Source organism: Vicugna pacos, unplaced genomic scaffold (assembly GCF_048564905.1).
Source record: "Vicugna pacos unplaced genomic scaffold, VicPac4 SAC-SAT, whole genome shotgun sequence".
Lineage (NCBI taxonomy): Eukaryota > Metazoa > Chordata > Mammalia > Artiodactyla > Camelidae > Vicugna > Vicugna pacos.
The window spans coordinates 17,564,871-17,636,959 of record NW_027328721.1 but is presented as its reverse complement, the minus strand read 5'-3'; the positions used below and the strand labels follow the sequence as shown (position 1 = coordinate 17,636,959).

The 72,089-nt window shown below is 34.2% G+C and overlaps 2 protein-coding genes, 1 non-coding gene and 3 pseudogenes across 3 annotated transcripts; 1 reads left to right on the top strand and 5 right to left on the bottom strand.

Moving 5' to 3' along the window:
- Nucleotides 1-23,189: 23,189 nt before the first annotated feature.
- LOC140692192 (olfactory receptor 4A47-like) lies at nucleotides 23,190-24,135 on the bottom strand (annotated as a pseudogene).
- Nucleotides 24,136-36,797: 12,662 nt separating this feature from the next.
- Nucleotides 36,798-37,718, bottom strand: LOC140692189 (olfactory receptor 4A47-like; annotated as a pseudogene).
- A 5,668-nt stretch (nucleotides 37,719-43,386) lies between these two features.
- Nucleotides 43,387-43,493, top strand: LOC140692266 (U6 spliceosomal RNA). Its single transcript, XR_012067836.1, has one exon. It is a non-coding gene; the product is annotated as a U6 spliceosomal RNA (small nuclear RNA).
- A 1,814-nt stretch (nucleotides 43,494-45,307) lies between these two features.
- Nucleotides 45,308-46,231, bottom strand: LOC140692198 (olfactory receptor 4A47-like). The gene has a single exon (XM_072956944.1). It carries the CDS (start codon nucleotides 46,229-46,231, stop codon nucleotides 45,308-45,310), a length of 924 nt encoding a protein of 307 aa, XP_072813045.1.
- Nucleotides 46,232-56,588: 10,357 nt separating this feature from the next.
- Nucleotides 56,589-57,518, bottom strand: LOC140692199 (olfactory receptor 4A47-like). The gene has a single exon (XM_072956945.1). The coding sequence runs from the start codon at nucleotides 57,516-57,518 to the stop codon at nucleotides 56,589-56,591; it is 930 nt and encodes a 309-aa protein (XP_072813046.1).
- Nucleotides 57,519-62,987: 5,469 nt separating this feature from the next.
- Nucleotides 62,988-66,416, bottom strand: LOC140692171 (olfactory receptor 4A47-like; annotated as a pseudogene).
- Between the last annotated feature and the right edge of the window lie 5,673 nt (nucleotides 66,417-72,089).

Below are 72,089 nucleotides of genomic sequence, written 5' to 3'. Positions count from 1 at the left end.
TAGACATTTAGTAAGTATCGAAAGAATGTGTGAGTGAATGAATAAATGTAGCTAGGACTCAGCTCAGGTGGGTCCCTTCCAAAGCATGTTTTCTTAAATGGACATTTGCTGGACAGAGAAAACCCAGTCATAGAAAGAGTTAGGGGAAGAGCACTCCAGGTGACAGGGTTACCAAGTCTGAAGAACTGTGTGCTTGAGAAAGAGAAAGGCAGCCAGAGAGCAAGGAGTGTGACTGGAGGCCAGAGAGACAAGAAGGCTCCACTACTTACTAGCTGCGTGACCTTAACCTCTCAAAGCATCATCTAAAAATGATAGCACCTACTTTATAGCACTCTTATAAAAGTTATATGAAACATCCATGAAAGTGGCACATAGTAAAAGGTACCTAAAACTAATGCCTTGCAGGATCTGAGACCTCCAAAATATACAGACCTTTATCTAAGAGAGATTTTTCTTTTTCTTTCTCTTTCTCTCCCCTCCCTTGTCCCCTCCTCTCTTCCCTGTCTCCTCTCTCTCTCTCCACCCCCATACTTCTCTACTATTTCTTTCTTTCACTTTCTCATAACCTCCCAACCTACTGGAGTATATTTGCAAATACACTGGCTGTAACCCTAACATTGCCCCCATCTGCACACCACCACATCCCCCAACACACACACAAGTACTCTGTGGCAAGGTAATCCCTATAAATTCCAGGTTCCTGTGCTGTTTAGCTGATCACTGCTTGAAAATAAATCCAAAAGACAGAAAGAGACACACTAAATCCTCATTTAACTTTCCAGAAGTGTTTTTAACTTTTATCTTCAAATATCTAGGACTTCAAAGTTTCTCTGTACAAGCAGTTAAGAAAAAAGGCAAACTAACAGAGAAAGCATCAATAAGAAAAACAGAGTTTATTTGGCAATGGTGCAGAAATATGCTGCCTGGGGCTACTACCCATGAAAATACATTTAAAAGAGATCCCAGAAAAGCCTTCAACCATCAGTTAAAAGTGTATAAAAGTACTGGATTTTTTTCACATTTGTAAATATTCAGGGAAATTTTTTTTTAACTTAAATATGGAGACATCCCTGTCTATACATGTTTGGGAGGCAATCCAGCAGCTCGCTAGTCAATTCTAGGGGTAGATTGTCAATATTCCATATCAGCTTTCTTAATTTAAATAGCTGGTGGCAGCAGAAAGCTTCAGTTTAAAGCTCATGGATTTGCCTATTTGCTGCTTAAGACCCGTAAACATATATATCATTGGAAAACTATCATGTGTTTTCAACTTCCTGAAGAATTCTTGTAAAATACAACTGAACCACATTACCCTTTGTCCTGAGCTTTTATGCCACTAATGGACAAACTGGGAGGAGGCTGAGGGCAAATGCGCTGTTAATTACCCAGATGGCTTTTTAATAGAAACTTGGATTATTCTTCAGCCACTAAACATTGTCCAGAAATTTCTTAATATCACTGGTGTGCAAGGCATTCCTTCCAGGAGAATAAAGATCTCATTGACTGGCAGGCTCAGTTATGTCAGGTTAGTTTAGGAGATGGCAGACAAAGAGTGGGTATTGCACAGAGAGAATGACAGACCATATCTGAGCTGCCCAGTCTCCCCAGCAATGACAGACTTTCTAATTCACTGCAGATTCTCACAAAACTGGGTGGTCAGATTTGGAGAGAATCAACAGTGGGTCTATTGATTCTGGGTGGGAGAAACATAATTCTGAATTAACCTGAATTGATTCAATAACAACAGAGAGTCTTGGCATCGGATTAAAATTAGGATTAATACCTTAAATATTAGGTCAGAATGTTAAGTCCCAGTGCTGAAAGGCCTGCATGAAATAAGTCAAAGCTAATACAGGCAGGTATTTTAACCAGAAGGTAATTTGTACTTTTAGACTCTAGAAAGGCATCACTCAAAGTCCACTGACACAAATGAAACCTTTTATGATAGTATGTGTTCTGATACAGTTTTGTTTTGTGTGTGTGTGTGTTTGGGTTATAAACAGTCATTTTGATCATGGACCTCTTTTCTTAAGTTCATCATATACATATACATATACATATACATATACATATACATATACATATACATATACATATACATATACATGATGAGAGAGAGAGAGAGAGAAGCTTTCATCTGACACAGTAATGGTTGTGAGACATCCTTGCTCATTTTTTGTTCCTGCTTTTGAAAATTACCTCACCAAGCGCAAAATCTGCTGCTTCGGGCTTTCCAAGTAGACAGCAATTAACTTTCACTAACTTTCTTTCCCAGATGAATGCTCTTGTTAAATCATGAAGGACACAAACAACAATTTTGAGTATGTTTTCCCAACTATGAAATGAATGTATTTATATTTAGGAAAATAAGAATAGATCTAAATACCTCACAGTTTCCTAGAGTAATTATTTTATCATAAAAATTCTAAACTGTGTTAATTTTCAAACCACATTTAAAAAATGTCCAAATAGCTATGTCTACAGAAAAGACTATGCATATTTGATGCAAAATAGTCCTAGGACAACCAAGCAAAATAGTTCCCACATGAGCTAAGAGTAAAGTATCTGAAAGCAATAAAACTGAATGTGAGATTTTGTTGGATTATGTATTTTCTTAAATATTCCCATTACTTGGAATGCCTTCCTCTTACTGTATACTTTGTCTTGCCTAAAAGAATGAAGAGATAAAAGATTGAAATGACCCTTAACACATTAAGAGAGTACTTTTTCTCATTTAAAAATGAGATGCTTGTACTTAAATCTTGATAATTTATAAAATCTATCTCTTAGTCTTCCTCTTTCTGTTGAAATTTCTCTCTTCTCCTTGTTATGTGATCACTCAAAAGTGAAACCAATAAGGGAATTTTTAATAAGTTTGAGAAGACTGTTGTCTATATCTTTCTGTGTACTATAACTTAGTCACACTGTCATTTAAAAGCATCACTTGTTAGCAGTCATAATGGTGGGTACATTCTGCCTTCATCTAGACAAGACATATGTTCAGGTCTTCAGATGTACTTAATCTTAAGTAACTTATGATTTATAGTTCTGTTTGGGGTTTACCTGCCAGAGGCTCTTTGTCAAGTCTTACAAACTGAAAAAGAGTTTCCACTTCCATTCACCATCTTGGTCCAAGTTTGTTTTCCCAATGCAGCCTTGTCTTTATCTAGCACCTGCACACTGACCCCTGGTGGCGGAAACTAGACCCCACAAAATCTCTTGAGCTTCAAATTATATCCCTTTTAGTGAAAACTTCCCTACCTGAACCACTCTGTATTAAAACCCATCAGTCCTGTATCCTATTCTCAGAGTCCTGCTGGGTAATTCAGTTAACTAATTTATAGTAGGTTGTGAATGTGACTTTCCATCCCTTCCCCAGTGTTGCAATGTTTTACATAAAAGAAGTGTCTCATAGGTACCTGGATAGAGGAAGAACTTAGCAGAGGATCTTCACAGGCAAATTACATCACAAAGGCCTCCATTCAACATACTCCCAAGACAAGCCTGAACCAATGACACTTCCTAGAGTCATGTAATAAGAACAAGGGCTTTAGAATCAGGCTTCAGTTTAATCCTGATTTCTTGGTTTACTAGTGCTGAGGTCTTAGAGAAGCTACTTCCCCTCCTGAGTTCTCAGTTTGCTGTCTGTAAAACAAGGATAATGATATTTTACTCTGAAGAGATTTTTGTAGGGACTTTGTATGCAAAGTACCTGGGATACAAATCCTCAAATAAGTGTTTGACATTAATCTTTCCAAAGGAAACATGGGGATACATATTTATGATGATCATATTTTTATTTTGAAAATGAAATGTTCAGGATATGAAGAGTATAAGTGACATAGGGGGACAAAGGGACAAAAATATTGGCGGTCAAGATTGTTCCCCTCAAATGTGAGTCCTAGAGGCAAGATGTCTTCAGCGTCTGCTACACGCTGGAAAAGTGCTACTTGGCCCTAGAGAATTTTTTACACAGGCTGTAACTACAGCATGAAATACAAAATACAAAACAGCAAGTCTGTTTTTCAGTTGTAGTAAGTCCGAGGGCTGCTGGGTGTAGCTTCAAAAAGAATGCTTGTTAACACTAAATCAGATTTCTAAATAAGTCCAGAGAACAGGCAACTCCAACAAATGGACAAGTGTTCAAGAGATGTTTACACTGTAAATAAGATAAGAATGCACACTCCTTTGCAGCATTCATAAAAGCTATAATGGAGTTAGGTGGTGTCTAGACGTTTTCGATCAAAAAACAGGGATTAGTGGTTGCTGACTTTACTAACACAATTTTCTTTCCTTTTCTCCAATTATTTCTGTTTTCAGCCTTCACTTTTAGGATTTAGTTACAGCATCTTGTACTGCTTAGTCAGCAGACATGTGCCATTTGGGAGATGCGGTGATCCCCTTTTTCAAAATTAAATTTTTGAAGCCAGAAGTGTCAAGTTTCATTTCTCATTTAATGTAATTCTATGAGACTTTACTCAGCATTATAAGACCAAGTCAGTACCCACCGATCGTCATGTGTTTCCAGGCGTTAAACATACACTGAGTCATGCCCAAGGTCTTGCTATTAATTATTTTCCCAAGCACCATCTACTACAAATCTTTATCCATTAAGTAAATACTGATAATAAAGCATGGTAAGATCCCTAATAAACATATAATTTAGTTAGAGAGATTCAATATATGCAAATTAACAATGACAAAATTTTATGGTATAAATTATACCGAATCATTACTATAAATCACTTTTTAACTATTCAATGTTCCTTAAAAAAGTAACCTGTACCAAATGTCATGCTGGCAGATATTTTCTCTGTTTGTTTCACCTAATGGTGAAACCCAACAGATCAGGATTTAGTAATAGACCATCCATCATAGGTGGCCCTGCATTTGCTATGTTCCATGGTATCAGAGAACCCCTTTCATTACAAGACAGGCTCAACTGTAAGACTGCCTGAAGACATGGACCCAGGGAGCAATTTTACAGAGAAATTTCTGTTTATATGCTTGCATGCCAGGGGGATGGGATATAAAGGGACAACCGAACCCTTTTCTTCTGAAGCTTATGGTAAATAAACATTCTGATTGTCTTCTCTCCTCAAATTCTTTCTTTCTTGCTGCCACTACCTGGTCATCCCTTCATGGAGAGGTGGCTCCTAGGCAGAGACTTAACTGCTGCTGAGAGAAAGGGAATTCCTCATTCAACCCCAGCTGCTACAGGATGTAAACTGAGACTCACGGGGAACACAGACCATGAAAAACATGAGGCGTGGCCTTTGCAGAGATGACCCATAGCTACGGTGACATTTCCCTGCCTGGAGGAAGAGCTAGAGTCTCGGATAAGACCCCATACTCTCATTTACTCTTTCTTCAGGGTACTTTTTCCTTTCACAATTATATATTCTTAATAGTCTAAAAAAGATTATGTTTGTTCTTTTTTTTTTTTTTTGTTCTTTTCTTGACTCACAGAGTTTTCCCATGTTTGGCAAAGTTCTTTGTTCTCTAGAACAACCCAGTTGTTTTTCTCTTAGGCTAGACAATTATATTTTACACTGTTTACTGTTTTATAGCATCAGCTTATAAAGATGGATTTATTTTCTTTAACACTTCTGTAACAGCTCCTTCCTCAGATGAAAATCTGGTTTGGGTGTAGCTCTTCAAGATGAAATAGAACTATTTGGAGTTGGGGGGATGACAGGAAATAATTCTCTCAATCTCTGAGAAGTACAAGCTTGCCTTATGTATATGTGGAAGATGAACCTATTCTGGACAAGACTCACAGAAACGTGTTGGCCTTATGAATTATTTGAAGTTCAGACAATTATGAAGCATTTTTATTTATTGTTTTACAGAAAATACTCAAATGTACAAACCTGAATTATTAAAAGTACTGATGTGTACTAATTAATAAGAAAGTTAATACTTTACTAAAAAAAAGTCCTTTTATAAGAAAAAATTAAAATCTGAAAACAGCATTCACTATAGTAACAAAATTATCAAGTTTTAAAATTAGACTTTAAAGTGCCATTTCTGTAGTTCCTGATTTCTGAAAATTTTCATTAATCTTTACTGGGAAATATGGTGTGCAAATCTCCAAGCCCCTAGTCCAGGATTTTAACAATGCAGATTTCCTTAGAATTTCTTTCCCCAAGGAAATTTTGTTTCTGTTTTGGGGTTTTCATTTCATATTTTTAAACAATTTGTTTATTCACACAGTAGTTTAATTTCCTTTGAAAGCAAGAATATATCATTTACTCACCTTGTTTTGTTGTCTTTCCATATGGTAAACATCGATTTTTCCCTAACCCTCATAAAGGTCAATTTTTTAAAAATCTATGCACACACCAAAATCACTGACTAGGAATGTTCAAAGCTCTGGGAAAACTAGCACTTGAATGCTTTTTAAGTGCCAAAATATCACAATTGGGGGATATACCCTTCTATTAGTCATATGGGAAAGAGGAGAAGAAAGCAGATTTTGGTAAAGAAAGACATATAAACTTTCATTGCCGTTAAAAACAAAACAAAAAAAATCTTTTGGCAGTTGACAACATTGTTTAAAATGTAAATATATGTACTTGATATTACTTTGTATTCAGCCCAACATTTATCTTTTTTAAAAGCTGGCTTCAAAAATTTTTCTCCCAGTTTTTCCTCAATTTTTGACTCAAAGTGTATTTTAAGAAAAATGAAATCTATACACCCCTTATTTATTCCTCTTAATTCTTCATCATTTTGTTTTGGAAGATCATCTGGTGGTCAAAAAGCCTTGGTCTATTTCCAGATTTTGTCATTTAATTATTAAATTTTATTTAACCAACAATTTTTAAATCATAAGTTTGGAAAACTGAGTATTTATTACAATCCTGAACCCTTTAGGTCTTAAACACTAATAAATTAATAAATGAATGAGTCAATGACAAGGAGGGGACAACTCAAAATCATCCAGATAATACTTAAACAGGTTTTTAAACTCTATCAGTTAGTAGTGGTTGAAAATTTTATCCATGCAGTACACCTTAAATTTATATCGTGCTGTATGTCAATTACATCTCAATAAAAATAGGGGGGAAATGACAATTTTAACCCAGTGTCAAAGAAAACCTTTCCTTCCTTCATGTATTAATTTGGCTGATATAAATATAATTTTCATACATTTTCTAGGCTATATTATAAATTCCCATATGATCTATATAAGTCATTTTTTTGAAACATAAATCTCTCCAAACTTTGAAATAAGGCACATATTTACAATAAAGTGTGGAACATATTGGCAAAATGAAACTTCCCATTTAAAATGGGAATGTAAAAGAAAAAGTTGCTAAGACCTATGAGCTGGACACAGAATATGATCCTAGAACTCCAACAACAGCCACCGTGGACTGAGAGCTTATTTTGTGCCAGGCACGTTGCTCCATGAACCATATACATTATTTCATTTAATCCACATGAAAACTCTAAGAGGTTAGTTAAACTGCAGTTTAAAAAGACTGAGCCTTGGTTTAAACCTCAGACTGTGTATGTCCAAAGCTGGCACTCTGAAGCATCCCTAAATGAAGCTGCAGTGGGAAAGGCCTGTAATGTCACAGAATGCAGCTGCCATAGCAACAAGCAGTCACTCCTCCTTAAAGGATTTTTCCAACCCACCCTGCGACTTAGACTGTTGCTCCTTCCTTTGCCTCTGGGCTGTTTTTAGGTTACCAGGGAAAGTAAGTAAGTGATTAATGTCCAGGCTCCTGTAAAACACAATGTCGTAAAGGTACTCTAATGTGAATCCAGATTTTATCCAGGCAGATCATAGACATGTTCCCGGAGAACCACAAAAGTCAAATACATTTATCAACTATGATCACTTTTTAACTAGATGCAAGGTGATGTGTTTCTAGGCTACAAGGAAGCATCTTGTGTCTCTATTCCCCTAGGACTAGACTGATCCCACTGTTACAGCAGGAGCTTGCCTAAGACACTTTCTTCCCTTACACAAAGACTAGACAAAGTCATAAATGAAAATATAACTGTTTGATAAGCACATTACCCAAGTGGAAAAAATAAAACCCTTTTTCAATGACAGAAATCATGATTTAAGAGCACCAGATGTCCAGTTCCTTATCTAGGTGGAAATTGGAGACTACGGGAGAAAACATCACTTCTTTCTCAGCACATGCATAGATTATTACTTCAAGTCCACAACTGACACAGTTTTAGTTCTCCAGCTTGCCCCTCCAAGAGAAACAAAGTGAATACCTAATAATCATGAGCTGAAAGTAGCCAAATTATAGAATTAAAGAGTCTACTGGTTTTGTAATTAGACAGACAACTTATCAGAGGGAGATTCATACCTCTGGTCCAGAGAGACAGAGAGCAGTAACTTTCAGCAGGGACAGCACTTGTAATTACTCCCAAGACTTATATAAGAAGAAAGAAATTTTAAGATGACTTCCACATCTCATTTTAAAACCAGAGACAATTTTCAAGAAATTCAGTTCCTTTGTTTGGGGTTCCTAAGCAGTAAACCCCCTTCATCAGATTGAAGTGGTCACAATTTCCAACCCAGATTTCAGTTCTTTTTTTTCTTAAGGAAATGTATTCCCCTTTTCAGATATCTGTTCACTTGATCTGGAGTGATTGTGATCTGCTATGTGTTTTGTTTTCAGTTTTGTTGAAACAATAAACCTGTTTAGGACCAAATCACAGCCAAACTTAGTAGCCTCAGTCCATTTCCTTCCTGGAGATGACCTTCATCTGCTCCTCTCTAGATATAAATCCTACATATCTTGCAGAACACCGTAAGTTCCCTTTTTCTGCTGAAGTTTTCTCTCATAATCCTCACATGAGGTGTTTGCTTCTTTCTATGCCTCTACCCATCTGCAGCACGCATGTGGTATAATCATGCATTTCCTAGAACAGTTAATAATTTTATATCTAAACATCACAATTTCACTTAAATTATTGTTTCCTCTACTGAAGGAACTAACAAAAAACAAACTTGATCTAAATCCTCCCCAAACTGCACCTGCTTCAGTGCCCAGCATGATCTCTGCCACACCCATTATCTGCTAAGTCAGAATCTGAGTTTTCTATACTCTAGACAGATCTTTGTGCTAAAGTTACCAGGCTTGGATTGATGCTCTTTAAAGTGAAACCCATAGAATCCAGATAAACAGTGAAATCTTAAACAGCCCAGCTACTAAGAGTTAACCCAGGGCCCTTGGGAGGACTCTAGGGAGCTGGGTTAGGATTGGTTATTCCTCTCTCCCCCATTAGAATGTCTCATAGTCAGATTGGTCTATATTGTTTTTCTTTCTCACAAGTGAAATTATTTTTACAAAATAGATTTATACCTACCACTTTTGGTATGCCTTTTCCCTGAACCAAAGCCTTCACGATCTGCCAGCATTGGGCTTTCTGGGCTTGTCTTTAGGTTTGATTTGGGCACCATTTTGAAATTGGAAAATAATAAAGTTGGTGGCAGCTCAAAAAGTTAAACATAGAATCACCATATGACTCAACGATCCCACTCCTAGGTATATAATCCCCAAAACTGAAAACAAGCACACAAATACTTGCAGAAAAATGTTCATGATAGCACTATTCACAGTAACCCAAATGTCCACCAATGTATTAATGAATAAACAAGATGTATTATGTACATACGATGGAATATTACTCAGCCATAGAAAGGAGTGCTATTTCCTCAAAGCATTAGTCTAAGTCAAAGAAGCCAGACACAAAAGGTCACATGCTGTATGATCCCATTTTTAGGAAATATCCAGAACAGGTAAATCCATAGAGGCAAAAAGCAGATCGGTGGTGGCCAAAGGCTAATGGAAGGGGGAATAGGGAATGAATGTTTAGTGGCTACAAAGTTTTATTTTGAGCTGATAAAAATGTTTTAGACCTAGATAGAGGTGGCACAAAACTGTAAATGTACTAAATGCCATTGAATTATGCACTTTAAAATGGTTAATTTTATATTGTATGGATTTCACTTCAATTAAAAAAAAAATAAATTTTGGCCCTTTTAGTCCCTATTACCCAGGGAGCTACAGAAGCAGGGAGAAAGGGAGCCTAACTCAGAGGGGAAAAGTGTTTGGAAAGGATTCTATCTAAGCCAAGACCTGAAAGACAAGTAGGATTTAAACTAAGCTGGGAAGGTAGATGCAGATAGAGGAAGGAAGGGGGAAAGAAAAATATCCTAGGAAGATGTGTATATGACGATCTAATAATATAACACTGGCATAAGTTACTTCTCTTCTCCCATAAAGTGAAATTAACAAACATGTATTAATCATCTATTTGTGGGGAGCAATGCTAGGTGTGGGGAGAAACACAGGCAAAAAATGGGCATACAAGAGAAATAAAACTAGCATTTATTGAGCACCACCTATATGATGGATGTTTTACACATATTATCTCAATTAATTCTTTAAATAGACCACAAAGATGAATATAAGTAATTCTATGAAGTTAAGTAACTTGACCAACACTGCACAACTTGTAAACGAAAGAGACAAAATTCAAATCTAAGTGTGTCTGACTCCAGAGCCACATACAGCAGGACATAATTAGAGCTGCTGAAAGTTGAATAACTTGTAAGACATCAGTGGAGAGATGTCACAGCATAGAGCACAGTGCTCCCTGCTGGGGGCAAAGGACATGGAAAGAACTGGGACCAGATCTGAGGAGAAACAGATGTTCCAATTCCCAGGGCCAGAAAGTAGAGATAAGGAGGAAAAAGCTTGGTCATCAACTGCTCCTGAAGCTCTCCCCTGACCCCACTGTTCTGAGGTGAGGGGGCCTCCTCTCTGCACTTTGTACTTACTCCATCAGAGCACTCCACAGATTCAATGTTTGGCTTTGTATTTTTATTCATATCCCAGTTCCATTACTTACTAGCTTTGAGTAAATTACAGAAAAGTACAACTCTCTGTGCCTCAGTTTACATATCTTAAAAACTAGAATAATGTCAGTAAGACATTCTGGATTAAATGATTCAATATATACAAAGGGCTTAAATGTCTACAAAAGTGCTCAATAAACATAAACATTTTTGTTGTGGATGTTGTATTAATATTTCCCTCACCAGGAAATCTCAGCTTCTTAAAAGTAAGGACCTTGTCTTTTTTTTCTATCTCCAGCCTCTAGCACAGACACTGGTAAACAGAAAGTTCTGAGTTAAGGTGGTGGTGAACCCAGTTCTATACCGGTTAGGGAGATTTTTCAGGACTGAGGCTATGGCATCGTCTAAAATCATACTCTTTTGTTGTAACCACTTGACAGCTATAAAATAGAGATTGTCTGTCATCAAACATTTACTGAGTACCTACTATCTGGCAGGCTCAGCATTGGGGATATAGGGTTCTCTAAATTGCCAGGACTGAATCTAGTCCAAATGATTGATTTACCATTCAGTTTAGACAGGGAAATACATAAGAAAACACACACTTGTACAGCCTCAAGAGAAATACGTGTGCAGTGTCAAAGTCTTGGCTATCATTAGAAAGAAAGCATTGCTACTCATATACAAATCAAACTATGATCCACTAGCTCAGCACAGAAGTCCTTTTTGGCTCCAAAAAAGTTGGCACCCAAGCAAGTTTTGTAGTCACACTGCCAAAAAATACCTGGCCGATACATTATAACGTGCTTCATTGTTTTCTTTCAGACATATTTCAGTAATTGCCTGTCTGCAGGTACAAGATGCTTACAGGAAGTGATCAATCTTTCATGAGATTATTCTACAATTCCTTAATGCAGTACAATAAAAGCTTGAAGAGACAGCCACAGTCATGTCAGTGCATGCTTCAAGGAAAGGGTGTTTTAATGGGAGATATATCTGATCACATGATAGCCATCATGATAAAATCTCTTTTTCAAAAGATATCAACCCAACAGGAAAAATCCACTCCCTGGGAAAAAAAAGAAAAAAACAACAAAGCCCACCTCTAAACCTAAAACCTTTCTTTTTTCTGGTAGGAGGCCAGATGAGCTCCTCAGATGTCATGAAACACTACTGCTGGAAGCTGAATGGTTCATCTGTCCCCCAGATCCCCACGTGGAGATACTAAAGATGAGAAAGGCTCTTGTTTGCTGCTTGAAACAGATGTGGTGGACTAAATGGGGAGATGTCCAGCTGAGAGAACCCATGAACCAGCTGCCCAGGGCAGTCAGCTTAGATAAATACCACCTGTTACTAAAGAGCCAGAGAAAAATTAGTCCTATCCCAGGAACCTGCTGATTCTCTGCCTATTATGCTGAGGCTTTTGTGTCTTTCAACCTCCCAAATTCCATGTGTGTCTCAGAGCGATGGTCACATTTGCTGTGCTTAATTTGATTCTGGACAGTGACAGAGGCTTTTGGAGCATTAGGTTAAAGTATTTTCTGGGGGCCGAGAGTGCATACATGAGAGAAAAATAAATAACAATAACACCTGTAAGCAGAGAGCGACGACTCCAAAAGGCACCTTTTAACTCGACAGTCTCAGTGCCCTGTGGAGTCTGGCCACCTTGAAGGATGGGCCAAGACCCCACCTTCTGCTCGCTGTTCCCGCGCTCTCCCCGCTCCTCAGGTAAAGCGGTCCTCTCTTACGCAGTGAGTGTGAGTAAATACACAAACACATCCACGCACTCACTCCTTTGTTCCTGCTGTTCCCATCCTTGTAATGTCTTCCCCTGAACCTTCCAAACCCCACTCTTGAAGACCCAATTGAAATCTGCTTCTCCTGGAGTCTTCCCCGGAATTTTAGCCCAAAATCATTTTCTCTGCACTGCTGCTGCACTGAAAGTCCACAAGGTACACTTAGTCACTCTAAGCTGCTGCTTCCATCTCTCGTCCCAAGTAAATCTTTCCTCCCCAACAAGACTCTTTGAGGGTAAAACTCTTCCCTCTGAGGCCTAACCCATCATCCAACACAAAGTTAGACATATAGCAAATCAATAAATGTATTCTAAACTGATACAACACTGTCAAAAGTTATTTGGGATGACAAAATGCTAGATCTAAACTAGAGATCTTACTGGAAAAGTCCTCTAAAGAGTTCTGCCTCAAGGCTACCAGGAGTCAATGTGCTGGGAGTCCTAGACATGTAGCCAGAAAGCTTGGGACTGAATCCTGGTTTTCCTAATTATTAACTTTATGATCAATTATTTTAACAATATCAGTTCCCTCACCTGTAAAATGGAACTCACAGTGCCTAAGTCAGGGGACTATACTGGGAAGCACCAATGAGGCAGTTTTGGACTACAGTGTTCACTTGCATCACAAAAACCAGGCATAATGGTTCTTCAGTAAACTGCACAATTGTTTCAACATCGAACTGATCAGAACACAGTGACACTATCCTAAACTGATGCTTTTTAGGCTCCACAAATTTGACTAAGAGAATCATCTGGGGAGCTTGTTAAACTATAGATTGCTGGATCTCAGTTTTGAAGATTGTGATTTAGGAGGGCTGGCTGTGCCCAAGTGAATCCAAAAATTAGCCAGTTTAGGAACTACTGGATGAAATCATTTTTGTCCATATTTATTTTGCCCAGTATCTGACTAGTGAAAAGTTATTAGGATTATGATTTTCAGAAATGTATCGTAAATGGTATGCACATTGATAATGGCATTAGTGATATTCAGCTTAAAAATAGGTTTTATCTCCCAAATCTTTCTTACAATTAAAATCTATATAATCACACACACATATGCAGGGACATGAATGGGTGTCTGTGTGCATGTGTGTGAATTTCCTGAAGGTATGTGCTGTAATTACCCAGTATTCCGGAAACTCTCATATATCAATTTATCTCTGTAATCTGATCATTTGCTGCAGTCAGGGTATGTCCCATTTCTATTCCCCCACAAAGTTCACTCATGTTTGTAAAATAATTACTTTAGCTAAAAAAGAAGACTTTTTAAATTTCAAAAAGGAAAAAAAGTGACACACAAAGAAAAAAGAAAAAATTGTCAAGGATATGAAACTTACTTTTTAAGGAAGCAATTTAGGGCACTTTTCTACCCTGAAGTCTACCTAGCTCAAACAACCTTGTGCTGAGAACATAGGCACTCTTAAGAAAGCCCTCAACCCAGAGCATTTTGTCCCTCAACTGGGCAGGGGTCAAAGCAATCAACAGTAGATTAGACTAAACAGGAAGAAAACCAGCTCAGTTCATGTGGCAGACAGACAAATGGTCATCCCATTCAGAAACAACCTAAGTTTGAAAAGAATTTAGGTTGCAATGGTTGGCTTATACATGTAGATAAATACCTACAACTTCTGTCTCTTTTAAATGTATTTAGTAAGCACACTCAGCCATTATATTGTGCAGAAGTTTCCCACAGAGACTCCATGAAAATCAACTCAATGCCTTTTTTTTAAATTATCCCAGACACTGCTTCTGGTACAGAGGAAACAAAGCATCCCCTTTGCCTGGGCCCCCCCAGTGTAAGGAAAGCCACTAAGTCTTTCACAGGAGCAGGTTGTTCCAGCTTAATTGAATGAAGTAAACTTGGGGAAACACCTGACATTGCCAACTTGACCTCTGCTAAGCCTTCTGAACGTCAATCACCATCCTCCAACACAAAGCCTTCTACTAGGCTTTCAGCCATTTCCCCTGCTTACACAGGTAGCTTATCTTAAGGATTCCATGGTTTCAGTTATCATTTCTGACCTCATTGTGAAATAAGTATTATTTCCATGCTGGGTTTTATGTCTAAGCCTGCAGAGGTATTTGCAGGTTTGATTGAGTAAAGAGCATCTCATTTCAGCCTTTTGTCCACCAAGATCCAATAACTTATTTTAAAGGAAAAAAAAGTTTTAATTTATGAGAACATAAGTGAAAAAGCTCAAAGGAATAACACCGGACAGAAACTGTCCAAAATCATAATTTTTGGTATTTCACAAGAACATTCAAAAATAGTATGCTCAAGAAAACAATTTGTAAAGAGCTATCATAATCCTTATTATTATCTTCAATATATTAACATGCAAAATAAGTAATTGTCAGATTCCCTAAATTATATAAAACAATCTAAAAGGTTATTGTGAAGACCATATATATGTCCTGCTATACTTTGTTATGCTCGGCTATGATTAGTCTGTATTTCAGTTTGCATTTAAACAATTGTAATACAAAATATTGGAGAAAATTATTGTCATTGTATTTATTCCAACAGTATTATACAGAATAGAGTAAACATTCATACTGTTTTGTTCCTGGAACTTCTGTCATAAAATATTCGAGGTTAAATGATAAAACATGCTTCATAAGATAGATACAGAATTTATTTCAAGTAACTCAGTTTTCCCTATTCTCATCAAAGGGAAGAGTTTTTGTGAATTTGTTACCTGAGTTTTCTATTTCCTCTTCAGTCACTTGTTCCAAATCCAGGCTTCACCAATTCTCTTTGGTCCTCGAAGATGAAGGTTTAGTTCAATGAAGGTGAGGCAGGATTTCCATCACATCAACCCTCGTGTGACTGCAGAGAAAAGATCAGGATACATTTAATCACTTTGTCACGTAAGCATATATCTCTCTGCCTCCACAAGACATGACCATATTCTTCAACTTTTATAAACACTTTACAGTTTAAATTATTGAATTATTCAGAGCTGGCTTCAGGAATATATAGTTGATATGACTGATAAGCCATCAAATTTGAAAGCTGTCACTGAAAATATATATCAAGAACAAATTTAAAGCATTATTATGTTGAACTGACCAAATTAATTGAACAAACCTTTAATAATATTTCAGTCAATAATGCAGAGAGCTAAATAATTAAAAAGATAGGTTTTACTTGGGGTATTTTTTAAGCATTTATATGATTATTTTAATATGATTCATGCCTAGGAAAGTAATGGTTTATATTTTACATTTTGACCATAACATTACTACTCAAGGAGAAATCTTCCCCCCGGTAAGAGAAGCTATGACTGGGCACTTAATCAACAATGAACAGTAAATCACTTCAGAGTTGTTAAAACAGTTTGTCCCCAGGGCTGCTTGTTCAAGATTAAATTCACTGAGGAACCATGCTCTAGAGAACTGAGATCTTCTGTAAATCCTACCAGCACATTGTATATCTTCAGAGGCTTCTGCTGCCAATCACTTTAGGGGAATTAAGAGGGAAAATTGCATTCTAATACCAAAGAGTAAGTCATTTATTAAGAGCAAAAACATAAGGTTGTGTAAACAAGAATTTTTATTTTCATTTAACCAGTGTATACTTGAAATCCTCAAAAGCAAGATGGTACTGGAGAGAAGTAAAAGGCGAAGACTTTGTGTATGGCAGATTTACTGAGGGAGATTATGGCTAATCAACTTAATAAAATTTCAATTTAGCTCAAATAATGTCCACATACAAAATTTCAACTCAGAACATTGTCCGAAAGAAAACAATCTTTCTTAAAAAGGAATGCAGAAACAGGTAATTAGGACTTATAATTTGAAAGAGATTATTATAAATTAATCTAAGAAGGAAAACTTAAAAGCTAAATTTAGATGTCTTTTATTTAGCTATGGCAGGTCCCTAAATCTGAATGTTTCTACAAACTACCTAACAAAACACACAACAGCATAGACAATATTCTGTACACATAATCTAACACAATATACAATACAATACAATCGGCACATAAGATCACACATAACTAACACATACAGCATAAATAAGTCACTGAGAATACACAAATTTCAAATTAACCCTAAAGAAATAAACATCAAATTCCAGCAGAGAGATCTCTGGAGCTTATGGTCCAAGCCTAAGAGGAGAGTGAAGGAAACCTGAAATGGGTGCAGAGAACAGAATAAGGAAGTAACAATCCCAAGGAAGGTAGACCACAGCCCTACTTACATTTACTAAAGAGTAAATCACACACAACTTTTAAATCATTAAAGAAAAAGATCTGCGATCTGGCAAGTCAGAGTGTACAGAGAAAGAACTTGACAGTGTGTAGGAGCTAAGATGATGTTTTCAAAAGAGCATCACTTCTGGGGGAGATGAGGATGAAGAGGAATAGAAGAAGCTAATGTAAAAGATGGTAAAGTAAAAGAAAGAATTAAGAAGAAGAAATAGAGATCCTGAGGAAACAAACAAAAATGACAAAAACTAAATTACAACAATGCTTCTTTTCTTATTTAAAAAAATACTATGCTTAAAAAATAGTCTACTCAGAACTAGAAATTTTGTAAGACACCCAAAACCATCTACTTTTATCCTGTTGACATAGAAGGCTTACTGCAGGACTTCAAAATGAAGAGAAAGCAAAATCAGTGTAACTCCATATAAAGCTACAGTAAAAATAGACCAGAAAATGAGTATCACTACAATTTAACTCATGGTCATTCCAAAAGAACCAGGAAGAAAAAGAAAACTGTTACAAAATTTTGTGGGTTGGATTTTGTAGGAAATAGTTTCTGACACAAAGATCTGTATGAAGATTTATTGGTGTATGACTTGGAGAATAACACTTATAACAAAACATTGAAAACGATTGAACAGAGAAAGAAACCAATAAGAAGTGCAGTTGCAACAAATGTCTCAGTCAATATAAGAAGTGCTAAGGTCAGGACAGTCTCAAAGATGTCCCAAATCAAGGCAAATTGGCTGGAACTTTGTACATTTACATCAACCAATAATTAGGTGCAGGCAAAGATGAAGCATGTTGTAGCAGCCTGTCAAATATGCATAACTTGAATCTAATCATAGGGAATTACCAAATTCAGATTGAGAGTTATCCTACAAAGCAAGTGGGAGATAGCCCTCAAAATGTTAATGCAGAAAAAAGTCACAGAAGTTCTGAGGAACAGGTCAAAATAAACTACAGAGAAGTAACAATCAAATTCAATAAATGATCTAAGATTTGACCTTGGACTAGGAAAAAAAATACTGTAGAGTTCATTAGAATAGTTGGTGCTGTTTGAATATGGGCATATATTTGGCAGTAATATAGTATAAATGTTATACTTAATTTGATAATTCTCTGTATATATGCAAGAAAATATCTTTGTTCTTATAGTATATACATGCTGATATATTTAGGAGGAAAGAGTCATGATGTTTGATGGAAAGGAGACAGAACATCAAAAACAATCTTGAAAAAGAATTGCCTGGTTTCCTGACTACTACAAAATACAGTCATCAAGATATTGTTACTGACATAGGCCAGACAGATGGCTCAGTGGTACAGAATTGAGTCTAGATATAAATCCCTATGCTTATGGTCAATTCATTTTTGACAAGGGTGTCAAGACAAGTCAAAAGGTGAAAGAATAGTCTTTTCAACAAATGGTTCTAGAACAATTGGATATCCACAGATAGAAGAATGAGACTGGATTCTTACTGCTATGGTCTGAGTCTCTGTGTCTCCTCAGAATCCATATGTGGAATTCCTAATCCCCAAAGGTGATAGTATTAGTAGGTGGGTCCTCTGAAAGATGGTTACAACATGAGGAAGGACCCCTCATGAATGGAATTAGTGCTCTTCTAAACAAGATCCCTCAAAGATTCCTAGTTCCTTCTGCCACATGAGGATACAAATAAAAGTCTGCAGTCTGGAAAAAAGCATTCACCCAACCATGCTTACACCTTGATCTCAGACTTCCAGCCTCCAGAACTTTGAGAAATCCATTTCTGTTGTTTATAAACTACCCAGTCTGTGATATTTTGTTACAGCAGCCTTAACAGATTAAGAAACTTACCTTACATCATGTACAGTATTAACTCCAAATGGACTAAAGAAAAAATCTGAGCCAACACCACTGATTCTTAGTATAAAATATGAGTAAATATTAATAATCTTGAATTATGCAGTATTTTTTAAGATATGACACCAAAACCATAAACAATAAAAGGAAAAGTAAATAATTTTAGCTTCATTAAAACTAAAACTGCTGGGTTTCAAAGGATAAAAATCAGTAAAGTGAAGATAAGCCACAGAATGAGAAAATACATTTGAAAACCATATATCTGATAAAAGAAGCCTTACAATTCAATCTTTGTTTAACATTTTATAAAAGGATTTGAATAGACATTTCTCTGAAGAAAACATAACAAAAAAACTAGAAGCATATGAAAAAAAAATGTTCAACATCAGTAAATAATAAGAAAATGCAAATCAAAGACCCCAAAATTCTTTGATCTTGAAAACTCTTTGTAAATAGTTTTCAGTAGTTCCTTTGAAGAGTGGTATCTGTTCCCGTCAGGACACTGACATACAGGGTGGGGATGATAATTTTTAATGAACACATCCCCATTGAAGCTAAAAATGAATCAAGATTTCTCTATTCACAGTCATTACCCCATGTTTTCCTATATCAAGTAATATAATGATATATTAAGGAGAAATGTGATATAAAATATTTGAAGAAAGTTATTAGAAAGAAAAATCATTAAGATAACATTATCTTTCTAGCAAACCCAAAAGAGTTAACTGAAGATCTTTCATACTAAATAAGAGTTCAGTAAAGTGGCTGAATTCAAGAGTAAATTGATAAATATTTCTTAGTTATTTTCTTGAATTCTAGCTATAATTATTTAGAAAATAGAATGTGGAAAAATATTTTTCATAAGTATAATCCAAATTATAAAATATACATTTAAAAAGAAAGATGTGAACGATCTGTATGATGAAAACAAAGGAATTACTGAAGAATATCAAAGAAGACCTAAATAAACACAGATATTTTCATATTTCCATGGAGAATGATTCAACATGAACAAGATATCAATTATTTTCCTAATTAATTAGACATTTAATATATTGTCAGTCAAAATTTTCATAGTTTCTACAACTTCTGAAATTATTCTAACATTTACATGACAAATAATTGTTCAAAACACAAAATCTTGTCTTTAATAAGAGTATTGAGTTATAGGTCTCTTAGCAGATATTAAAATCTACTTACAAGAACTAAAAAAGATGGAGTATTGGCTTAGGAATAAGCAACTGGTCAAAGGAAAATATCCTACAAATAAATACAAAAGCATTTGGACATTAAACATAGTAAACATGACATATCAAATTAGGTAAGTAGGTAAGATTTTTGGAAACTGTGCTGAAAATTTTGTTTTAAGGTAACAGATAACAATTTGCAAAGTAGATTTAAATTCTTTATACATAGGCACACACACAAACATACACATACATTTTCTCACTTTCTGTAAAATCTCCCCCACACATGTGTGCACATATGTGTACTTAATGCTTTAAAATACAAAGACATAAGTAAAGTAGAAAAAAATTATAAATTATTATATAATATTGAAGTTAAAAGGCAGAAACTCTGATAATAGTGATCAACAACATTAAAAGTATAACACTTCCACACTACCAAAACACTATCTAGGAGAAATTTTTTGTTTTATACTAAAACATAAAATCTTTCCTAAGTCAATAAAACATTTTGAACATGCCAATTAAATTGGATGAAATATATGAAAAAGCAATTCACAAAAATGTACCAATGGCAAAATACTTCACTATTAAGTAAATAAAGCAAATTATTGACATAAAATAAGATATAATTTTGCTTATAAAAAGTTAGAAATATTTATAAATATCTATGTTCAGTAATGCTGTGGAATAGAACAACAAGAATACATAGGAAAGCATTTATTAAAAATATGAAAAAGAATATTTGTGAATTTTTTCAAATTTTAAGAACATCAAAGGCCTAATTGGGTGCAGATTTATGCTATATTTGGTGTTGGAAGGGTCAACTATTAATGGCTTCAATGCAATTTCAATATAAAAATCCCAATGGCTTTTTTTCAACATGACAAGCTGAATTAAAATGTATGTGGAAACAAGACTTTTTTCACTTCATAAAAAAGATTGAAAGACTTGTCCTATCAGACATAAAAACTTATTATAAACTTACATAAATTAACACAAGTTTAGAAAAATTAATCAGTTGACAGTAATAAATAAACCAGAACTAGAATCAGACATAAATGAAAACTCAATATGTGATAGGATGGATTATTCAATAAGTGGTGCTTAGACAATTGGCTATCTACACTGGAAAAAAAATGAAAAGGGCACTTTACAGCATATATATAAATCAATGTTCAATGGATTAAAGTTGGAAACTAAAAAATGCAAACTTTTGAAATATTTAGAAGACAATATAGATTGACATTTTTCTGGCCATACTGTAGAAATGATATGATAAGAAAGACATAGAAGTGCTAACTTAAATCCACATAAACACTGAGAAATTTGATTACATTTAGAAGTTCCCATTCATCCAAATATATGAGAGATATGTAGAAAAGTAAAACCAAAAACTGGGAAAAGACTTTTGCAATGCATACAAACAAAAAAAGAATTAGTACAGAGAATTCCTAAAGAACTCCAATAAATTTATGATAACCTACTAGAAAAACTGACAAAAGCATGAATACATGTTGAATAGAAGATGAGAAAAAATGAATGTTTAATAAACATGCAAATATGTTCAAATTCAGTAGCAGTAAGCATTGAAAAATAAAACCATAATACAGTCATAGTCTTATACTCATTAGATTTTCAAAAACATTAAACATCTGACAGTATCAAGTGTTGGTTGTGACATGGACTTACGGATCTGCTTCATATGGCTAACAGGAATTCACCTGATAATACAGGTTTAGAAGAAAATTGCAACTATCTGTGATTGTGAACTTGTAATACTACTTAACAGAAAGACGATTCTTTCAGGATGTTTATAGCAGCATCATGTGCATTATCAAAAATTGGAAACAACCCAAATGACCACTGACTGGATGGTCTATTCAGATATGGAATAACATACAGCAGGGGAAATGGTGGGACTAGAGAAATGTCCAATCACATGAACAAATATTAGAAAAGTTAATTGACATTGTTGAGAAAAGATCCAGAAAGCCACATACTACACAGAGTAATTTTAATAAAGAACATGAAACTTCAAATAATATACTTTAAGAATACATACATCTATAGTTAAACTGTTCTTAACAGTGGTTAACAAAGAGTTCAGCATTGAGATTATCTCTGGGAAGAGGCAGAGGAAGGGAGTCAGGGCAATATACATTGGTAGTTTCAGTGATATTGATCATATTCTGGGTAAGATACTACAAAACAGATATAAATTGCATATATTAATGGATATGCATGAAAATATATAATAAAATTTTTAAGTAAGAAAAATTCTAAAACATTTATTTTAGAAAAGAAAATCCTTAAAAAGCAAGATAACATTCCATAATACAATGAGAGCAAATCTATCTTCTTCCTAATTTGAGATATTCCAGAAGGGACTGCACACTGAGAAAAAACCTGATTTTTTTTTACATAAAATTGAAAAACAAAATTCTGTTTACACAGAAACAAATTATTATTAAGTCTGAAAGTAAAAAGTATTTAAGTTGAATATGACTTTTAGGGAATACACTGCTTATGCAAAATAACACATCTCTTTTCTATATCTTCAGTATCTCCAAGACAAAATAAGAAGTTCTGTCTACTGTTTGAAGAGCAGCAAAAATGCTCATATAACTAGTGAAGAAGCGCATGAAAATATATTGACATCTTGGATTAGTGTGGTTTTCTATCCTCTAATCAAGAACCAGAATCTGTTTTCATCTCAACCACATCCCATCTAACAAAACAGCTCACTGATCATGTCTTTAAATGAACACAATAACTTCTCCCATCTGAATATCCTGTACTACAAACTCAAAGACATTGACCTGAGTAACAGAAGTCATCTTAAAGATGAATGCATTATGCAGCTACAGAAATTTGCTGTGCCAAAAAAAATAATTTTAACACTTTAAAATTTAAAAACCATTCTTTTGGCCCTCAGAAATTTGTTCTAAATATTAGCCCAATTGTTTTCCCAAAATTTGGGTGAAAGAAAATTTTGAAGGTTAGCTTGCTTTTCACAACTCTCCCTTCTATAGTCCCATTTTAGTATAAACTGTGAAAAATAAAGTTACAGGGTGAACTTAGTTTATTTTTTCTTGTAATAGGACAAAAACCTGTGTCTCTTATTCATCCTGCAGAACTTGCCTATTAGATTGATTCAAGCCTTAAAGGACAGTTTATTCTACTTTTTTGATGCTTTTGTATAAATAAAGAAAAGCATCTCTGTGGAGTCTGTTGAATTGGCTAAATCATCCATTGTTAGAATGTCCTGCCTGGTCATTGCCTTTAGGATTAGTGACAAATGTGTTCAGTGTGGGTGACACATTCTTATTCTACCTAGTTAACTTTTTGTCCCAGAGTTTTGCCATAGCACTTTTCATCTCTGAGTTTCTCAAGGTGTATATTAAAGGGTTCAACATGGGAGTGATGACAGTATAAACCACAGTTATGGATTTATCAATGGGAAAGTTGGAAACAGGTCTCACATACATGAAACTATAGGGAATGAAGAAGAGTTCCACCACTGTGATGTGGGAACTGCAGGTAGACAGGCCTTTTCACCTCCCTTCCTGACTATGAGTTTTAAGGGAATTTAGGATGACCCCATAGGATGTTAGTAGAAGGATGAATATGACCATACAGATTGCTCCACCATTGGCAACCACAGTGAAACCCACACGGTGAGTGTCAGTACAGGCAAGTTCCAACAATGGGTACATGTCACAGATGAAGTGATTAATGACATTGGGGCCACAGAAGGGGAGATGTTACACAAAGAGAAGTTGAACCATGGAGTGCAGGCAACCTCCAACCCAGGCCACCACCAGCAACAGGATGCAAACCTGCCAATTCATGACGGTCAAGTAGTGCAGGGCCTTACAGAGGGCCACAGAGTGATCATAGGCCATCACCACCAGGCAGAAGACCACAGAGCCCCCAAATAAATGTTCTAGGAAGAGCTATGCCATGCAAACTGAGAAGGAGATTGTCTTTTTACCACAGAGTAAGCCTCTAATCAATTTGGGTGAAATGACAGTGGAGTAAACTGCATCCATGAGGGACAGATAAGCAAGGAAGAAGTATGTGGGGGAGCCCAGGGAGGGGCTGGCAAAGACAGTCACCATAATGAGCAGATTACCCACCATCATCACAATGTAGATGAGTAACAACAAGACAAATAATGCTTTTTGCCCCTCAGGATTCTGAGTGAGGCCCAGGAGAACAAATTCTGTTAGATTGTTGCTATGTCCCATTTAGTCATCTGTGAGGCCAGTGTCAGGGATGAGAGATCAGGAGACCCAGACCTGTAATGAGATTGTGAACATGACTATGAATATATCTGTTACATTACAGAGCATATCTGTGTGTCTGTATGTCTACAGTGGTTTGCACACAATAAGCATTTGGTAAATATCTACTGAATTCTTCTTCCAAAAGCTCATCACACCTTCTCTTGACAGTTCTATTTCTCCTCAGATGATTTTGTTGGGACCACAAATAAGAGGTTATATCTCTATGTCTTAGTGGATCTTCTATAGAGAAGTGTAGTCAAAGACCCAAGAGGCAGTCATAACTTTAATAGAACCTTATTGAAACTAGGTCAGTTCATGACACAGAAGTCAACAAAGACAAGCAAGTAAGGGTCCCTGCTCTCTAGAAACTTACTCTTCAGTGGTGACAACAAACTCTAAGTAAATTGGCATAGAGTCAGTCCTTTGAGTTGGCAAAATTTGTAGTGAGTACCTTTACAATAGACCCAGGCAGCATCAAAACTAACATCTTTTCTGGATTAACTCCCTTAATACTATGATAGCCAACTCTTAGATATTCAATCCCTCCCATTTCAAAGGCTGTTTGGTCTTCATGAATCTCTCATTAAAGTCCAAGGCCCTGGAATCTGGACAGTGTCAAATAATTGCAAAATACTTAGCCCGTTGTTCCCTGCAGCAATTATGTCATCTCTTTGACTATCAGGTTCTTAAGGAGTTATAATTCTCTTCTTTTAATGTTTACCTATACCACAATGCTTAACACACATACACTACATAGCCATATTTCAGAATACATTTTAGAATTGAAATGACTCATGACTACCACCAACTATTACATTGGCAGGTTAACAGCTAGTATTTTTTCTCCAAAACACTTGGGGTGAGCTAAGTAGTGATGGAGGAGAAAATAGACACTAAAAGGAGAGGCAGAGTACAATGGGATATGGTTTTACTTATAATGCTTATGTACTGAGAGTGCTCAAAAATAGGATTTCAGTGCCCGGATTCCAAACAGCAGCACACTCAAGGGAAAAATCCAAGCTCAGTGTGAGAAGACATGTGTCTGGGTCACTTTCTAAATGTAGTTACAAGTCTGTATCAGTGTGCTCACTGGACGATAGAGATCAAACTAGATGCTCTCAGAACCCTTGTGAGTGTAACCACCTGTGATACTTTTTGTGTAGTCTTGCCTTATTCTCCTCTGCTGACTTTTATTTCTTCTTTCATATTTTCATAAGTAAACACAATTTCTCACCCTTATCACTGTCACTGGAGAAACACTATCCAGTGGGAATGAGATTTGATAATTACAGAGATCAAAGAGTGATCACAGGTTTATCATTCAGCGTGTTCCTATTTATGATCCCAAGCATCCTTGAAGAAAGCACAGAACACAGCAGTGAGCAATGTGAGCTCTGGGGCTGCACTGCCTGTGTTGGAATCCCAGCTTCACCACTGAATGGGTGACCTTGGACAAGTTAATAAATCTCTCTGTGCCTCAGTTTCATCATTTTTAGAATTGGGATCTCAACAGTGCCTACTGCTTAGCGCCATCATTTTATTGGAATTAAAGCACCTAGAACCCTCCCTGGCACCTCGTACAGGCTCAATAAATGATGGTGATAATTAATGTTTTTTAATGCTTTACTATGAACATTGTATCAGAACAAATCATCTGGATTTTGTCAATCTGACAAAAAGTATAGACATAGTTCAGGATAAAAAGAATAATATGTTGAAACATGGTTGCCGTGATAATTATAAATATCTGCATATAAAGGCCCATATCAAGCTGCCAGAACAGAATGGGCACATATTCCTTTATACTGTAGCAAACTTGACATGATCTACAATTTTAAATTATCTAATTTAAAAATATAAAAGAAATTATAAATATTAACATATCATTTAAAATATAATTAACCCATAATTCAAGATTATCAATCCACAAATTTATTTGTAATATGCTACATTTCTCTTTGTTGTTTGGGAAAATGGACAATAAATATCTTTCATGTTGTAATACTAACACCAAATACATACAAATATTCCAGCTAATTTCTGTGTTTTTTTCTAGCTTGATTTTCTCAACTGAGACTTCATCCAATGAAAATATAAGATATTTAAGATTATAGCTATATTTAACAACATATCAGATGAATTTTCAGTGATTATCCCTTGTTAATTGTTTCAAGAACCCACCTCTTGGGTTTTTTCCTTTGTCTTTAAAGATTAGTGCTTCTTCCTCTAAGGGTAACTGCAGATACTTCGCGTATCTATGTGTGATCATAGAACACATAGTATTGTATGGCTGAGCAATGGATCTATAAATCATTTCAAATGGTCACACTTTCTGTACTTCCACACAATCTCCCCATCACATCAGTCTTTCAGGTAAATGTAGAAGCATCTGACATGGATGCCTAGAATATAAAGACACTGAAATACAACAAAAACATCTGCCTTGCAAAGACAGTTGAACACTCTCACCTGCTAGAAAAATTTCTGCAAAGAAAAACAAAGCTGCTGTTTGTGTGCATACTGGCCTAATTAGTGGAAATTAACTTGATTTAGCCCACTATTGGCTGATATAAAAAAACTCAAAAATTTAAAAACACTGAAATTGGTTATTTGAATGTGTCTGTTCTCAGTTAATTATGGTAAGGTAACCAAAAATTACCTTACTTTGATAGAGGGTTTAGTCTAATATTCATATCTCTGGCCATTAATCTCTCTCTGCACCTAACAAGAGAAATTCTGGGATTTTTAACTTCTTGGAATAGCCAATGGCTGAGCATTTCACGGGCAATAGTAGACTCTTTAGGCTTCTGGTCATTTAAATAGCTTTTCCTTAAGGCTGCCTCATCCTTAATTAAAAGCATGTTTCTACCTCTCCCCAATTTTATCTCAGAAAATTGGGAACTTCACAAACTTCTCAAACAATAAGTCTATGATGAGAAAATTAGATGTCTGGAAGATTAGATACCAATTGAGAATAAATTTCAGCCTGGGCAGAAGTTTGGGTTTTCAGAAATCTCCTGGGCTAATCTGTCAGAAAAAATTATTCTTCCATTAATATATGCAGACACAGACTCTGACTTTTTTTTGTTACTATTTTATGTGAAAGAGAATATAAGGTCATCATAGATCCATTTATAGACTATCTGGAACAAATTCAAATGAAGAAACCTCTAGACAGTTTTCTTCTTCAGAATAATCCCTAGAGAGAAAAAGATTCGGATCTTGCAAAAAAGAGCAGCAAAATGCCAAATATATAAAAAGTCTGTAATTTGAAAATAAAAAAAAAGTATAGTGAATAATTTATGAATTTCATGTTAGGAAATCTTTGGTAAGGCAAATAATATTTCATCTGTAATTAAGAGAGAAACATATCCAACCATATCCTGAACAATGGAGGATCTTACTGTTAGCTGTTTGAGCATCTATTCAAGATGCCCTGAGCCTCACAGGCAGAGTGCTTTGGGACTGGGGAAGTTATTGAAGTAGACAGTCAATTCTTGAAATAACAAGTAATCACGGTTCTGTGGTTCTGGGTTGAAGCAGACATTGTTGATCAGGCCTAAATCTATGTCAGCTGAAACCATAATGATCTTCAGGTCATTAATTCAGTCCATTTATTTCAATTCAGTATCAATTGAGTTACTATTTCTACAAAAAAAGAATTATTTTCCAACAAAAGCCTACTTCTATATAAAACCTCTGGGGGCTTCCACTGTTATTTCCTTAGAATGGTTTACAAGGGGCTCCACTGGGCATCTGCATCTCCACATATATTTAGTTTAATATTGCATTTTCTGGGTCATACAGGCCTTAAAGAGTCATTAAATACCTATCTAAACCAACTGAAGTCTTTACTTTGTGCAGAGTCCCACCAAAGTTTTGGTGGTTTTCAGCTTACCTAATAAATGGATGAAATCCAACAAATACAAATGTCACACATGGTACTTCTAAGATTTAGAGTACATCTAAGTGCCACTTCCTCTCTTGCCAGTAGGGGGAAAAAATGGAGAATTTATTTTTCATTTGAAAAAATTATCTGATATGATCCAGATTACTGTGGATTAAATTATGACTCGGAACTGAAGAACTAATATATACATATGTATAATCTCTGTGTTCCTTTCAGCTGAATGCAAAGAACTACTAATGTTTCCTGCTGTCTGAATTAAGAAAAAGAATTTGCTAGATCAGTGGTGTCTACAAAAGCACAGACACTGAATTTCTATGTCTCAATAAATATAATACACTGAAAATATAACTGATATGGATGTTGCTTCAAAATATGTAATAACCCACAGTGATGCTCTGTAAGCTATGTCAGTCCTAAAACTAGAAAATTAAATATTGGGATAATATTTGTCATCTGGAAAGCAAGAATGGGTTGTTTTGCACCAAATATTTCCATAAGAGCCACCAGAGTAGCTAGAAAAATGTAAAATGCATGTGTCTGAAGTCATCAGAAAACTAACAGGGAATCAAGGATGTGTGGGGCCAAAATTTTGAAAAGAAGAGAAGCCAGAGAGCTAAAACCTGCATTTGATGCCCTCTTTTTGCTAAAGTGGGCTTATTGTAAAAACCACACATGAAAAGCTAAAAAGGTTGAGTGGAAGTTCCTACAAATGTTTTACCCTGAAGACAATAAATGAGATTCAAATTCCATCAAGAAGAGGACTTTGAAAACAACCAGGCTTTTCTTTGAGACCATGAATAGTTTTACTCTTGGAGTAAGGGTGACTAAAAAGAGAGTAGTGCTCATAGAAACTCAAGCCCACAATGACTCATCTAATTTCCTGATTAGATTATCTGGGATTTTTATTTCCCCAAGCCTACCTGTCAGCCAGAAACAAAATGAAATTTTCTGTTAAAGAAGAAAGCATAATAAAAGTCCTTGAATAACTTCTCAACTTTTTAAATATAAAATATGCCACAAAAAAACAAATGTAACAAACTATAGACAAATACAAGACCTAATTGAAAAGCAAAAGCTATTAAAATAAATATAGATGATCCAAAATATTGGAAAAAAAGCATTTCAAAATAAACTTAGTGTGTTCAAACAATTAAAACACAAGGTGGATAATAAATTGAATGAAATAAATTTGAAAGTTAAAATACATAAAACTGAAATTCAAAATTTATTTGTGGGGTTTAATAGTAGATTGGATAGATATGGATAGGGAACTAGTAAATGATAAGAGAAATTAGAAGAGAATATACTGATGCAAGTAGAAAGAGATAAAAGGATGGACAATGCAGGAAATAGCATGAAAGGTAAGAGCCTGACAAGATAAACATCTTAAATAACAGAATAAAAAGTGAAAAAGAGGTAGTGGAATAAATTGCATAAAGTAACCCAGAAAAGGTTCCACAGAAAAGGAGCACTCTTTCTAACATCAGGGAAAAATAATAGACTTCTACCTTTATAACATATTTTTAAACTTATTAACCTGAAAGGAATAATAAGTAAATAAGCAACAATAGAGGGAGATAATAGCACAACTCGTGTTAATTGCATGAGTATGGACACACCAAAAAATTTATAAAGATATAAAATGTTTAAACATCCTTAACAAATGTGATTGATTGAAACAAGAAACAATGCATCCAACAATGGCAAAAAGTGCCCATAGAACATTCTTCAAAAGTAATTATATGCTGAGCCAAAAAGCAATTCCCAAGAAATTTCAAAAATTACAGTCATAAAGTTTGTCTCTGGACATGAAGAAATTAAATAACCTAGAAAATCAAAACCTAAAAGTAGCCAGAAAATTACTCTAGGAATAGACTTACCATATGACCCAGGAATCCCACTCCCGGGCTTATATCCAGAAGGAGCCCTACTTCAGGATGACACCTGCACCCCAATGTTCATAGCAGCATTGTTCACAATAGCCAAGACATGGAAACAGCCTAAATATCTATCAAGAGATGACTGGATAAAGAAGAGGTGGTATATTTATACAATGGAATACTACTCAGCTATAAAAACCAACAACATAATGCCATTTGCAGCAACATGGATGCTCCTGGAGAATGTCATTTTAAGTGAAGTAAGCCAGAAAGAGAAAGAAAAATATCATATGAGATCGCTCATATGTGGAATCTAAGAAACAAACAAACAAACAAAACATACAAAGCATAAATACAAAACAGAAATTGACTCACAGACATAGAATATAAACTTGTGGTTGCCTAGGGGGTGGGGGGGTGGGAAGAGATAGACTGGGATTTCAAAATTGTAGAAATAGGTAAGCAAGACTATACTGTATAGCACAGGGAAATATATACAAGGTGTAATGGTAGCTCACACAGAAAAAATGTGATGATGAATATATATATGTTCATGTATAACTGAAAAATTGTGCTCTACACTGGAATTTGACACAACATTGTAAAATGATTATAAATCAATAAAAAATGTTAAAAATAAACCCAGTGCATTTCTAAATACCCCCTGGGTAAAATGAACCAAAACAAAAATTAGAAAACACTTTGAGCTTAATGATAATGAAAATACAACATATTAGAGCTTATTAGAGCTTATTAGTGTCAGCTAAATCTTACTTTCATATATTAGAAAATAATAAACCTCAAAAATCCAATGCTTTTGATTATAAACATATATTCAAGAATTTATTAATGTAACACAAGTATAAAGCCAAAATAATCAGTATGATGGAGGGAATAAAGATACAGACAGGTTTATGAATACATCTGCCTAGTACAGCAGCAGCAGCAGCCAAAAGTAGACAATTGCTGCTCTGCAGTTTCACTTGAAGTTGATATTAAATGCTCAAAGTAGGGGAGGGAATGGTATAGCTCAAGTGGTAGAGCAAATGCTTAGAATGCATGACATCCTGGGTTCAATCCCCAGTACCTCCTCCAAACAGAAATAAACAAATAAACCTAATTACCTCCCCCTCATAAAACAAAGGGGAAAAACGCAAAAAATGAAGGCTCAAGGTGAAGAAAAACCCTCCTGATAAGCAGTATTTTGAGCAGTACATATGGCTTTCATTTTACATGGGAGAAGAAATAGAGAGTAAATACAAATTTGATACACTGTTGAGGAAAAGAGGAAAATGGAAGAATGGATGACAAAGCAATCTGGAGGTGCTGTATGTAGCTGGATTACTCAGAATGGACCAAACACAAAAATATCTGTTCATCATATAAAGTACCTATCAGAGAATTTGCTGCAGAGAAAACTGTCAAATAATCTGGTCGACAAGATGGCCTGTCCTGTGGCTATCAATCAGCATTTTCAACCATTTTGTTGGTCACTGTGGCAGAGATGAATGATCTACACAGGCTGAGTGAGCAATAGGAGCTACCTGTCACTGATCCTGATCTGGCTCCTGTCACTGCTGAATGTTCCAATTCCATTAGTAAAGTTAATCACTGACTCCCTTATAAGCCACAATTTTGTAGGGAAACTAGCCAAAACTCTGTGGCAGCTTATGCCTTTAAAACTCCTCAACCTCGAGGAGACAATATTTTGTCTCCTAGCAAGCAAACAGACATTACAAGAAATAGAAAAAGAAGTTATTCAGGCTGAAGAAAACAGTATCATACAGAAATCAGAATTTATAGAAAAGGATGAAGAAAGTGGAAATGATGTACATGAATTAATAGAGAAAAGAAAGAAATTCCTTTTCTAAAGTTTCAAATAATTAGTTATGTAATGAAAGATTAATAATATATTCAGAAACTTATAACATATGTAGCAGTAAAATATATGACAACAATTTCAAGGTCAGTGGGATGTAATTGGAATTATAATTTGATAAGATATTTAATTGATGTTGAGAAACCAAATCCTGCCAACAACCATCTGCACAAGCTAAGAAGTGGATCCTTCTTCAGGGGAGCCTTCATGTGAGGCTGCAGCCCCAGCCAGCACCTTGATTGCAGCCTTGTCAGAGAACCTGAAGTGGAGGAACCAGCTAAGTCACGCTTAGTATGTGGACCTACAGAAACTGTGATATAAGTTTGTGTTTTTTCAAGTCACTAAGTTTTGAGGTGACTTGCAATGCAGAAATAGACAGCTAACATAGATATCTAGAAAAATCTTCCAATTAATCAGAAACTTAGCAATAAATATTTAAAGTAATCATGAACCAAAGAAGAAATCTTAATATAATTAACAAATATTTGTAACTACACATTAAAACTGTAACAAAATGGATGGGTTGTGACCAACACAGTACTTAGAAGAAAATGTATAGCTTTAAATGCTTATACTAAAATAAAGTATTTGTCTTTCTATTTCTGCTTATTTTACTTAGCATAATGCCCTCAGAGTCCCTCCATATTGTCACAGATGGCAGGATTCACTTCTTTTATATAGCTGAATAATATTCCATTGTGTTTCTATATGTATATATTTACATACATACACAATACATATGTATGTATACCATGTTTCTTTATCCGTTCATCAATCAGGGGACATTTAGGTTTTACATTAGGCTATTGTGAATAATACTGCCATGAACATGGGAGTATAGATATCTCTTCAGGTTCCTAATTTTATATTTTTGGATATACACACAGAAGTGGATTGTTGAACCATATGGTAGTTTTATTTTTAATTTTTTTAGAAACCTCCATAATGTTTCCCATAGTAGCTGAACACATATATATTCCCACCACCTGGATAGTAGAGTTCCCTCTTCTCTACATCCTCACAAGCATTTAATTTCTCCTGTAAATCTCATATAGCCATCCTAAGAGGTGTGAGGTGGTATCCAATTTTTATTATGATTTGCATTTCCCTAATTATTAGTGATGTTGAGCACCTTCTTACGTTCCTAGTGACAATTTGTATGTCTTCTTTGGAAAAATACCAATTTAAGTCTTTGCCCATTTTAAATTGAGGTTTTTGGTTTTTGGCTCTTGAGTTGTAAAATTCCTTATATTTCTCAGATATTAACTCTTACCAGATATAAGATTTGCAACTATTTTCTCCCATTCTATAAGTTACCTTTTATTTTGTTGATTGCTTCTTTGGATGTGAAGAGCAGTCTGAATTTAAAACTTGATATCCTGGGGGAGGGTATAGCTCAAGTGGTAGAATGCATGCTTAGCATGCATGAGGTCCTGGGTTCAATCCTCATTACCTCCAAAGAAAAACCAAATAAATCTAATTACATCCCCCTGCAAAAATAATAATAATAATAGTAATAATAAAACTTGATATCCTGGACTTCAATCTTATGTCATGTTGGGATGAGACATAACTGGCCTGATAGCTTTTGTCTCTTCCTTCTCAGAGCCCTGAACTGTCATTTTACAAGTCTGAGAACCTCACTGGGTAGACATTGTCTACATTACCCTATATCTACATGGAGAAGAAAGAGACCCAGAAGAGCCCCGTCCTATAGTCATCTCTACCAAGGCTTCATTCATATAAGTGAAGTCATCTTGGAACCTCCTTAAATGTCCATCAATCAATTGAAGAGTGACCTCAGTCCATGCCACATGAAACAGAATTGTTCCATCAAGTTCTTCCTCAATTCATATAGTCAGATACAGACTAGTGAATGGCAAGATATAGCCCTGTATGTGGACAGATACATGCTCATGTGTGATCATATCAGATACATATGCATATACATACATACATGCAGTCATAACAGTAGTCAAATACTGACCCATGTGTTGTGAGATACAGACCCATGCGTGTTCACATATAAATACATACATGAAATTGTATACAGACTTACATATCACTGAATATACACATACAGGTGGTCATACATATTCGCATGAGGTTGGATACACATCTGAGTGTGTGGTGGGATACAGACGTGTATTGTTGGATACAGGCCTATAAATGTTTGAGTACAGACATATGCTCCTGGCTTTGAGGATTGTGCTGTAATTCACACCAGTGAAAGACATCAAACCCTTTCTGACCAGCTCACTGAAAATGTGAATTAAATATAATTAAGAAAGTCCTCATTTTAAGAAAACCAAAAGGCAAGATATACTCTAGAGAGAAGATTACAAATTTTTATTGAGACATCAATCAACCCTTCACAATATGTGTCTTATTCTGGATAAGAAAACAAGATATTAAAACATGTCTTCCTCAAAATAAATATGTAGAGTCACAACTTTCTAAATTTCTTTTTCTGGGAAGCTTTCAAACTTTGCAGAATAATCCTAAAATTTAGAGGAGGAGGGGAAGGTGAAGGATGAGAAAAAAATGCCCCAAAATTGAAGCTTCTAGTTGATATAAAACCTGATATATTAAATAGAAAATTTTCAAATTATTACTGAAAGTTGTAATAATATTGTCAGATTAGTTTACCTGTTGGGGGAAAGAAGGCTTAGATATTTCCTAATCACTAATAAAACTAAATTCTAGATGGGTTAAAGATAAAATGTTTTGAAAAGTTATTTAAAAAAAAAACAAGAAGTTAAAATTTATAAAATCTGTGGAAGGAAATGGGATTTTCCAAGAGTGACATGATAAAAGAAATCCAAAAGTTAAAGACTATTAAACAACATCTTTTTATAAAAATAGCCATTATTACAGCATAAATAACATGGTAAGTATTTGTAGAAAATGTCAAAGAAGAGTAAATATTTGTGACAAATATATATATTTAATGTAGAAAGAATTAATCAAAGTTTTTCAATAAAAATTTTCACTCCAATAGATGAAGAATTCAAGAAATTGACAGTATATAGAGTGGATTCTATGTCCCACATATTATGAGAACATAAAGACAGCTAAAAAAATTTCCCTGACACCAGGGAGTTTATAGACCAGTGAATACAGATAATTAGCAAAATTTTATAGCTCATCATTTGACAGAATTATACAAATTTGAAAATTAACTAAATTTCTGTCTTAGTCCACTTGGGGAGCTATTTCAGAATACCACAGACTGGATGGCTTTAACAATAAACATTTATTTTTCACAGATCTAGAGTCTCAGAACTCCAAGATTAAGGTGTCAGCAGATTCCATGTCTGGTGAGGGTCCCTCCTCAGTTTACAGACAGCTATCTGTTGTGTCCTCATGTGGCAGAAGGATCAGGTGAGCTCTCAAAGTTCTCTTATAGGGGCATTAATTCCATCATCAGGGCTCCACATTCATGACATAATTATTTCTCAAACAGCCCACCTCCAAATACCACCATATTATAAAGGATTTAACTTATAAATTTGGAGAGGGAAACAAACTTCCAATCTATAGCAACATCCAAAAGGGGAGGAATTAATTCCATAAATTCCAATCAAATCAAATGCTTGATATTATTTGATGAATACTATGATGTTTGGAAAGATTTTGGGATAATATAAGAAATATCCATATAACAACAATAGCAATACAAATCAGAATATGAGGCTTTTCATACAGTGTGATTTACCAGTGAAAAATCACCCACAGCCCCCTAGCCTTAGCCCCTCATGTATCCAGGATAAATAAGGGAGGTAGAATAGTAAGTTTCTTTGACTGCATGATTTTGACCACTTTAAAGGCAGATAATATTTTGTTTCAAGCCTTATTCAGAGAAAAAGAAGATTTATTAATGATATCTTGACCAAATAGAACAATGTATTCTGGCTTCTTCCTAATAATCTGTATTTCATTAATAAAAGAGATGAGAAAGACATATACTGCAGCATGTCTTTTAACGATATCACTCAAAATATCTGGTGTCAAGTTCTGTAGTGTATATTTGAAGCTGACAGATTATGGTTTATGATGAATTTACAGATGAAAGGCAGAGCCTGTGTCTCTAAAGAATGCCATGGAACAGTATGAGCAAAAATGGAGATGGGGATAATGAAAACCAGCAGAAGTATTATCAGATAGTCTAAACTATCTGGGAAGATTAATGAGTCATCTTTATGAAAATGTAACACCAAAAAAAGCTGTTCCAATTGAGGAGATAATATGATTTCCCAATTGTAAAAATAAGTAAGATTGGTTATTTCATGTATATACACTTTGTTTATTTAGATTATTTTAATATACTTAGCCTCTTGGTTATTAATGTTGCATCTCTGAAACATCACTCTTCTTTGATGTTAACATACTGAGCAATATAAGCAAAAGGATATATAAAAATATCTTTCAGATAGAAAAATAAAACACGTGTTTCAAATATTAATATGGGCTGTTTCTGTTTAGGGAGGAGTGAACCAAGTTTTTATGTCTTATTTCTTACTTTATTTTTCCAAAATCTGTAATGAACCCTATTGATTCTGGAAAGATTACATTACTTAAGACATAAACATAAGAAAATCTTCCACTAACTAAAATAAATTTATAGGATTAACTATAGCTTAACTGGCCATATAGAACAGAAATCAGTAGTCTCAACAGAGACATTTTATAACCAAAAACTATACATATTTTCATAGGAAATTTTAAAAATCTTAAAAATATAATTCACATAAAATATATGCTTTGAACTGAAAAATTATGAAAATCTTAAAAATATGTTTTGACCATTGGAAGTATTCAAATAATAAATGTTTTTCATCATTCTCAAGTTATTAAACCTGAGGAGAAATTTACTACAGCTAAATGATCATTCATGGCTAACTTAGAAAGAGTAACTTTTCATAGAAAATAAGTAATACATTTCCCTGATGTCTCATTTTCTTTTTTTGGTCCAGAGCTTTTTCATGGCATTTTTCATCTTTCCATTTCTCAGAGTATAGATTAGAAGGTTCAACATAGGAGTGATAACAGTGTAAAACACAGTCAAGGACTTATCAATGGGTAAGGCAGAAGGATGTCTCACATACATAAAGACTCAAGGGACAAAGAAGAGGACCACCACAGTAATGTGGGAGCCACTGGTGGACAAAGCTTTGCACCTCCCTTCCTGACTAAGATTCTTCAGGGAGTGCAGGATGACCCCATAGGAGATGAGTAAGAGCATAAAGATGACCACACAGATTGCCCCATCATTGGCAACCACAGTGAGGCCAATAATGTAGGTATCAGAGCAGGCAAGTTTTAACAAGGGATACATGTCACAGAGGAAGTGGTCAATGACATTGGGGCCACAGAAGGGAAGGTTGTAAGCCAAGAGCAGTTGAACTACAGCATGCAAAAACCCACCAACCCAAGCCAACAGCAGCAGCAGAATACACACTCACTTATTCATGATTGTCAAATAATGTAAGGGTGTGCAGATGGCCACATAGCAGTCTTAAGCCATGATCACCAGGAGTAAAATCTCAGCACCACCAAATAAGTGCTCTATGAAAAGCTGGGTCATGCAGGCTTGGAATGAAATGATTTTCTTCTCACTGAGTAAGTTTATAATCATATTTGGGGTGATTGCAGTAGAATAAGCAGCATCCATATATGATAAGTAGCCAAGAAAGAAGCACATGGAGGAATCCAGCGTTGAACTGACCACCACAGTCATGACAATGAGTATGTTGCCCACCATTGTCACCATGTAGATGAGCAAGAACACAACAAATAACATTTTCTGACCCTGGGGGCTCTGAGTGAGCCCCAAGAAGACAAACTTGGTTACATTGTTCCTTTGCTCCATAGATTCTTCTATATGTCTTATTTCAGAGCTCAGGACAAAATTACCTGTAAATATATTTATTATTAGTGACTTCTTGAAATCTTAAGATAATTTGTTTATTCAGCCAATAGGCAGTATGGTTTATTATGTTCCAGTACTTTCAGAAATTATAATACAAATCTGATTAAAACATTATCCTTAACCTCAACAATCTTATAGGCTAATGGAGAGGCAAGTAATTAGGGACATATATGGGAAAGGGATAAATTAGTATATAAATCACTTGCCACAGTTAACTTTCCATCAGGAAGCTAATTAAATTGTACATATAGGTAATACTTATTACAAAAATTAAAATTTATTAAAGATTTAATACAAAAGCAAAGCAAGATTTACTTAATATTTACTTTCCAGTTAATAAAAGAGGTAACTTTCTACATTCTAAAGGTGGAAGAATCTTCTTAACCAATCATTAAAATCCCAAATAGATATATTTGACAATTTAAAAATTTTGCATAGATTTAGGAAAAGATATAACAATGTCAATATACAAAAGTAGTTTGGAGAAAAGGTTTACATTTTAGAAGTCATATACAGAGTTAATATCTAAAATAGACAAATATCTCTAAGCAATTAACTGATAAAAGATATAAATAAAAATATAAAATAAATAAAAATATAAACAAACTATTAAAGGAAGGATACATCAAAATGGTCCACAAACATATGATAAGATGCTGAAATTAATATGTGAACAGAAAAATAGGAATTGAAGCAACAGCTTACTTACTACAGTATTACATTGGGCTCTTGGAAGTCACTCAGTCACTTTCTACAGATGCTACATCATCTTTTAGTTTTTAACAGAAGATTTTCTTTTGAACTGCTGGAATTTTAAAAATGAATGTGAATGCCCTGATACCTAAAGAAATTTGATCTTGATTGTGAACAGAGACTACAAATATTAATTGCTGGCAAAATTTGTTCTCTTAACAAAGAAATATTAAACTGACATTTTAATTGGAGAAAAAACTCTAAATTATATTTGGAATGTTTAGATAAAAATGCAATGCTTACAGCACATAATTAAAACTACCATGAGATTTAGAAGTATCTGTTGAGGACAGCTTTTTGTCCTGGGACACGGGGCATGGCCAGAAAGGCAGCCGCCCCCTCACCCATCATGCATCACAGGTTGTGGGGAACCTGGTGCTAAACCATTGATAGAAGACATGCTTCTGTGTCGGGGTTTCCTAGGTAGCACAGCAGCTCCCTAGCTGTGATCTAGTGGAAGTCAGCCCTCAACACAAGGGTTTAAAAAGGGGGGAAATAAAGAATAAGATAGAAATATCTGCCCATTAAATTATTCCCAAATAGTTACACTTGAAATTAATTTTTAAAGTATACTTGATGTTAGAGAAGGTAAATTTATTCTAGATCTTTATAATAAGAGGATATCCCAAAAGGGTATTACATAATAGAATTGATTTTCACATATTTTAGTGATCACAAAGATCCCTAACTTTGCTGGTCATGAGAAACAGATAGGGGAACTTCTGAAAGACTGGATTCTCACACCACCAATGTACTTTTGCAAAATATAAAGTCTAGTTCAGAATCTTGTGTATAAACTTTCCTGGGTTACCTGCATAAGGAGACAGCCATTCAATCCATGAACTGGGCTCTGGTGCCTTCTCCCTTGTCCTTCATTGACTGATTCCATCTCTGAGAACACAGACAACAGGACACTTACACCATCACTGGACTTTGACCTGTTTCCACATGACCAACTCTTCTCATGTTGCAGGAAATCTGATTCATCCCAATCTTTTAGAAAAATATATCTTTTTGAACTGTTAGAATTTTCAAAATGAATATGTATGCCCTGATACCTAAAGAAATTTGAATCTTGATTTTGAACAGAGACTGAAAATATAAATTGCTGGCAAAATTTGTCCTCTTAACAAAGAAATATTAAATCAACATTTTAATTGAAGAAAAAACTGTAAATTATGCTTAAATTAATTAGATAAAAATTTTGCCATTTTGTGTTTTATACCAGTAAAAATGAAACAGTGAAAAAGCCTTTATCACATTTTGATTCTCAACCTGTTACACTGTCCTGTCTTCATACAGCACTGTTGAATGTTGGGTTTCCTGAAGGATGAATACTTCATATGCATGCTTTATTATGTTTTGAGTACATCATTCCATTTTGGGAAGAAGCCTATCACGTGAGTACTAGTACAGACAGATACTCTCTGAGGGTAATGGCAAAGGTCCACAAACACTTTATCTACATTTGAACTGCAGTACATATTATAGAGTCATTCAACTGGTGCATCTCCAAGGGTGATTCTTGTCTAATTAAATTCATTGGGACATTAATCATAATTTTGACAGTACACCTCTTATCTCCAGAGATGCCACCAAGGTAATCACCATGTAGAATAGGCCTTTCAGAACCCTGTCCTCTGAGGGAAAATCCTGAAAGAACAACTTGAGGTCATATCTCCAAAAGGGGACAGTCCAGTCTGGGTAGAAGTAGAATATGTAAAAGCTTTCTTGTTTAAATCATGACCTTCAAAGTAGGAAAATCTGTTTAAGCTTTGTCTTTGCAGATGACATCTGATCTGATTTCCAGAAGATAATAAATGTTAATTTCAAAAGAAGTCATTTAAATCTTATTTATAATGCAGATAAAGTTTGTCACATGGTTTCAGAGAGCCAAGTTGAGAGAATCTGTGTTAGTGTGGGAGTAGGGAAAGAGAAAACATTTGTGGGACTGTTCTATTTATCTCAAAGAACTGCTCATGGAGCATTCATCAAAATAACCAATAAACTGGGCCACAAAAGAATTTGCAATACATTTCAAAGGACTTAATAATATAGAATATATGTATATATTATAAAAATGTAATTCAACAAGAAATTGACAACAAAAATATAACATTTTCCAGTTATATACAAATCAAACAACCCAAGTCTAAATTATTCATGAATCTTTGGAAAAATTAATTTTCAATAGAAAGATAATGATACATGTGTAAAAAAAGATGTATTAAAGATATATATGAACTATATATTTAAAAACTATAAAAAGAAGATGTAGCTCCAGAAATGGTTAGAGGGAAATGTATAGCTTTAATTTTAAGCATTAGAAAGCAAGAAATGTTATAAGAAATGCTATAAGAAATGACCTAAACTTCGATGTTAAGGAGCTAGCAAAGAAAAAGCAAAACTATTACAGAGAACATTGTACAATGGAAATAGTAAATAGAACATTGTACAATGGAAATAGTAAATAGAATACAGAAATCACTGAAATAGAAATTGATTGAAAAAATAGAGAAAATATATGAATCCAGAAATTGGTTCTTTGAAAGTCTAGTAAAATTGATAAGATCTTAGCAAAAATGAATAAGAAAATTAAGAGAAAAAAATTATCATAATTGAGAATGAAGAGAGGGTCATCACTGTATGAAGAGTCTGCAGAACTTAAAAAGATAATAAAAGGATACAATAATTTATGACAGCATACTTGACAACTAAAAGAAAATGGACCACGGTTATGAAAAACACAAATTTCTACATAAACACACTAAGAAAAGTAATTAAAAACTGTAATAATCTAACACTCAAGAAAATTATTTCTTTAAAATCCTTCCCAAAATTCCATCCCCATATAGCTTTATCAGTGAATTCTACATAAAAATCAATCAAGAAATAGTACCAATCCTACATACATACTTTTAGGGATGGGAGGAAATTATACTTCCCAGCTCATCTCCTCGCTGCATATGCACCCAGCGTGATCCTTATACCAGAATGAAACAAGGTCCTCATAAGAGAAATAATCAGACCAAGATCTCATATTATCACAGACTCAAAATTGTGAGCACAATATTTAGTTTGATTCTTTTAAATGTTTTATTTCTGATTTTTTTCATGCTGTTATGATTTATGAAGCAGATCTGAAGCGGTACTGGGTCTGGGGCTAAATTACGTCCCACTGCTGATGCAGAATTGTCTTAGTATTTAACTCCCTCTACTGACCCTGTGAACAATGAAGCCTTCCAGCTGCTGAGAATAGGCATTATTCCTAGCCCAGTCTGAGCACCAAGCACTCCTCTCTCTAACCTGTGTGGGTAGATCTTTTCCCATCCTCATGTAGTTTCCTGAAGACTATGAATAATTGAGGGGGATCTCTCCAGATCTCCAACATTGCCTCCCTCAATGCCTCTGAATCTCTCTTTCTCTGCCCCGCAGGTCTATGATCTGCAGTGTTCCACCCTCAGAAATCTAGCTGCCTCAGTGCCTTGGTCTTCTCAGACCCTCAACTTCATCTCCTCAACTCAGAGTCTACCAGGATCTTTTGAGGGATCCTTCTCTGTACCACAATATGGAAACATTTTAAAGGTAATAAATCAGAACAACCTTAGAGCTTCACTTGTTCATTTCTCATCACTCAGCAATCACTGTCAATCATTATTGACATCTGGTGTCTTGAAAATAATTATTTCATATTCTGGCTCTTTGTTTGCCTGACTTTATAAAAACCTATACATGAATATTTGTATCAGTTTTATCCATAATTTCGAATAGCTGGAAACAATAAAAATATCTCTTAATGGAGAAAAGGATAAATGTCATACAGTTTGGAATAATACTCAGCAATAAAATGAACTATTAACAAATGCAATATGCACAAATTTCAAATGCATGATACCAGGACTAAGAAGCCAAGTTTAAAAGACTAGATATTCGACATGATCCTATGTATAGAAGACCTAAAAATATTGCACCCCAAACTGTTAGAACAAATAAACAACTTCAATAAATTTGCAGGCTACAAAATCAACATACAAAAATCAGCTGCATTTACATATACTAACAATGAGCTATCTAAAAATATTTTATATTAATTTTGAAAATAATCCCATTTACAATGGCATCAAAAATAATAAATTACCTAGATATTCATGAGAGGTAATTGGTATGTAAATTAGCTTGACTGTGGTATCCATTTTACAGCATATATGTATATGAAATCATGACATTGTATACCTTAAATATAGAAAATTTTGAATTCTCAATTATACCTTTACAATGCTGGGAGGAAAAAAAAGACTACATACTGTATGATTCAATTTATAGGACACTGTGGAAAAGACAAAACTATAGGAATGGAAATGGATCAGTGTTTTCCAAGACCTGGAGGTGAAGGGAGGATGTGATGCAAAGGAGCACGGGGAAATATTTTTGGTGATGAAACATTCTGCATATTAATTGATGTGGTGGTTACATAACTATATATATTTGTCAGTACTTACATAGCTTTGACTTAAAAAGGATGAATGAGGCACTGTAAAGATTTTATATTATGTAAAAATAGAAAACAAAAAGAATTTTTACATTAAAATATCAGACAATTGGAAAATGTATTAGAACAAAAGATTCTATTTAAAATAGCAGCAAAAGAACTCAAAAATACTAAATCTATAAAAAATATACCAGATTTATATGAACATAAAAGAAATACCCATGTTTGTGGATAAGAAATCTCAATTCACTAAAGTTATAAACTTTCTCTAAATCAAGTCTCATTGAAAATATTAACTAAACTTAGTTTTTGCTACACTAGCTTATTGAATTTTAATTATAAAACAAATATGCAAGAATAGGCATTTCTGTGCTCACTTCGGCAGCACATATACTAAAATTGGAATGATACAGAGAAGATTAGCTTGGCCCCTGCGCAAGGATGACATGCAAATTCATGAAGCGTTCCATATTAAAAAAAAAAAAAGAATAGGCATTTCTGATAAGGAATAGAAATGAAGGAGTCCTAGGCTTATGAGGTATCAAAGCATATTTTAAATCAAATGTAATCACATCATATGCTTAAAAGTCACATGAATCACTGTAAGTTAATAGAGGCCTGATTTTTATCCAAGCACATACCATATTTTAGAATACAAAGTTGAGATATCAAGTCATGAGGAAAATACTATTGCACCTATAAAAATGACCTTGAATGATTCTTGAAAAATAATTAAAATGCAATTCCTACTTACATGGTTCAAAAATCTAAATATAAAATATAAAACAATAAAAAAATTTAAAAATTAAATGCTGAAAAAATGTGGGATATTTTAGTAATGGTGAAACAAGGAAATTCTTCCTAAACAAGACATAAAAGCAAGAAAATATGGATAGATTTAATTATACAAATATAAACATATTTCTACATGGCCAAGAATATTCTGCACAGTATAGAAACAACAAAATCAAATAACAAGCTAGAAGATAATTCCACATACATGGAAAAGGAAATCATTTCCTTAGTACATAAATAAATTCTAAAAATTGATACGGAAAAAAATCAGCAATCAAATAAAACACATAAATCACTAATAGGCAATTCATGTAAATGAATACAAATCATTTTAAACATTTGAATAGGTACCCAAATTCAATTCTACTTATTTATAATTAAAGTATACAAATGAAACACAATTTCCTTAATCAGACTGTTCTATACCCAAAATATTTATCAAGCACTGGTTTTTGAGAATTCAGGCAAACAGATATTTTCCAGAATGAAGAGGGTAGTGAGTTTGATACAAGCTCATGGATGGCATTTTTTCAATAACTATGAACATCAACATTTTAAATACATAAACCAATTGACTCAACAATTCCACCACTGGGAACTCATACTTAGAAAATTTCAAAAAGACTTAATTGAAGAACTGCTTGTCATGGAGAAAGACTGAAGAAAGCATGAAGAAGATGGATACATCAGTGTCACTGTATATTTATAAAGAAGTTAAGCAGTATGAGGAGACTGAGAATGAGGTAGATCTATAGATTGGTATATGAAGACGTCCAGGAGGCTGAGTATTAAATAGCAAAATTCATACACAGAGACATCATCACAAACACATCTATGAAAATACGCTAATTTTTGCAAAGATTATAACTTGAAGAATCTTAAGAACAGAGTGACTGCATTTGAAGAAATGGGAGATACTGCTATAGGAGGATTAAGAGATTTATTCTACATATTCCCTTTTGTATCAATTCTATTTTAATATTTATTATTATCCACTATTTTCAGTTTCTTATTTTCAAAAGTAGAGTATTACACTAAAAATAGGATATGTAAAGCAAATGAAATTGAATAAAGAGGAAAGTCTGTACAGTATTAAATATTTTAACAAATATAGGAATGAAGATAAAAGACAGAAATCTGACTGACAACAAAAATAAGAATAAGAAAGTAAAAATAAATACAGAAATTAACTAAAAAATAGTGCATCTCTATAATATTCATTGACTAATACATTGCATAACATTTGCTGACTCTCAACTGTAAATGCATTCCACCCTTCCAGATGCAGTGTTAAATTAGACACTATTAGAGTTTACATTTTAGCAGGGAAACTGTTACCAAATGCACAAGTATATACTTCATTCTTTAATTATAATTATCATAAATCTCTTTAGAAAAGGACATTTTACTTCAGATTTATGAAGACTTTTACATTCCAAGGAGATTGGCCTTAATGCTAATTTTATTGCTTCATCATGGATGAAGCACTTATTTACTACTTGATATGACATATTTTTCTCCAGAGTTTCTTCATAACATTAGTCATCTCAGAATTTCTTGGGCTGTAGGTAAATGGGTTCAGCATGGGGCTTATGACTGTATAAAACACACTTAATGATTTGTCAACAGAGAACGTCTTAGCAGGTCTTGCATACATGAAAATAAAGGGAGCAAAGAAACAGACAACCACAGGAATGTGGGAAACACAGGTCTGGAGGGCTTTCTGCCTCCCTTCCTGACTCAGGTTCTTTAGAGAGTGCAAGACGACTCCATAAGAGATGAGTAAGAGCAGGAATAAAATACTGCACATCAGTCCTCCATTGGCCACCACTAAGATGCCAGTGACAAAGGTGTCAGTACAGACAAGTTTCAACAAGGGGAACATATCGCACATAAAGTGATCAATGACATTGGGGCCACAGAATGGGAGCACATAAATAGTACTAAGTTGAATAATTGAGTGCAGAAAACCTCCAACACAGGACACCACCAGCAACACAACACACACCCTTTGCCTCATGATAACCAAATAATGCAAAGGCTTACAAATGGCCACATAGAAATCATAGGCCATCACCAACAGAAGAACAATCTCTGACCCACCAAAAAAGTGCTCAGTAAAAAGCTGAGTCATGCAAGATTCAAAGGATATGATGTTTTCCCCAAAGAAGAAGTCTGAAATAAATCTGGGGGAACTAGAATAGGAATAAATTAGATCTATAAATGATAAGCTAGCAAGAAAAAAGTACATTGGTGCATTGAGGGTCTTACTGACAGTAATTGTCACCACAATGAGCAGGCTGCCCACCACAGTCAAAATGTAGAAAAGCAAGAACATGACAATAAGGACTTTCTGCTTCTTTGGATTCTGTGTGAGGCCCAGGGGGATGAAATAAGTTACATTGTTCCTTGGTTCCATCTAGTCTGTACAGGAGCTGACTTCACATATTAGAAGCAGTTTAGCTACAAAACAAGGGGGACAATACTTAAATGCATTGTAAGTATAATCCTTTATTTATCCATTCAATTAAAACAATTTGTATGGAGTATTTGTTTGTATCCAATGGATCATAGACATGTGATTACCAAGTTGAATAAGGCAGAGTTTCTTATGCACAGTGATATGATACAAAATAGAGATTAGATCCATGTAATAAGTACCATTGTAAGGATATTCACACAACACTAAGGTAACAGTGTAGGAATATATCAATCAAACTAAAATCAAAGAAAGTTTCCCAGAGAAAGGAATGCTTTAACTGAGTTTTAAATGAAAAAGTGAAAAAACAAAAGAAGATGGGAAGGGAATTCCCTAAAATAGTACACCATTTACAATGTCATAAAAGTGTAATAATTTAACTTCATTTAAGCTAAATTACACATTCAGTGTGAGTAGATCAAATTATAAATAGAAGGTAACTGTCCTGAATTGCCTCAAACCACACAGAAAATTCTTAGGGTTTATAGATGGATATTCCTCCTTTTCCTGACCAATAAATGCTGAAGCACTTTAATTTTGTGTCCCAATCTTCTATCTTTCCATTTATTTTTAACCTTGTATAGGCAGCATCTCCAATTTTTGGCATCTACAATTGGATATCAATTTAACCTACATAAAAATAATTTTAAAATTTTCTGTAATAAAAAGGAGTTTCCGTATCATTAAATTGCTTAGACAAATAACCTCCTAGTGTTCTTCACTCCCTATTGTTCTCATATTATTGATAGTTTTAACACATCCTTTTGTCTCCATTTTCAAAATATATCACAAATCTGATCATTCCCTACACCCTCATTTCCTTACTGGCCCACTGCAATATCCTTCTTTCATATCCGTCTTTCCACTTTTATTCTGGCCTCCAAAAATTTATTCTCTTGAATCCACCCATATGATCCTCTTTAAATCTTGCTCTTATTATATCACTATATGTCTCAAAACTCCTATAGTGGATTCCAATCAAGCCCTCACAATTTAATATGTCATATTTAAATGTTTAATAACAGGAGCTGTAACCCCCACTTCGTAGTTGAAGAAATTAAGGCTCAGAACATCCAATTAATTTTCCAAGGCCTCACATTTTTAAGTGATAAAACTACAATTGAATCTGTTTGATTTATTTCAAAGTAATTTAATTTCTTACATAATGAAGACAGTCACACAATTGTCAAGCCTGGTTCCCAATACTTACTGTTAGACATACCTTGTGGAGGCTTGTTCACTATCTGGAGGAAGGCTTTTTAAGTTACTCACAAAGACTTGGAAATCATCCATCATCCAGTTTGAAAACAGAGGACATAGGCTGCATTATTACTTGAGGATCTCTTTTATTTCATTCAACTTTCTGTCCATTTTCTCTGAGGAGTTTTCTGATTATTCAGAAGATTATTTTTATTTGCACTATGAATTATATAAAAAAATCCCTCAGTGTGTGAGCACACACACGCACATACACACACATGATTTATCACACTGGAAATTTATCACACACACAAAAAAACTAGCAAATCTTGTGTTTACATAGAAAGACTGCAACCAGTCATTGGACAAGAAAAGGTGTCTCTAGTAACCTTACTCTACTAACTTCAAAATTTAAAAATAACTTTCAATGTCATTCTAAGTGAAGAAGCCAGGAAGAGAAAGAAAAATACCATATGAGATTGTTCATATATGGAATCTAAAATAAAATAAAATAAAATAAAATAAAATAAAATAAATTAAAGAATATAAATACAAAACAGAAACAGACTCATAGACATAGAATAAAAACTTGTGGTTCCAGGGGGAGACAGGTGGGAAGGGATAGACTGGGAGTTCAAAAATTTGTAGATACTGACAGACATATGCAGAATAGATAAACAAGACTATACTGTATAGCCAAGGGATGTATATACAAGATGTTGTGTCAGCTCACAGCGAAAAAGAATGTGAAAATGAATATATGTATATTTATGTATAACTGAAAAATTGTGCTGTACACTGGAATTTGACACAACATTGTAAAATGACTATAATGCAATAAAAAGAAGTTTAAAAAAAAAGAATTCTGAGACCCAGTAAAGCAAGGTTTAATGAGAAAATAGATAAATTAAAAAAATAAAAATATTACTCAATTGCTCAGTCCTTCTCACTGTATTATGTTGCAGAGCCAGACTAGCTGGTTGGTTGTGAGAGACATTCTTCTGCTTTTCTTTTTCTAATGCAATGCTTTAATTCTAACAAAGGACCAACTAAAATGTTCTATCTGTTCTTAAAAACATAGCATCTCTTTCCTGATATTGGCAAAGATCACTGGGCATTTTATCCCTTCTAACCTGATTTATCATTGAGTCTTAGAATTGGAATGTGTCCAAAACTGATCCTCATTTAATTAAACTCACTGTGATTTTCCACAAAGTTTTAAAAGTATATCTTTATATAAAGATCCGATTAGGTCAAATCATATAACTAGGTCAGGAAAGTGTAATATGGAGAAAAAATAGCTTTAAAAATATTATGATGTTAATGCTAGTGAAAAATATGATACCAGCCCAGTCATTTTGTTCCAATTAGTTTAAATGATCATGTATTTTCCAATCTGTCACAATAAGATTTTCTTTTCTTTTATTTAATACCAAATTTATTTTGCCTTGAAGTTTGGTTAGATGTATAAAATATTATCACCAATATAGATATAATAACTAATTAAGTATCCATATTTTATAATTTAAAATACCTATTTAATGCCAGGAACTGTACTGTGAGTGAAAACACAGCCATTAATAAATAAAACAGGGGAGGAAATCATGTTAAATTTCCTTCCTACATGGATCTCAGATTCTTATTTTAGAGTCAAAAAATAAAAGAAAATTTAATAAAGTAATGATGGTCTTATGTACTGCTTATAAGACAACAAATAGGGCACTGCAACAGAAATAAGAGGGAGGATTCTACTATGTAATCAGAGAAGGCATTACTTAAAAGGTGACAAACTGAGATCCAAAGGATAGGAAGTGGCTACCATTGGAAGCACTGTTACAGAAAGTAAAGTTTTACAGATTTTTACAGAAAGTAAAATTTTTACAGAAAGTAAAATTTTACAGAAAGTAAAATTTAATTAAGTAAATCATATCATCTAGAAGATGACAGGATTTATAGATAGAATACCAAAAATATGTCAAAGGAAAATTTTTGCAGTACTATGTTTTTTTAAAAAGTGGTGAGAGTGTTCACTCTTGTCTTGCTCCTGAATTTAATGGAAAAGCTTTCAACCTTCCAAAGTTGAGTCTGATTTGAGCTGTGGAATGGTCATAAATGGCCTTTATTATGTTGAGATACAGCCCTTCTATTTTTTTAATCATGAATGAATGTTGAATTTCTATACTATAAATGAACAAATCAAAGACTAAACACTTCCATTTACAGTAGCATCAAAAAGAATAAAAGACTTAAGAATAAATTTATTCAAGTAGGCAAAAGTCTTGCACTCTGAAAACTACAAAAGATTGCTGAAAGATATTATAGAAGACACACATAAATGGAAAACATTCATGAGTTGGAAAATTTAGCATTACTGAGATGACAATACAACCTAAAGTGATATACACATTCAGTGAAATCCATATTAAAATCCCAAAAATGTTTCTTTGCAGAAATAGAAAAAAAAATCCATCTTAAAATTCATATGAAATTGCAAGGGATCCAAACCAAATAGTCAAAACAAACTTGAAAATGTGAATGAATCTGGGGATTTACTATTCCTGATACTAAAACATACTACAAAACTATGATAATCATAGCAGTGTGGAATTGACATAAAGACAGACATATAGGAGGGAATGGCCAATAGGCAGAGTAGGAAGACCCTGAGCTCACTTCCTCCCATGGGGGCACCAAAATTACAACTATTTTTAGAGCAGCTACTAATGAGAACATTCTGAATGCTAGAAAAATTTCCTCTACAATAAAAGATATAAATAAGGAACTACAACAAATAGGAAGATTGGAGACAGTTCAGTCAAGACCCTTACCCCCAGGTAAGTAACCCATAAAGGGGAGGATAATTACAGTAGCAGAATTTCTCCCTAAGGAGTGAAGATCCTGAACCCACATCAAGCTCCTCAGCCAAGGAGTCCTGCATTTGAAAGATGAGCCCCCAAGTTTGAAGGCCAGTTTGGTCTACCTTTGGGATAACCAGTAGAAGACTGTGGGAAGTAGAGACTACAAACAAAAAGAGCTCTTCCAAAAATCACACACACTCCAACACCGAGGGCATAAATAGTCATTTGAAAGGAGCTTGAGTCAGACTCATTTGCTGATCTTAGAGATCCTCCTGGGGAGGTAAGAAAAATTGGGACTCATGTTAGGGACAAAGACATTGGCAGGAGCCATTTGGGGGAGCTATCTCATGACAAGAGCACTGATGCTTGCACATTGCATTTTGGAACATTCCCTCTAGTGTTTTAGTGGTTGGGCCCAGCCCAGCCCACCAGCTAGTGTGCACCAGACCTAAGAAGCCTCAGACCAAGCAGCAAGGTGGGTGGGGGCATAACCTCACCACCAGAAGGCTGGTTACTGTAGGGAATCCTGAGACCCCAGTCACCTTGGAACCATTCTCGTCCACTAGGGGATGGGCATCAGACCGAGGATCCCGTGTCCCCCCACCCCCATGCATGTGCATGCCAGCAGCAGATTCTGAACCTATAGACCCTGCCACCAGAGACCCCAGGACCTGGCTCCACCCACCAGTGGGAGGACACAAGCCCCAGGATCCACTGGGCAATGGCCTAGAACACCAGTTAGTGGACATCAGCCCTGGAAACACCAGTGTCCTTTAGGTATCCATGTCAGGACTCAGACCCACTCACCAAGCAGAAGATGCCAGCCTCAGGACACCCTTTGCCCTAGGCCCACCAACCAGCAATCCAGCACCAGCTCTGGGACCCCCAGACCCCACAGCCAGAGACCTCAGGACTTAGCTTCATTACCAGTGTACTGACACTAGCCCAAGTGCCCAGCCTCACCCACTAGGGGCCAGGGGCCAGCCCTGATACCCAACAGGCCCCAGCTACACACCAGGCATGAACTTTCACTTATTTTGTTTTATTGAAGTATAGTTGACTTACAATGTTGTGTTGGTTTCTGGTGAACAGCATAGTTACTCAGTTATACAGATATATGTATATATTCTTTTTGATATTCTTTTTTCATTATAGGTTATTATAGATGATAGTTTCATTTATTTTTAAGTGAAAAAAAACTCTAGATCTTCTAATCAGAAAAGAAATGAATAGAGTGAATAAAGCACTTCCAAATTATGAGAATTGGAGATCATTCATGGATACTGGAGTAGACATGGTTGGGATCAAGGATTAACCACCTATGCTGGGATGTAGGGATCTAGAAACCAGATTCAGGATGAATCTCTCCACGTACTTCTAAAATTCCATGCTGCCCCAAATTTACAAACATAATTTTCTTTAAGCACTTAAAAGTATTTTCCCACATTTGCATATATCCCCACATAGGGTGTATACATTTTCAGATAAGATGTGAAGTAGAAATACACATTCTTCTTGTCATAAGGATAAATAAATTTTCCTCACACATCTATTGAATAATTATTGTTCCCACTACCATGCAATACCACTACTTTCATATATAAAATATATATATTTACTAACCTATTCCTTATGTTCCTATTTTGTTCAGTAAGTGTACGTATTGGAGATCAGCAGAGAATCACAATTGGGGACTGCAACCTTAGCAAGCCATATGCCAGCTCTGCATGGCAAAGAAATAAAAATGTTTTTATGGGGAGGAAAAGTAAGTTGAGAGCGTTATAGTAACCATCTCCTCAACTCAGGAGTCTCCCAAGATCTTCTGAGGTATCCCTCTGTGTACTGCAGCATGGAAACTTTTCCAAGGTAATAAACTGGAAAAACTGTAGAGCTCAAATTTTTGTTTTCAACTGCACATTGATCACTGCCAATTGTTCCTGACATCTACTGTCTTTAAAATAATTGTTTCATATTTTCAGGTTTGTTTGCTTGTTTTTATAAAAACCTATACATGACTATGGCAGTTTTTCTAATGCATTCAAATAACTGGAAATAATCAAAATATATTTTAATGAAGAAATGAATAAATAAACTGTGATATAGCCATAAAATTGAATACTATTCAGCAGTAAAATAAATGGGCTATTGATAAACACAATAATAAGCATAAATCTCAAATGCATGATAATAATAATATCAAGAAGCCAGACTGAAAAGATTAGATACTGGACATGATCTTACATATAGAAGACATAATAAATTGCACCCCAAATTGTTAGAACTAATAAACAATTCAGCAAAGTTGTAAATACAAAAATAGCATAAAAACAGTTGCATTTATATATACAAGAAATGACCTATCAGAAAAAGAATTCAAGGAAATAATCCTATTTACAACAGCATCAGAAAGGATGGAATAATTTGGAATGAATTTAACCAAAGAGGTGAAAGATTTGTGCACTGAAAATTGTGTGGCATTGATGAAAAAAACTGACACAAATAAATGGAAAGATGTTCCATGTTCATGAATGGAAAAATAAATATTGGTAAAATGTCCACACTATCTAAAGCAATTTACAGATTCAAAATTATCCCCATCAAATTTCCAATGGCATTTTTCAGAGAAATACAAGAAAAAAACTCATTAAATTCATATAGAACCACATAAGACCCCAAATAGCCAAGCAATTTTGAGAGAGGAAAACAAAGCTTGAGACACTACACTTTCTGATTTCTAAATATATTACAAATCTTTAGTAATCAAAACAGCATGGTAATAGGATAAAAACAGCTACATAGACAAGTGAAACTCAACAGCAAGTTTAGAAATAAACCCACACATATATGGTCAAATGGTCAGTGAAAAGAGAGGCATGAATACACTGTGGGAAAAGGAAAAGGCTCTACTTTGAGTTGGGAAAACTGCTTATCCAAATGCAGAAGAATGAATCTGTACCCTGTTTATGGTTTGAATGTATATATTCCCCAAAATTCATATGCTGATATTTGATTGCCCAAGATGATAATGTGAGGCACTAGAGCATTTGGAGGGTGATTAAACCAAAAGGGCAAGGCCCTCATTAAAGAAATTAATGTCTTATAAAAGAGGAATGTTTGATGTGGGCATATAAGAATTGGAACCCTTGTCCTCTGTTGGTGGGAATACAAACTGATGCAAACACCATGGAAAACAGCATGGAGGTTTCTAAAATAATTAAAGATTAAAAATACTATATCATCCCACAATTCCACTTCTGGGTATATATCCAAAGGAAATGACAGCAGTATCATCAAAGATATCTGCATTCCCATGTTAAGTGAAGCATTATTCACAACAGCTAAAATATGAAAACAACCCAAGTGTCTGACAACACACGACAATGCATTGTTTCTATAACAATGGAATATTATTCAACCATAAAAAGAAGACCATGTCTTTTGGAACATGGATGAACTGGGAAGACACAAAGTGAAATAAACCAGATACAGAGAGAAAAATAATGTATTATCTCACTAACAAGTAGAAACTTGAGGGGAAGAAAAAGCAAACTCAAAGCAGTAGAGAGTAAATGTTGATTGCCAGGAGTTGGAGGGGAATGAGGATATGTTAGTTCAAAGGTTACAAATTTCCAGTTATAAGATGAATAAGTTCTGAGGGTCTAATATACAGCATAATGCTGTATGATATACTGTATTGTATATTTGAAATTTACTAAGAGTAAGGAATGTTTTAATTAGCTCCACTGTGGTAATCACTTCAAAGTGTATATGTATGTAAAATCATCACATTGTACATCTGCAATATATACAACTTTAAGTTGTTAACTATACCTCACTAAAGCTGGGAGAACAATGTTACATACTATGTGATTCAATTTATATGACATTCTGGGAAAAGACAAAACTCTAGAATTGGAAATGGATCTGTGTTTACCAGGACCTGGAAGTGAAGGCAAGAGAAGGTTACAGAGGAACCTACATGGAAACACTTTTGGTGATGAAGCATTCTGCATGTTGATTGTGATAATGATTGCAGAACTTATGCATTTATCAGAACTTTTAGTACTTAGACTGAAAAGGATGAATGATATACTGTGAAAACTGTATCTTATCTAAAAAGTTAAAAAAAATTCTATATTGAAAGAACAGATACTTGGAAAATGCAATAGATAATAAGATCCTTTTAAAATAACAGCATAAAAAATTCAGAAAGACTAAACTTTATATATACTGGAAACATACTAGATATTATTAACATAAAAGATGACATAAGTGGAAAGACCTACCAGTTTGTGAATAAGAATTCTCTAAAGATCCAAATTCTTTCTCAATAAAATCTTATTCAAAATACTAACTGAACATAGTTTTTACTAGACTAGCTTGTTGAAACTAAATTTCAAAGCATTAATATATAAGAATAGTAATAATTCTGATAAGAAATAGTAATGAAGGAATCCTATACTGATAAGGTATCAAAGTGTATTTTAAATCAAATGTAATTGCATCCTCTGTTACATGGAACATGAACAAAGAGACCAATGGAAGATAATAGAAGCTTCAATTGGATGTAATGCATACCATATTTTAGAATGCATAGTTGGGATAGCAAAGCCATGGGGAAAAATAATCATGTATTGATAAGAATGCCAATCCAAAAAAATAATTAAAATGTAATATCTACTTAACTCCTTACAACAAAATTAAGTGCAGCTGGTTTAAAAATACAGACATAAAATTTAAAAAGCAAAAAGACTTAAAAATTAAATGTGAAAAAATGTGGAAGAATATTTTGGTAACATTTGAATAGGAAAATTCTTACTAAGCAAGACACAGAAACTATAAAATATGGATATATTTGATTATGTAAAATTTAAAATATTTTGACATGGCCAAAACGATTCTGCACAGTATAGAAATAAGAAAAATAAATAAGAAGCTGGAAAAATAATAATTCTACCTACATAGTAAATTGGATAACTTCTTTATTATTATAATTAAATTATAAAAATCAATATGAAAAAGATCAGCAATCAAATAAAACACATAAAATCCATTAATAGGCAATTCATGAAAGAGGAATACAAATCATTTAAAACACTTGAATAAATGCTCAAATTCAATTATATTCATTTGTAATTAAAGTATACAAATGAAACACAATTTCTTTAATCAGACTGAAATACTACAAATGTTTATCAACACTGGCTGTTGAGAATGTCATAAAAAGGTATTCTCCAGAATTAGGAAAGTAGTGAGTTTGGTACAAACTCATAGATGGCATTTTGTCAATAACTATGAACATCAACATTTTAAATGTATGTATCAATTGACTCAGCAATTCCACCGCTGGGAACTCAAACTTCAGAAATTTCAAAAAGACTTCATTGCAAAATTATTTGTCATAGAAGACTGAAGAAAACATGAAGGGGACTGGATTCATCGGTGTTAGTGATCTTTAAAAAGAAATTAAGCAGTTTGAAGAAACTGAGAGTGAGTTAGATCTGTAGACTGGTATATGAAGATGCTCAGGAGGCTGAGTAGTAAATAGCAAAATTTATACACAGAGACATCATTGTGAACACATATGTAAAAATATACATATTTTTGCAAATATTATTATTGGAAGAATCTTAGAGGATAATGACTGCATCTGGGAAAACTGGAAGACTGTAATTTAGGATGAGTAGGAGGTTTATTCCAAGTTATTCCATTTTGCACAGATTTCATTTTTAATATGTATTATCATTATTATCTATTAGCTTTCAATTTTTAATTTAGAAAATTAAATATTACACTAAAAATGTTATAATGAATAAAAGAATAATCTGTATAACATTAAACATTCTAAATTTACAATAAAAACAATGAAGATAAGTGATAAGAATCTGAGTAACATAAAACTAAGAATGAGAAAGAATTAAAAGTAAATATAGCAATTAAGTAAAAATTAATGAAACTTTATAAAATTGAGTTGACTACTTTATTACATATCATTTACTGACTCCCTACTGTAAATGCATTCCAAACTTCTAGGTGCACTGATAAACCAGACATTATAGAGTTTATATTTTAGCAGGAAAGCTAGTATTAATAGCAGAAGGATACAGTTCATTTTTGAATTATAATGATCACAAATTCTTCAGAGAAAAGGAAAGCTTGCATCAGATTTATGAAGACTTTCATATTCCAAGGAGGCTAGTTCTAGTGCTAAATTCTTTCCTTTATGATGGATAATGTGCTTATTTATTACTTGATCTCACTTTTTTTCTGCAGAGCTTCTTCATAGCATTAGTCATCTCAGAATTTCTTAGACTGTAGATAAATGGGTTCAGCACGGGGCTTATGACTGTATAAAACACATTTAAAAATTTGTCAATAGGGAAGGTCTTAGCAGGTCTTGCATACATGAAAATACAAGGAACAAAGAAGCAGACAACCACAGCAATGTGGGAAACACAGGTCTGGAGGGCTTTCTGCCTCCCTTCCTGACTCAGGTTCTTTAGAGAGTGCAAGATGATTACATAAGAGATGAGTAAGAGCAGAAAAAAAATACTGCACATCAGTCCTCCATTGGCCACCACTAAGATGCCAGTGACAAAGGTGTCAGTACAGATGAGTTTCAACAAGGGGAACATATCACACATAAAATGATCAATGACATTGGGGCCACAGAATGGGAGCACATAAATAGTGCCAAGATGAATTACTGAGTGCAGAAAACCTCCAACACAGGACACCACCAGCAACACAACACACACCCTTTGCCTCATGATAACCAAATAATGCAAGGGCTTACAGATGGCCACATAGAAATCATAGGCCATCACCAACAGAAGAACAATCTCTGACCCACCAAAAAAGTGTTCTGTAAAAAGCTGAGTCATGCAAGATTCAAAGGATATGGTGTTTTCCCCAAAGAAGAAGTCTGAAATCAATCTGGGGGAACTAGAAGAAGAATAGATTAGATCTATAAATGATAAGCTAGCAAGAAAAATGTACATCGATGAGTTCAGAGTCTTACTGACAGTAATTGTAACGACAATGAGCAGGTTACCCACCATAGTCAAAATGCTGAAAAGCAAGAACATGACAATAAGGAATTTCTGTTCCTTTGGATTCTGTGTGAGGCCCAAGAGAACAAAGTTAGTTACATTTTTCCTTGGTTCCATTTAGTCTGTACACAAGCTGACTTCACATATTAGAAGCAGTTTACCTACAAAACAATGGGGGACATTTAAATGCATTATAAGGTTAATTGTTTTATCTATTCAATTAAAAGAATGTGTATGGAGTATTTGTTCATGTCCAATGTGCCATTGACATTGTGAATACCAAGTTGAATAAGGCATCGTTCCCCAACGTCAGTGATAGGATACATGACAGGGGATCAGACAATTCCAGACCCATGTAATAAGTACCATTAAAAGGATATTCACACAATGCTAAGAGTGTAGGAATATGTCAATCAAACTGAAATCAGAGAAGGCTTCTTATGTAAAGCAATGATTTAGCTGAGTTTTTTTTTTTTTAAGTGAAAGAACAAGAAAAGATGGGAAAGGAATTTCATGAAAAGGTACACGACTTATAAAGTCACAAAAGTATAATACTTGAGACTCACTTAAGGTGATTTACATTATCAGTATGAGTAGATCTAACCATAAATAGGTGTTCTCTATCCTGAATTGTGTCAAACCTCAGTGATAATTCTTCAGGGTCTCTAGGTGGGTATTTCCCTTTTCCTGAGCAATAAATACTGCAGCAGTCCAATGTTGCATCTCCAGGCTTTCTCTCTCCCCTAATTTTCAAGCCTGTATGTGCAACATCTCTAATTTTGGACATCCAACTGAATTGAAATTTAGCATTTGTAAAACTAACTTTTAATTGTCCATAATAAACATAAACATTTCCTATACCTAAAATTTAATAGATATTCCCTATTCATCTCATTAAATGGCTATCATTTTCTATGTTATGTTTTTACAAAAAAATTCACAGTGTTCTTCACTGTTGCAACTCTCATACAACTTAAACACATCCTATTGTCTCTACTTTTGAAATATATCACAAATTTGATCACTCTCTACCCATTAGTTCCTTTTGGGTTCACTGCAATAATCTCCTGACTCCACTTTTATTCTGGCCTCCAAAAACTGCTTCTCCTGAAGCAGCACAAACTGTCCTTTATAATCTTATTCTGATGACATCACCCTGTTGTTCAAAACTCCTACAGTATATTCCAGTCACACACACCCATGATTTAATGTATCAATTTAGTATTTACAGTAACAAGAAATGTAATACCCATTTCATAACTGAAGAAACTAAGGCTCAGAACATCTGATTAATTTCCCCAAGGCCACCCATTTTTAAGTGATCAATCTAGAATTGGAAACTAAGTTTGATTTATTTCAAAATAATTTAATTTTTTACATAATGAAGAAGGTCACACAATAGTGAGCCTGGTTCCCACTATTTACAGTTAGATATACCTTGTACAGATTTATTCACAATCTGAAGGTTTTAACTCAGTATGTGGCCCTGGAATTCTTTCATTGCTAACAGAGGGGGAAAGGTTGCATTATGACTTGGGGATATAGTTTATTTCATTTGGCTGGCTGTCCTTTTTCTTGGTAGAGTCTTATGATTACCTGGAAGGTCATTTTTATGTGCACAATAGATTATTTAAAAGGAATTCCATGTTGTGCACAGAGAAGCAAGTTTATAGTGTTAGGAAATTTATCAAAAAGACCAGCAAATCCTATATTTACATAGAAAGATAGCAACTAGTCATTTCCTGGGTAAATGTTTCACAAGTAGCTTCTTTCCCATGAATTTCAAAAAGAAAAATAACATTTGATTGTTTAACCCTTCTCACACCTTCAGTGTAACATGACTAAACTAGTTGACTTGTTATTTTTGAAAGACATTCCTGTGATTTATTTTATGTCATGCTTTAAGCCTAAGAAAGGAACTCCTAAAAAATTTGTGTAGTTCCTAAGTGGATACTGTCTTCTTCCAGATAGAGGTGAAGATCACGAGACTTTTTGTCCCTTCTAAACACATTTCTCATTGAGTCTCAGAATTGGAAAGTGTCCAAAACCGATTCTTGCTTAATTAATTCACTGGGATTTTCAACAAAATTTTAAAAGAACATCTATATGTAAAGCTATTACTAGATCAAATCAAGTAATTAGGGTCAGAAAGACATAACATGGAGGAAAAATATAGCTTTAGAGCCCTTATGAGACTAATGCCAATCCAGAATAAAATTTAAACCCAGTCATTTTCTTCCAGTGAATTTACTTATTCTGTATTTCCTCACCTGTCATAGCAAGATTTTCCTTCTTTTTATTTAGCACTCAATGAAATCAGCTAAAAGTTTGGTTAGATATAAAAATTGTATCATCAATTTAAAAGTAATAATTATTTATCCTACTATAAATTGTTTTTAAAAAATTTAGGGCACCCATTTTATGCCAGCAACTGTGCCATGAGTGAGGACACAATGATTAATAAAACTGGATGGGGGGAATCATATAAAAGGTCTTCCCTGTATGATCTTATATTCTTATATACAAAGTCAAACAATAAAAGGAGATGATTTAATAAAGTAATTATAGTTTTATTCACCCCTTAGAAGATAACAAATAGGGTACTGTGACAGAAATAAGAGGGAGAATTCTACCATGGATAATGTAATCAGGGACAATGTTTCTTAAAATGTGATTAAGCTGAGATCCAAAGGATAGGAAGTGGCTACCACTGAAGCACTGTTACAGACAGTAAAGTTAAGTAAATATTAGTTAAGTAAAATTATATCTCTTCAGAGATGGCATGATTTATATGTAGAAAACTCAAAAATTTTTCATAGAAATTTTTAAATTTTGCTACTGAGAGTGTGCACTCTTGTCTTTTCCAGGTGTTAATGGGAAAGCTTTCCACCTTTCAATGCTGAGGATGGTGTGCACTGTGGATCTGCCATATACAGTGTTTGCTATGTTGAGGTGCTTTTCTTCTACACCCAATTTGTTGAGAGGTTTTTCCATGAAATGATGTTGAATTTCTATACTGTTATGAACAACCCAAGGAAAATTAAGAAAATAATTCCACTTACAAATAACATCAAAAGAGTAATATAGTTAGGAATAAACTTAAACAAGGAGATAAAAGTCTTGAACATTGAAAACTGCAAAATGTTGCTGAAAGATGTTATAGAACACACACATATCGGGAGAGACACATATGAGCTGGAATATTTAGTATTATTAAAATGTTAATACTACCTCAAGTAATCTACAGACTCAATGCAATCCCTATCAAAATCCCAAAAATGTTTTTTGCAGAAATAGAAAAATCCATGCTAAAATTCATATGGAATCTCGGGGGGACTCCAAATTGCCAAAACAATATTTGAAAACAAAGAAATTGGAGGTCTCATACTTCATGATTCTAAAACATTCTACAAAGATTTGGTAATCACAGAACCGGTATTGAAATAAAGATGGACTTGCAGACTAATGGAATAAAATAGACAGCCTAGAAATAAACCTTTGTATATGTGTTTCATAATTTTTGAGGGGGATGCCAAAAGCATTTAATGGGGAAAGGACATTATCCTAAGTGGGAAAAGGCAGTCACAAAAAAACAAATATCATATAAATCCACTTATATGAGGCACTTAAAGTAGTCAAATTCTAGACAGAAAGCAGAATAGGGGTTGCCTGGGGCTCAGTGAGTGGGGATTTTTATTTATTGGGTGTGGAGTTTCCACTTGGGAAGGTGGAAAAGTTCTGGAGGTTGGCAGTGGTGATGTTTGTATAACAATGTGAATAAAATTTTGAAATTATAAATTTTGTTACTTACATTTAATCGCAATTTTTAAAATAAATTTAAGAACAAAAGTGACCTTGTCAACTGGTTTATGATGTGAACATAAACTATGACACGATAGCTCAAAGTATATGCAAAGGTCATTTACATAAGCTACACCAGGGTAATTTGTTTGAGAGGTAAACACATCTTTCCAATAGCAAAATTACTACATTAAAATCTCTAGAACTGTATCCTGAGAATCTGCATTTTACAAGAACCTAATTCTGACAGTAAATTAAACAACCAATTGAGCAATACATAAATTTAAATAAAAATTTTATAATCGTAGGTAATTCCCTACCTGGACCCTCCTCAAAGCCTAGATATCAACATCAACATACTTTTGATAAGCAGTGTTCAGCTGGCCCCAAACCATAAAACTGTCTTCTTTTCTCTTCTCGATTGAAAAGATAAAGTCATTTTATATTGGTTTGATTACTCCCCAAAGTCACTATTTCACTCCAGGACTTCTGGATAGCATTTTTCACCTCTAAATTTTGTATGTAGGTTTAAGCTTAGCAAAGGAATTATCATGACATAAATGTAGCCACAGCTTTACCAGTGAAGAAGGTGGTAGTTGGGTGCAAATATACAAATAATCAGGGCACAAAGACTAAGATGACCACAGTGATGTGAGAGACACATGTGAAGAGGGCTTTGCACCTCCCTCCAAGCTACAGGTCCTTAGGGAGCACAAGATTATCACACAGAAGACCATCATGAGGAAAAAACTGGGGAGATGAACTCACTATTGTCAGCAACATAGAATCCCAGTGTATGTGTCCACACAGACAGTTTCAATAAAGGGTTAAAGTCTCACATGAAGGTTCTATGACATTGGAGCCACAGACTTACAAAATGACTTGTCACAAAAAAATTTAAGAACGACATGAAAAGAAATGGATGCATTAGTTTTAGTATATATATATATAAGGGAGTATTGTGCAGTATGAGAAAAACTAAGAGTTAGATCTAAATGGACTGATATGTAAATACCTTTTAGACATTGCATACAAAAAAAAGTTTACATACACAGAAAAATCACACACATATACTTAGATGCAGTTCTATTTATATAGATTATTACCTGATTAATTTTAAGAAACAGATTAAGTGATTCCCTCTGGTAAAGAGGACTGGAGAATTTATGCTGAGACATAAATAAGAAATCCATTCTACACTTTATCCCATTTTGTATGTTTTTTATTTTGCTCTTTGTTATTATCTAATACATGTTAATTTCTTAAAATTAGAATTATACTAAAATTTTTGTGTATAATGCAAATAAAATCTTATTTAAAAAGCCTACATATCATTAAATACTTCAAATATTATTTTAAAAGAATTAAATGACAAGAATCTGTCTCAGAAAAAAGTAAAACGAAATGCATAAATTAATTAAAAACCAGTGTAATTATATAAAAATTTTCTTACTAATTAGTTATATATTGTTGACTCCTCACAATATAGGCATTACATCTTTCTAGGTGAAGTGATAAAAATGACATTATAGACCTTATATTCTACCAGGGAAGGAAACTTACTAACAGCATAATTGTGTAGTTGTATTTTTTAATTATATAGTTGTATTCTTTAGTTATAATTATCATAAATTCTTTGAAGAAAAGGAAGTCAGCATCAGATTTTAGACTCCTGAATTCCAAGACTGTGGCCCCTGATGTCGTACAACTCTCTTCATGGTGGATGATGCACTTATTTACTATGGGATACAATGAATGTTTCCTCTCCAGAGCTTCTTCATGGCATTAGTCATCTCTGAATTTCTGAGTGTAGATTAGAGGGTTCAGCATTGGGGTGATGACTGTATAAAACACACCCAATGATTTGTCAATAGGGAAGGTCTTAGGAGGTCTTGGATACATGAACATACAAAGGACAAAGAAGCAGATAACCACAGTGATGTGGGAAATACAGGTCTGGAGGGCTTTCCACCTTCCTTCCTGACTCAGGTTCTTTAGAGAGTGCAAGATGACTCCATACGAGATAAGTAAGAGCAGAAACACAATAGTGCAGATCAGTCCTCCATTCACTGCCACTAAAGGCCAGTGATAGAGGTGTCAGTACAAATGAGTTTCAGTAAAGGGTACATATCACACATAAAGTAATCAATAACATTAGGACCACAGAATGGGAGCACGTAAATAGTGCCAAGTTGAATTACTGAGTCCATGAAACCTCCAACCCAGGACACCAGCAGCAGCACAACACACTCTTTGCCTCATGGTAACCAAATAATGCAAGGGCTTACAGATGGCCATGTAGCAGTCATAGGCCATCACCAACAGAAGGAAGACCTCTGACCCACCAAAAAAGTGCTCAGAAAAGAGCTGTATGATACAAGATTGGAAGGACATGGTATTTCCCCCAAGGAACAAGCTCTAAATCAGTTTGGGAGAAGTAGATGAGGAATAAATGACATCCATTAATGATAAGCTAGCAAGAAAAAATTCATTGGTGAATTCAGAGTCTTACTGACAGTTACAGTCACCACAATGAGCAAGTTGCCTCCCATGGTCAAAATGTAGAAGAGCAAGAACATAATAAAAATAACTTTCTGTTCCTTTGGATTCTGTGTGAGGCCCAGAAGGACAAAGTGAGTCACATTGTTCCTTGGTTCCATCTATTCCTTATAGGTGTTGACTTCAGATATTAGGAACGGTTTACCTATAAATCAAATAAAAGAAAATAACCTTTACATGTATTGTAAGCTTTACCTTTTTTATTCATTCAATCAAAAATGCACATGGAGAATCCATCTGAGTCAAGCCTGATATAGACAGGATCACCAAGTTGAACAAAATATGGTTCACTATTCTCAGTGATTTGATATATAATGAGGTGTCAGAGTACAGAGACTAATTTTATTTAAAGTGTACCTATAAATATACTCGTGTGGTAAGGGTTCACAGTTTCAGATCATCTAAATCAACTCTGGATCTGTAAATTCCTCCCAAGGAAAGAAATGCTTTAGCTGAGTTTGAAAGGAGGAGAGAACAAGAGTGGAGGGAAAGGGAATTCTATGAAAAGATGCACATGCATAAAGTCACACAAGTGTGATATTTAGGTGAAGAATCACTTAAGGTAATTTATATATTCAAAGTGGAGAGAACCATTTATGAATGGATCTGTGTATACAACTACCTAATTGACACTTTCAAACAGATATCAATTTAATATTTATTAAAATAAATTTCAAATTTTCCACATAAACCTATTGCTTCCTGGGTGTTCTCCAATTCATTACATGGTACAAAACAGTTTAATGAAAGGAAATGTTAATACTGTGGAATACCTATCATTTTTATGCAAAACTATATATCAGATGCTATATCCATGCTTACATAGGTGTTTTTATATATACATATATACATACATATGTATGTACAACTATAAACATACATATATTAATAAAATCACATTTAATGTGTAACATTTAATCTTTGCTGTAACAAATATTGTTATGCTCATTTTTTAGTTGAAGAAATAAGCTCAGAATATTAAACTCAAAGTCATACATTTTTCAGTGAGAGAAATGGAATTATACTATGGTTGACTTCAAAATTCCTGTGATCCTAGAAAAAATTTTTCAACTTTTCAATTCTTATAAGTTCAAGTTTGTAATTTCCTACATAATACAATAATTTACACAATTCAAAAGCCCGGCTTCCACTATCAACTGTTACAAGGTTACCTTTTGGAGTCTTGTTCACGATCAGCAAGGAGCCTTTTTAACTATGTCATAAGGACCTGGAAATATCTCTTCAATCCAAGGACAAAAAACTACATTATTCCTTAAAGACATATTTGATTTCACATGACTATGTCTGTCCATTTTTTTGCAGAGTCTTCTAAATATTATAAAAAAATTATTATTACTTGCATTGTAGATCTGTTTAAAAGGAATTCCATGATGCAAACAGAAAAACAAAAATTTTTCATATTGAGTAATTTATCAAAAAGGCAAACAAATCTATGTCACATAAGATGTTAGTAAATATTTTAAAAGGGAAATAGGTCTCAAGTAACTAACCTATAGTAACTAAAATAAGGAAAATTTATGGTGCAGTATTTGTGGCCATCTCATTCTATTGTTTTATTGCAACTACTGTATAAGTTAAAACAGTTCTAAAAAGGATAGCAACTTCTCCCCAATAGAGGCAAAGATCATAGGACATCCTACACCTTCTAACCAGATATATCAAGTCATGCAGTTGGAGTGTATCCAAGACTGATTTGTCCAAGACTTAATTATATTCACTGCGATTTTCCATCAGATCTTAAAAGAACATCTCTATGTAAATATACTGTTAAACCAATTGCATAATTGGGGTCAGGAAGATGTGACAAGGAGAAAAACATAGCCTCAGGACCATTAAGGAACTTTAGCCAGTAGAGAATAAAATATTAACCTTGTCATTTTGTTCCAAGAAAAATGAATTTATCACTTATTTCCTCACTTAACCATGGGAAGATTCTTTCTTTTGATCCAATGCATAATGTTTTCTGCCTGTAAGTGTGGGGCTCCGGATGTTAAATTTTCATCTCCAGTTTAGATTCAAAGCATTATTTATCCAAATTATTATTTGTTAAAAATTTTACTGAGGGCCTACTTGTTTATCAGGCTCTATGCTGTAAGCTAGAGAATATAGCAGTTATTAAACAGAAAAAAAATCAGGAAAAAGGTGCTGCCTGCATTGACCCTATAATACAGTCAGACATTTAAAAAGTGAACAACTTAATAAGATAATTATAATCTCTGATCTTGCTAATAAAACAAAAAACAGGGCATAATGACAGAAAATAAGAGGAAGCATCTACAGCAGATAATAAGGTAGTCAGAAAAGGTCTTTAGAAAATGTAACATTATACCTGAGATCCAAAAGATGAAAAGCTGTAGAATAGATAAATAAGATTATACTGTATAGCACAGGGAAATATATACAAGATCTTATGGTAGTTCACAGAGGAAAAAATGTGACAATGAATATATATATGTACATGTATAACTGAAAAATTGTGCTCTACATTGGAATTTGACACATTGTACAATGATTATAACTCAGTAAAAAATGTTAAAAAAAAGACAAAAAGCAGCTACCAGGTGAAGCTCTGTTACTTGTGTTAAACTCCAACATTGGAAAGAGCTCAGCAAGTTCAAGACACTGAAAAGTCATTGTGCCTGAAGAGAAATAAGAAAGGGAGTGGATAGAACAAACTGAGGTCAAAGAGGTGGACAAGATACGATCTCTGCAGAGCACTACAGGTCTTGGTAAAGAATCTGGATTTCACTTAGTGCTCCTTTAAGGTTAGAGTAAGCAAAGTAAGACAAGCAATTTTTAGTTAAGGAAAATATCCATCTCATAAATAGACCTTTTGCCAAAGTTTACATTGTACGTGGCAAAACTAAGATTTGAACTCAGAATTATCTTTTTGAACACTAAGCTCTTTACCATCATAGTGTACTAAATTTTATCACCTATTCCTCAGCAATGTATGTGTGATACATAAAATCCCAATCAACAAAGCAAAACTGGAAAAAGAGATTTTTAATCCAAATATACGTTTAAGATTATAATAACAATAAGTTTTCCACAAATAATACAGGAAAAACATGGTAGACTTTATATTTCAGAGGAAGAAATAGAAAATTAGAGAACCAGACAAGATATGCCAGAGTATTAGAAAGGATCAAAAGAGAAATTGGAAAATAAATACTCTAAAATTCCTATTTTCCCAAAATGCTTTATTTTGCTTTGCAATTTCATAGGTAGTGAACAATTGCATTTTAACAAGAAACAAAACTGGTTCTGATAGTACTTTAACATTTGACTACCAAATTGGCAATAAAAACATCTAAATAGGCTATTTTTATAAGGATGATTTCCTGTTAAGGTCTCCTCAGATTGCCTAATGCCAACATCCACATACCTTTGACAAATAGTGTGCCCTTGGCCCTGAAAATTAGGAATTATCTTCTTTAACTTGTAACCATTTGAGGGATAAAGTTATTTTACATTGTTTTCATTATTTCCCTGATGAAGTCATCTTTTGACTCAGAACTTCTCCATAGCATTTTTAACCTCTGCATATCTTAGGGTATAATAGAGTTTAACACAAAATTTAGCACAGTATAAAATATAGCCATGGCTTAATTAATTGAAAAAGTGATAATTTGAGGCAGATACATACATGTGCAAGGTACAAAGAATAAAATGACCAGAGCAATGTGAGAGGCTTAGGTGGAGAGTACTTTGCACCTACCATCCAAGCTATGAGATTTCAAAGTGTATAGGGTCATGATATAGGAGACCATCAAAAGGAGTAAGTTTAACAGAAAGATGACCCCTTTGTTGGTAGCAACAAAGAGACAAAAAATATGACTGTCCATGTTGATAAGTTTCAACAGAGTTCATGTCACACACAAAATGATCTATGTCACTGGGGCCAAAAAAGGGTGCCAGACTGTGAAGAGGATTTAAACTGCTGGATGGATAAGTCTCCAGCCCAGGTGACTCCCAGAGATGACCACATCTCTATCAGCTTTTGGTGGTCAGGTAGTACAGATGGACACATAGTAGTCATAGGTCATACCCATCAGCAGAATGATGTCTTTATTCCATTGTGTGTTCTTGCCTCCTTTGTCGAAGTTTAGTTGACCAAAAATTTGTGGGTTCATTTCTGGGCTCTCTATTCTGTTCCATTAGGCCATATATCTGTTTTTGTACCAGTACCATACTGTTTTGATTACTGTAGCTCTATAGTATTGTATGAAGTCTGGGAGAGTTATTCCTCCAGCCTCTTTCAGCAGCACCAAAAGATGTTCAGCAAAGTTTTAAGTCATGCACTTACTGAAACATGGTTTTCCTTACAGTAAGAGTGTCAGGACCTTGACGGGGTCAGGGAAGAAGAACAGCCACTATCTATGACGAATAAGTAACACATAAACAACATGTAAAGCATTACCAAAGAGTGTACAAAGGACTAAATGAAAACACCTAACTCTCTTCATGGAGAGGAATTCTCAAATCTCTAAAGATATAAACCCTTCCTAAATTAGTCATCCTAAATAAAAATGCATTGAAAAATAACAGAAATTTTTGTGACTAGCCTAGCTTATTATAAATTTAATTTGATGTCCTAAATTTGCAAGAACAGACATAATGCTGGAAAAGAAGAGTAATGAGGGAGTGTTAGACTTATTATTCTAAATGTATTCTAGATGAATTGCAACTATATCATAAATTAAATGGTACATGACTGAAAAGACCAATGGAACTGAGTCCTGAACTGCATTCAAATATTTATGGAAATTTAGAATACAGTAATATGAGGATTTCAAATTAGTGGTGAAAGATAATTAAGCAACTACAAAAAAAGGTCATTTAGAAAACAATAAAACACAATCTTCTTTAACTATATATGAAAATGAATTATAATTTCTTTAATGAACCTTCTTGTCATATACCAAAAAATATTCACTGGTTGTTGAGAATGGGGACAAGCTGATAGTCTCAGACTATGGGCAGAATTGTAGGTACAACTTCATGAATGGCATTTTGGCAATAACTATGAATATCAACATTTAAATACATATTCCCTGTTGACCCAAAAGTTCTACTTATAGCAACTGACATTTCTAGGAACACATACTTGAGAAGATATATACTTATTGCAGAATTATGTATCATAGAAAAAGATTGAAATGACATGAAAAGTACTGGGTGCATTAATTCAGGAATATTATAAGGGAACATCACATATTATACAAATAACTGAGCATGAGTTATATCTATATAGAGTGGTATGAAAAGATGCTCAAGATGTTGAATAGTAAAATGTAAGTGTTTACATGCAGGCATATATCCACATACACATATGTAAATATGCTTATATGTGCAAAGATTGATACTTGAAACATCTTAAGAAAGAGGCTTTGCACTAACTCTAGGTAAGAACACTGGGAAACACTAAAAAGGATGAAAAAGAAGTTTGGTTTGATTTGGTTTTGCAGGATGTTTTACTAAGCTTTCTAGGCAAAAATCATCCCAATTTTATATGAATACTTTCTCAACTCTTTTTGTAACTTGCCTTTTTACTTTCTTTCAGGTGTTTTTGTTGAACAAAAGTTCTTACTATGGTCAAATTTATCATTCTTTCCTTCTTAGTTTGTTTAGAAATATTTTGAAAGGAGATTTATTTTTCACTTGCACCATTTCATATGGTTCCTATTTTTATAATCATTATTATTGTATTTTCTTTTTCATTTATTTTTTAAACATTTTTATTGAGTTATAGTCATTTTACAATGTTGTGTCAAATTCCAGTGTAGAGCACAATTTTACAGTTATATGTGAACATACATATATTCATTGACACATATTTTTCACTGTGAGCTACCACAAGATCTTGTATATATTTCCCTGTGCTATACAGCATAGTCTTGTTTATCTATTCTACATATGCCTATCAATATATACAAATTTTGGACTCATAGTCTATCCCTTTTTACCCCCCTCCTAGGCAACTACAAGTTTGTATTCTATACCTATGTGTCTTTATGTTTTGCATTTATGTTCTTCTTTTTTTTTTAAGATTCCACATATGAGCAATATCATATGGTATTTTTTTTTCTTTTTCTGGCTTACTTCATTTAGAATGACATATTCCATGAATAACCATGTTGCTGCAAATGGCATAATGTTGTTGGGTTTTATTGCTGAATAGTATTCCATTGAATAAACATACCACAACTTCTTAATCCAGTCATCTGTTGATTGACATTAAGGCTGTTTCCATGTCTTGGCTATTGTAAATAGTGCTGCTATGAACATTGGGGTGCAGGTGTCATCCTGAAGTAGGGTTCCTTCTGGATATATGCCCAGGGTCAGTATTACTGGGTCATATGGTAAGTCTATTCCTAGCCTTTTGAGGAATCTCCATACTGTTTTCCACAGTGGCTGCACCAAACTGCATTCCCACCAGCAGTGTAGGAGTGTTCCCCTTTCTCCACAGCATCCCCAGAATTTGTCATTTGTGGACTTTTGAATGATGGCCATTCTGACTGGTGTGAGGTGATGCCTTCTTCTAATTTTGATTTACATTTCTCTGATAATTAGTGATATTGAGCATTTTTTCGTGTGACTATTGATCATTTGTATTTCTTCTTTGGAAAGTTTCTTGTTTAGGTCTTCTGCCCATTTTTGGATTGGGTTGTTTACTTTTTTTTTATTAAGTCATATGGACTGCTTATATATTCTGGAGATCAAGCCTTTGTCGGTTTCATTTGCAAAAATTTTCTCCCATTCTATAGGTTGTCATTTTGTTTTACTTATGGTTTCCTTTGCTGTGCAGAAGCTTGTAAGTTTCATTAGGTCACATTTGTTTATTCTTGCTTTTATTTCTATTGCTAGAGTAGACTGTTCTAGGAGAACATTTTTGAAATGTATGTCAGATAATGTTTTGCCTATATTTTCTTTTAGGAGGTTTATTGTATCTTGTCTTATGTTTAAGTCTTTGATCCATTTTGAGTTTATTTTTGTGTATGGTGTAAGGGAGTGTTCTGGCTTCATTGATTTACATGCTGCTGTCCAGTTTTCCCAAAACCATTTGCTGAGGAGACTGTCTTTATTCCATTGTGTGTTCTTGCCTCCTTTGTCGAAGTTTAGTTGACCAAAAATTTGTGGGTTCATTTCTGGGCTCTCTATTCTGTTCCATTAGGCCTTATATCTGTTTTTGTACCAGTACCATACTGTTTTGATTACTGTAGCTCTATAGTATTGTATGAAGTCTGGGAGAGTTATTCCTCCAGCCTCTTTCTTTTTCCTCAGTAATATTTTGGCAATTCTAGGTTTTTTGTGTTTCCACATAAATTTCATTATGGTTTGTTCTAGTTCTGTGAAATATGTCCTGGGTAATTTGGTAGAGATTGCATTAAATCTGTAGATTGTCTTGGGCAGTATGACCATTTTGACAATATTGATTCTTCCAATCTAGGAGTGTGATATGTCTCCATTTTTTTAAGTCTTCTTTAATTTCTTTAATCAGTGTTTTATAGTTTTCCATGTATAAGTCTTTCACCTCCTTGGTTAGATTTATTTCTAGGTGTTTTATTAATTTGGGTGCTATTTTGAAAGGGATTGTTTCTTTACTTTCTTTTTCTGTTGATTCACTGTTAGTGTAAAAAAATGCAACTGATGTTTGAACTTTATTCTTGTAATCTGCTACATTGCTGAATTCTTCAATCAGCTCTAGTAGTTTTTGTGTGGAGCTTTTAGGGTTTTCTAGATTTAGTAACATGTCATTGGCATATGGTGACACTTTCATCTCTAGTTTTCAAATTTGGATCCCATTTATTTCTCTCTCTTGCCTGATTGCTGTGGCTAGGACTTCCAAGACTATGTTGAATAGCAGTGGTGATAGTGGGCATCCTTGTCTTGTTCCAGATTTTAGTGGGAAGCTTTTGAGTTTTTCACTGTTGAGTACTCTGCTGGCTGTAGGTTTGTCATATATAGCTTTTATGATGTTGAGATATGTTCCCTCTATACCCACTTTGGTAAGAGTTTTTAATCATAAGTGGGTGTTGACTTTTATCAAATGCTTTTTCTACATCTATTGAGATGATCATGTGATTTTGTCCTTTCTCTTGTTGATGTGATGTATTACATTGATTGATTTGCATATGTTGACCCACCCTTATGTCCCTGGGATGAACCCCACTTGGTCATGATGTATAATCTTTTTTATGTGTTGTAGGATTCTATTTGCTAATATTTTGGTGAGGATTTTGGCATCTATGTTCATCAGTGATATTGACCTATAATTCTCTTTTTTGGTAGTGTCTTTGCCTG

Excerpts from the sequence above, each read along its gene's own strand:
- LOC140692198 (XM_072956944.1), bottom strand. The coding sequence starts at position 46,231 with ATGGAACCAAGGAACAATGTAACTTATTTCATCCCCCTGGGCCTCACA.
- LOC140692199 (XM_072956945.1), bottom strand. The coding sequence starts at position 57,518 with ATGGAACCAAGGAAAAATGTAACTAACTTTGTTCTCTTGGGCCTCACA.